This window comes from Primulina tabacum, chromosome 6 (assembly GCF_025594145.1).
Source record: "Primulina tabacum isolate GXHZ01 chromosome 6, ASM2559414v2, whole genome shotgun sequence".
Taxonomy (NCBI): Eukaryota; Viridiplantae; Streptophyta; class Magnoliopsida; order Lamiales; family Gesneriaceae; genus Primulina; species Primulina tabacum.
In genome coordinates, this window is record NC_134555.1 from 30387727 (window position 1) to 30459815 (window position 72089).

The 72089-nt window shown below is 38.3% G+C and overlaps 3 protein-coding genes and 2 long non-coding RNA genes across 7 annotated transcripts; all 5 read right to left on the bottom strand.

Moving 5' to 3' along the window:
• Positions 1 to 10079: 10079 nt before the first annotated feature.
• On the bottom strand, positions 10080 to 15118 carry LOC142548316 (uncharacterized). The gene is made up of 4 exons (XM_075656624.1): positions 14871 to 15118; positions 14504 to 14769; positions 14259 to 14435; positions 10080 to 10380 (listed from the first exon to the last, which is right to left on the bottom strand). Exons 1-4 carry the CDS (start codon positions 15042 to 15044, stop codon positions 10080 to 10082), a joined length of 918 nt encoding a protein of 305 aa, XP_075512739.1. The 5' UTR covers positions 15045 to 15118.
• A 756-nt stretch (positions 15119 to 15874) lies between these two features.
• On the bottom strand, positions 15875 to 16944 carry LOC142548130 (uncharacterized). Its single transcript, XR_012820909.1, has 3 exons — positions 16578 to 16944; positions 16072 to 16281; positions 15875 to 15944 (listed from the first exon to the last, which is right to left on the bottom strand). It is a non-coding gene; the product is annotated as an uncharacterized LOC142548130 (long non-coding RNA).
• A 130-nt stretch (positions 16945 to 17074) lies between these two features.
• Positions 17075 to 37102, bottom strand: LOC142549223 (uncharacterized). 3 transcript variants are annotated; one of them, XR_012821137.1, is made up of 6 exons: positions 36801 to 37102; positions 36476 to 36567; positions 35282 to 35369; positions 17691 to 17899; positions 17495 to 17600; positions 17075 to 17400 (listed from the first exon to the last, which is right to left on the bottom strand). It is a non-coding gene; the product is annotated as an uncharacterized LOC142549223 (long non-coding RNA). The 3 variants fall into 3 exon arrangements; XR_012821138.1 differs by lacking the exons at positions 17495 to 17600; positions 17691 to 17899 and having other exon boundaries at positions 36801 to 37100; XR_012821136.1 differs by lacking the exons at positions 17075 to 17400; positions 17495 to 17600; positions 17691 to 17899 and adding an exon at positions 34408 to 34630 and having other exon boundaries at positions 36801 to 37100.
• Positions 37103 to 37351: 249 nt separating this feature from the next.
• On the bottom strand, positions 37352 to 39332 carry LOC142548131 (7-deoxyloganetic acid glucosyltransferase-like). The gene is made up of 2 exons (XM_075656465.1): positions 38839 to 39332; positions 37352 to 38590 (listed from the first exon to the last, which is right to left on the bottom strand). The coding sequence occupies exons 1-2, from the start codon at positions 39275 to 39277 to the stop codon at positions 37674 to 37676; spliced, it is 1356 nt and encodes a 451-aa protein (XP_075512580.1). The 5' UTR covers positions 39278 to 39332; the 3' UTR covers positions 37352 to 37673.
• A 770-nt stretch (positions 39333 to 40102) lies between these two features.
• Positions 40103 to 41571, bottom strand: LOC142548133 (glucan endo-1,3-beta-glucosidase-like). Its single transcript, XM_075656466.1, has one exon. It carries the CDS (start codon positions 41539 to 41541, stop codon positions 40372 to 40374), a length of 1170 nt encoding a protein of 389 aa, XP_075512581.1. The 5' UTR covers positions 41542 to 41571; the 3' UTR covers positions 40103 to 40371.
• Positions 41572 to 72089: the final 30518 nt, after the last annotated feature.

The following is a 72089-nucleotide window of genomic DNA, read 5'->3' on the forward strand; positions in this document are numbered from 1 at the left end:
CAGTGGCCTGGGGGAAGTAGAGTTGAGGGAGCAGAAAGAGGAGGTAGGAAGAGAGGCGCGGGCGAGAGGGATGACGATAAGGCTAGGGGCAGAGGAGAATTCTCATCCCACGTTCCTCTGGATGGGAGTCGTGACAAGGTGATGGAAGTGAGGGAGCCCGAGGAGAGGTGGGAGAAGTCGCAAAGGGTTGAGTGCAGTGCTTGATTGCCTTCGCGGGATAGACGTGAAGGATCCTCATCCAGGAGTCGATAGAGGTCTCGCTCGTCCCCTAAGCTTGGTCAAGGCCCTCCATGGATAAATCATAGGATCGGGGAGCGGAGAGGGGAAGGTCGATGTCAAGATGTCCCTCAGGAGCCCGTCGAGTCGAGGAGGGGAATGAATGAGGATAACCACCCTACGAGAGCAATGATTCATATGATCTCGGAGGGTGCTACTGATGGAGACTCTGGGAGAGCTCGGAAGGCACATGGGAAAAGGTTGGAGAACTTTGAGATATCTAGGGGTTCAGACTTACCACAAGACCCCGTCATCAGCTTTGGACCGGAAGACCTACGAGGCATTGTGACTCCACATAATGATGCCTTGGTGGTGACGGCCACCATTGTCAATTATGATGTGGCGAGGATATTTATTGATAGTGGAAGCTCCGTAAACATCTTGTTCAAGAGCTCGTTGGATCAAATGAAGGTGGAAGGATTCGAGTTTGAGCCGGTCTCCACCCCGCTGTATGGGTTTGCAGGACACGCCATCCCGCCTTGGATCAGATTGTTCTTCCCATATCCTTGGGGACTGATCCTTGGCGGGTAAAAAAAATGATAGCCTTCACCGTGGTGGATACTCCGTCAGCGTATAATGTAATTCTAGGACGGCCAGCCCTGAAGGATTTTAGAGCCGTAGCTTCCACTTGTCATCAGAAGCTTAAGTTTCCTGTGGGAAAAAGAGTTGGAGTCTTGTGCGGGGACCAAAAAGTCGCGCGTCAGTGTTATGAAGGGATAGTGAGGGAGGAGGGAAAAAGAGCGCGTGTAGAGGTTAACATGATTAGGAAAGAAAGAAGTGGGTAACTTTGTCATGTGGAGGTACAAGAGGAGCTGAGAGGAAAGTTGGAGAATGCACCGGGCAAGGCTCTAAAGAGGCCTGGAAACGCTTACCACTTTAGAGAATATTAATCTTGACTTTATTTTTGATGTATTTCTTTTCTGAATTTGTCTTATGTTATCAGTTGAAATTTAATAAAGCCAAGTTCTAATATTAAGTTCGTGGATGTTGTTGTATTGTGAGGATGATATTAATTAAATTTTACCTACTTAGGCTGCGCCAGTAGAGAAGCAGAGTGGAGAAGAAGAATTTTATATTCCTGCTAAGGCATCACCTAGCAGAGGAGCGGAGTGGAGGAGAATAATTTTATTTTCCTGCTAAGGCATCACCTAGCAGAGGAGCAGAGTGGAGGAGGAGAATTAAATTTTCCTGCTAAGGCATCGCATAGCAGAAGAGCAAAATTTGGGAGAAGTTAAATTTTTCCTACTAAGTCGTCGCCTAGCAGAGGAGCAGAGTGGATGAGGAGAATTAAATTTTCCTGCTAAGGCCTCGCCTAGCAGAGACGCAGAGTGGAGGAGGAGAATTAAAGTTTCCTGCTAAGGCATCGCCTAGCAGAGGAGCACAGTTTGGGAAGAATTAAATTTTCCTACTAAGGCATCGCCTAGCAGAGGAGCAGAGTTTGGGAGAAGTTAAATTTTTCCTGCTAAGGCGTCGCCTAGCAGAGGAGCAGAATGGAGGAAGAAAATTAAATTTTCCTGCTAAGACGTCGCCTAGTAGAGGAGCAGAGTGGAGAAGAAGAATGTTATATTCCTGCTAAGGCATCGCCTATCAGAGGAGCAGAGTGGAGGAGAATAATTTTATTTTCCTGCTAAGGCATCCTCTAGCAGAGGAGTAGAGTGGAGGAGGAGAATTAAATTTTTCTGCTAAGGCATCGCCTAGCAGAGGAGCAGAATTTGGGAGAAGTTAAATTTTTTCTGCTAAGGCGTCGCCTAGCAGAGGAGCAGAGTGGAGGAGGAAAATTAAATTTTATTTTTTCTACTAAGGCATCGCTTGGTAGAGGAGCAGAGTTGGGAAGGAGAAAAATAAAATTTTTCCTACTAAGTCATCGTCTAGTAAAGGAGAAGAGTTGATAAGGAGAAAAATTTTGTTTTCCTACTAAGGTATCGCCTAGTAGAGGAGTAGAGTTGGGAAGAAGAAAATATTTTATTTTCCTGCTAAGGCTGCGCTTAGTGGAGGAGAAGAGTTGATGAAGATAAATTAAATTTTATCTACTTGGGCTGAGCCTAGTAGAGGAGTCACATGGTGAGGAGTTGGAAATTAAATTTATTTTTCTGCTGAGACATCGCCTAGCAGAGGAGTCAGAAAGTGAGGAGGTTGAGGTTTTTATTTTTCTTGCTAAGGCCCGACTTAGCAGAGGAGTTATGAGATGATGAGGCAAGACTAAGGCATCGCCTAGCAGGGGAGTTAGAGGGTAAGGAGGTTGAAGTTTTTTATCTTTTCCTGCTAAGGACTATTTTAGCAGAGGAGTCAAAGGCGCGTGGAAGTGGAAATTATTTTCCTTCAAAAGCTTAGTAGAGGAACTTGAAGATAAGGACGACGAGGGCATAACGTGTTAGAAAAATTTATTTGGTTTGCCGATAACGAACGATGTTTGCCGCTGCGAAAATTACGGGGATCGACCTGTCCGGTCAGGTCGCGAGCAAGCGTGAGGGCGTGCGTGTGCCAATAGGGCGAGGCGCTGGGCAAGCGCTTGGGGGAGAGCTGGTGTATTGGCGGGCGTGCGGCTGGTGGGGCGATGCGCTGGGCGAGCGCTTGTTGGCGAGCTGGAGTACTGGTGGGCGTGCGGCTGGTGGGGCAAGGTGCTTGACAAGCCCTTGCGGGCGAGCTGGTGTACAAGCGGGCGGGTGGATGGTAGGGCGAGGTGCACTGGGGACGAGCGCTCGTGGGCGAGCGTTCAGAGGGAGTGGGGCGAGCATGCGTACGAGCATCCAGGCGAGCGTGCGCAGGTGTGCGGGCGCTCGACGAGTGGGACGAACAGGGCGTGCAAGCACACGGGAGCAGGGCGTGCTGGGCGCCAAGGGTGCGCGATGGGGAGGCTGCGCGATTGGGCGTGATAGGCGAAGAGGTGTGCAGAGCGAGGCTGCGCGCCAGGGGCTGTGCGCTGTAGGCGAGGCGCGCGTAGAGGAGAGCGACGCCTCGCGGAGGCTATGAAGGTTGGCAAGAGTGAGCACCAATGGGGATGAGGTTGGGGCGGAGCTGTGCAAAGGGGAGCGATGTGGTGTGGTCACGAGGCACGAATACTAAGGAGGATGTAGCGTAAGATTACGATTTTATTCGTTTCCAAATTTTTGGGGACTGATGAGCGGCGGGAAGAAAATACACATCTCGCGCCCGACGAACCGAGGACAACACAATTAATCAAACTTTGAACCTATGATTTAGTTCGACTCGGGAGGGGGAGACTGATGATGTCCCATGGATGAGGCCACTACCTCTGGCCTATCCCTAGCCCAAATGGAAAACAAACCCATCAAGGGCCCAGGTATTCTCCTACAAAAACCAGGTTTGAGTATTCAGTGGGGGGATTCACTATATTATTTTTCAGCAGCACCCTTAGCTGCTCACAACTTATATCCTCAGTCTTTGACTTGAACGTCGGAGGAGCTACGCCAGGACACCCTCCTGGCCCCCTTCTAACGGTTTTATTCGTTATTTATGCTCAGGAAAATTTCAAAACCTGCGTCTGGACTAGTGACACTTGCTGGAATCGGATCCTAAATTTCCCATGAGTATCAATTTTCGTTATGAGAAAAGTATTTCCACGTGCGATTTTTTTTTTGCCCCCAATAGATAATACAAAAATTTATCGACAAAAAAATTCCATTTTTGCTGCTCAACGACCATTCGTGGAGGACAATGAAATCTAGATTTTCTTACATAATCCGAAGGTAACTTTATTTTGTTAAAATTTATATAAATCATGGAAATTATTTGAATTAAGATGATAAATATTTTGAAATTTGATTTATTATATTCTGAATAAATATCATCAAGATAAGTCACAATCAATTCAAACTCTCTAGAAGATGGTTAAAAAAACATATATAAATTGTGGCATATAGAATCTCTAAATCAATGCATATATTCAGAAATACATCATCTCATAAATTGCATAAAGATTTAGAAAATATGTTTATTCAGTGTTCGTGAGATCTCGTTAGTTGCATTATCAAATTCAATATTAAAGGCTGAAGGTAATAATTCGTTCCTATTTATATTTCTTCATATCGATCTGATAGAGCCGATTGATGGATAATCGTTGAGCTACAATAGCTCGTTTCTTGAAATTTTGAATATCGATGAATTAAATCCAGTTTGTTTTTCAAACAAAGCAGAAAACATTCAAAATAATACATCGTAGAAACGAAATAAACATTTGAATGATATGAACATCGAATGTGTACGTATATTTTTAGTTGAAACATTTTATCAAACATTTTCATATGCAATATTTTGATATTTGAAATACACATAAAATGCTTCAAAAATAAATTGTAAAAACAGTGGAAATAATAAGCAAATGCCATAAATAAACAAACATTTGTTTATGAATATTCGGTGTTTAACAACTCTTACGTCACTCATTCTTCTCATTGTGAAGGGTCCACTAGAAGACTTTGATTTATACAACTCCAAATACAAACTTATTTCAACTTAAGACTTATCTCTTGTCTAATTGAAACTTTTAACACACTCTCGATTGTAGGCTGCAACCTCACAATCTGCAAAATTTTTACCTCTTAAATTGAGTTTAATGAACACGGATTTACTACTAAGAAAGATGAACATATGTCATTACTGAAACCTACTATTCGTATGACTATCTTTATGAGACGTGGAAAATATATAATTTTTTCTGAAATAATTTTTTTAAGATCAATATATTTTTACCTCATCTTCTGAAATTCTTAGCTTTATCTTAGTGTACATTCTAGGATGATGATTTAGATAAAGACAAAAAGAATATGACGAGGATCCTAAATCACAACAGAATGCAGCACCGGAATATAAGCGCCTGATTGATATTCATGCAAGAAAATGAGAAGGTGGAATGCAGGACTAGGCGGCTGAGGGTGGATCCGGATAAAGTAAGATGTCTTAGTCTGAGTGATAATAAGCTGTGAAAGGCCGTTTTAGCTTATGGAAAATATATTGTGAGGTACATTTATTTTTTACATTTCCATGCTTTATGAATTAATGTGGGGTATTTGGAATATTTTGATTTCTGAATTTTTTTTGGTTAGAAAATTGAAAATATGGACATGTTGGAATGAACAATAAGTTGTGTTGTGGAAGCAGATTAAGGGAAATCCTGCTTAGCTTCAGATAAACTAATGATGAAAATATATCAAATAAGCGGATCACTAATAGGTACAATGTAGTAATCCCAAATGAAACTATGGGTGAATCGGGTGAGCTGAGTCGGGGCAATCCATCGAATATGATAAGAGTTCTATTTGCAGAGAAAAATGAGCAGGGAGGTATATCTTGAGATAAGAATACATCACTATGGTATGGCTGGAATTGTGTCCTGCAAACAAGAAGATGAACTTGTGAATGAGCGTCGGAGGGCTGTTCGATGTGGCCACTTCGATGCTTAAGTCAGCAGGTGGAATATGGAGAGAACCATTGTAGAGAAATAAATGCTACTGGTGTGTATATGTCCCCGTATATCTGAATGAATTAAAATGCAAAGCAAAACTGCTATTTATAGGAAGGAAGATGATGACTTTTCCTTGTTTTCAATGCCTACTTACCACTTGTAGCCGCCACCTACTTGTTGTCATGCCATCTTGACTTTTTCATCACGTCAAATCAGCAAGATTTTGTCAAGTACGCTTATCTAGAGAAGATATTACATGCTTTCGCACTCGAGTGTAGTGATATTACCGAGGCATCCCGTGTAGAGAGTCATCATACGGGAATTTTCCCGAGAGCTCGGGCCTCTGATTGCCCGACAAATGATGTCCTAGGCACTCTCTTACCCGGATACTAATGAGCCCCTTCTGTAGGCTTACCATGATCCAAATCATCCATTTACTATCACAGGTCATCCATTATCCGGGCCCTTCTGAGTGTATAACAACTCCCTCTTTAAATAATCGGGCTAGAGTCATACTCATTGTCCCGATCAGTCATGTTTGGGCTCCAACAGAAAGACAATCAAATATGGTTATAAAAACATCGTGGCCTCATGCCTCCTGGACACGAGATAAAGTGTCGGGGCCTCATGCCTCCCGAACTTTAAAAGATTTTTGTTGTTTTGCATTCCTAGGTTGGTAGGGCTGACGTCATAATGACGTGTGCCCTAGAATTTGAACGTACCAAAAAATCTTTGAATTCCGGGGAGGCGAACAGTTTGAGACGCCTCGATTTCAAAGCCTGTCTTTTCGTATTCCCACACAATTTCCGAGGTGCACCCCAATCGTCTGATTTCTCTTTAGATCAATGGTTGAGATCATTCTCCTTTTGCCTATATAAAACGATGAACCTCCTCATTTGTCACTTTTACAATTTCGAATTCTCTTCCACAATCTTCCTTCAGATCTCTGACGCACTATGCTCTACAGCTCCGACGTGACCTCCATTTTCAACAAGTATTTCTTGGATCAATCTCAAAAGTTTTTCTTCCATGTTTTCTTCAAAAATATCAAACTCTACATCTTTCACCTCTGGAGCAAATTCGCGAGGCTCACCTGATTACAAGTCTACCGCGATGCGCTCTTATTCCTCCCCTTATCCTTCCCGAAAATATTTTTCCACCCAACCTTCCCCAAAACCCAAAAATTTGAGAATCAAACCCTCCTCTTCTGGCTTGTCCCGAGCTCTAAAAAAGGGCAAGGGCAAAGCTCGGGCTTCCTCCCCTTCTCACTCAGAGATTCATGTGGTTCCATGGTTTGCTTCAATGAGCAGCACTTTGCGCTCAAGAGCAGACAAAGAACTTCGGGTTCTAGGCTCTATTCCTCCTTCCTACTCTATTTTGATTCTCGGCCCCTCTGATAGGGCCGATCACCCTTCTCCTCTTGGTTTTACTACTTTTTTCTGGGACCAGGATAAAAATGGTATTCGTTCTTCAGTTCCCTCCTTCTACATCAAGGTTACGAAATTCTTTGGTGTCCCTAGGAACCAACTTCACCCTAATTCTTTCTGAATCATGGCTTCTACTTATATTAATTTTAGAATACGTAATCCTCTCATCAACCCTCTGCTTTTACATTACTTTTTTATTTGCCTGATGGGAGATAATGATTTCTCATTATCTGCCCGGCTAAAAGCTCGCTTCCTTGATGATATCCCTTCTTCTCAGAAGGGGTGGAAATGACTCTTCTTTTACATTCATCTCCTGGCTCCCCTTCCTTGCTTAACTGGTTTCCTTCCCACTCTTCCTTCACTACCTTCTCTTCCCCGATCTTATAAGTTTGAGGAACCTTATACCCGAACCCAAGAGTTGGTGGAGGGTCAAAAATTCTCTTCTTATTCCCTCCTCTCGGAGGAAAACTTAATTACTTACAGGTTGAGTGCCCGGGTAGAGGACCCAATCGACCGGGTGATAGACGAAGTTGCTGGCTCGGGCCCTCAACCCGATAATTTCTTTCCTTGTACTTTCTTGCTTTTTATCCTCTTTGTCTGTTTGATTTGTGTACTTATCCTTTTTTTCCTTTTTCCTCAGATAATTCAGAAATGCAAGAGGCTTTTGCCACGAGGTGGAAATTCGAGAAGGCAGCAAAGGAGAAGAAGCTAGCAGCCCAGAAAGCGGCTGCTGAGAGGAAAAAAGTGTCCTAGCCCACTAAGGTTGGTGCTCAATCATCTTCTGCAGCCAAGGAGGAGGTGGCCAGGCTGGACAACTGCTCCTGGGCTGAAAATCAACAAGAGAGGGAGGTGACTCGGGCTGACTCCCAAGAAGACTCAGAGGATCACGTTCCGCTCATTCAGAGGAAAAGAAAAGCAGTGCCCGGCCCGAAACTGATCTTTATTGAGGGCAACAAAGGGGGAGACCAGGGCACCTCCCAGACAATTCAGTCCCCTTCTTCTCTTCCAAGTCAACCCCTCACCAATCCTCTTCAGGTTGGCTTGCAAGGAGCCCGAAGCAACCTTTTCTTGGAAAGGGCTTCTCTCACGGGTTTTAAACTCTTAAAGTAGATGCTTCTTCCTACTGAGGAGGCACATTTGAAGAACTCCCGCCCCACCCCCAAACTCTTCGAGGGATCTAACCGGATCCTTTCTGTAAGTTTACTCTATTTTCTTTTCCCCTTTTTATTTTACTAACTCCTTCTGAACAGGTTGTTCAAATGCTGGTATCGGCCTTCGAATAAGTACCACCGATGGCTACCAAAGAAGGTGGTCGAGCCCGGGCCACTCAAGAGCTTCACGAACAACTCCAAGGAGAGTTGTCCCAGGTTTGAGTTGCTCACGAAGAAACAGTTTTCGGCCTCCAAGATGCCCTGGACACGACAAACCATCAATGGACATGACGAACCAACAATTGGCACTGGCTAAGATAGATCTGGAGAAGGCTCGGGATGAAATTGATGTAGGCCTTGCCCTGGAGGAAACTCTACAGGAGCATTTCTCTGCTTTGGTGTCAAGTAATAATTCTTTGTCCGAGGATTTAGAGAGAAAAATTTCTCGGGCAGTGGCTGCTGAGGATGCCCTGGATGCCTACAGATACTCCCAGGAAAAATGGAGGGCTTTCTTCCTTCAGTCTCCTGAGTTTAAGACGGCAGTTGAGGATCGGGTCTATTCCTTCTTCCGAGCTGGCTTCGATAAATGCCAAGAGCAGTTTGAAGAAACCGAGCTTCTCCCAGAGGATAAGTAAGATTTTCCTGATTTTGAACGGGCCATAGTGCTCTTCCAAAGGATTTTGAAGAGAAGGAAGACAAAAAGGGAGAAGAGCAGTCGGGCTCAAGTCCAATAGATTTAGAATAGGATTGTAAGAATTTTTTTCATTCCCTTGATTGTAATCTTGGCCTTCAGGCTTTGTATTCAATGAAATCTTCTTATTTTACATGTCTTCTTTTTCTTTCAACATTGTTTGTGGCATGTTAAATCTTCAGAAAATTTTTCCAAGTGTTGAAAAATAGCAGGGATTTGTAAGAAGTGATCAGGGACTTCTGCTTTTGGGCCAGGGTGCGGATCTCTTTAATAAATGGTCGAAGTATAGAGCCCCGAGCCAGGGTACAGATCCCTGAACTTGAGAAATGATCGGGGTACGGAGCCACGAGCTAGGGTACGGATCCCTGGACTTTATAAATGATCGGGTACGGAGCCCCGAGCCATGGTACAGATCCCTGGACTTCAGAAAGGATCGTGGTACTGATCCCTGAGCCAGAGTATGGATCTCTGGACTTAAGAAACGATCGGGGTACGGAACCTTGAGCCAGGGTACGGATCCCTGAACTTAATAAATGATCGGGGTATGAAGCCCCAAGCCAGGGTATGGATCCCTAGACTTAATGCTGCAACTTGTTGAATGATTCCTTTATTTCATTTAATAAATTACAGTACCAAGTCCCTTAAGCATAATACTTTTTCAAATAAAATATGTTCTATGGTCTCTTCAAAGATCTTCCCTACCTATCTTCTAAATATAATGCTCATGTACTGAGTTTTTTGATAACTTTGTAAGGTCCCTCCCGTCGTGCTTCTTGCTTGCCCACTTCTCCGGCTGGATTTACTTTTTTCATTACTAGATACCCTATCCGAAAGTCCCGGATCCGGACTCGCTTATTTTATGATAGTATAATCCGGGCCCGATAAGCTTCCATCCAGACCATTGCCCAGTCTCTTCTTTCTTCCACAAGATCTAATTCCGTTTCTCGGCTCTGATCATTATCATCTGGGTAAGATTCTACCTTAGCAGAATGTTGCCCAATTTCCACTGGTAATACTGCTTCGAATCCATAGACCAAATTGAAAGGAGTTTCTTGGGTAGGCGCTCGTGGTGTAGTCCTTTATGCCCAGAGAACACTAGGTAGCTCCTCCAGTTAGTCTTTTCCTTTGCCTTGCAGTCCAGTTTTCAAGGCCTGCACAATAATACTATAGATTACCTTTGTCTGCCTATTTGCTTGGGGGTAAGCAACTGAGGTGAAAGACTGAGTGATCTTCATTTCTTGACACCACGACATTATCTTTTTCCCATTAAATTGCCTTCCATTGTCTGAAATTAATCTCCTGAGGATCCCGAATCGGCATACAATGTTTTTCCAGAGAAATTTCAACACTTCCTCCTCGGTGATCTTAGCCAGAGGTTCGCCCTCGACCCATTTGGAGAAGTTGAAACGTCCACTGCTCGTTTTCTTTAAAATATACTAGGAAATTTTTTTTCCTATTCTATTCATGCGCCCGAATCCATACTTATATAAACATATTTAAAATAATTTTTCACTATTTAAAAATAAACCACCGAATATTTATTTAAAAATCCAAAAGAAAGTATTTCAAAACACAAAACCGTAAATCGTCAAGCAAACCTAACTTTAACATTTTCAAAATATAACTTAACTCTAACATCCTTTCAAAAACCTCTCAAAATCATCATAAGTCATAAAATATTAACAGCAAGTAAATCATTAGCATAAGTCATAAACGTAAGCACGGAAAAACTAGCACTGGTCCACGGGTTGTGTGCACCTTCAGTCCAACAAGTTCAACCATCAAGTCCCTCATTAACATCAACATCATGCTCCCCTTCATCAATCATACCTAGTGAGTATATTGACTCAACAAACCTTAACTATGATAACAAGTAATACATATACATCTACATGCAACAGTGAAAATACTTTTACTTAAAATAGCTTTTCATGAACATGTATAAACTTAAACAATTTTTCTTTCATCATATACATTTTCTTTTTCATCATACACGTTTTCCTTTTCATCATAATAGAACAAATTTCATAATTAATAATTATATAGATTTCATGTGCACATATCCCAATGGCAACAATTTATGTCAATAATAAACCAGAACATATCATAAAGAAGAAACTTACCATCTTCTCCAACTCTAAATTTTCAGATTCAACTATCTATTTCAAGTACCTCATCACACAATATCCACATTCAACAGAATCACTTTGTTTTAGATTGCCCTATATATAATGAAACTGAAAAGTTAATGCAATAATCACAATCCAAATAATAAGAACTATCCATTCATGTCTTCATACATAGGCACAATTCATACCGTCAATTGTTTTAAACATGACCTTTGAGAAAAACCCTTCGAGGCATTGCACATTTTGACCCCACTACATTTTAAAAAATAAAAAATTATATATATTTTTTCATATTTATAAGTGAATGCATTCAAAATCAACATAATCTACTACTTACTTGGTCATTATAGTTTTCTATGCATCTTCTCGGTTTCTATTAGCCGTAGAGCCCAATAAATATATCATATTTTTATCTTCATTGCTGATAGTCAAGATCCAATGGTACCTACAAAAATTAAAATATAGCATTGACTAGTACGTATGTAACGTACCATAGTTTTAGACTACTTTAAAATTTGCGGAAAAATAAAAATTTTCTTAATTAAATAGAAACCTTCAAATTGCGATAACAATAAACTGATCATTCAAAATATTTTCAACGAAAAGATCACAAATAAAGTTTGCTAAAAACACTTGTTTAAATATCATAAACAATAACGTAAAATCAGAGTATTTGAAACATTGCATAATTTCTTAAAAACGTGGGCGGTTCTCGGGTTTAGCCTCCTGCTCAGTCCAAGTCGACTCATTGGTCACCACCCCTCATCTCCTCAAATTCATCACCACCTGCATCGATCAAGTCTAATGAGTCTAAAGACTCAACACGTATAAAATGGATATAACAAGTAATACGTAATAAAACCACATGCATCTTTAAAGTAGAGCATACATACTTGAAACTTGAATGTAATAGCATAAACATACTTGAAACTTGAACGTAATAGCATAAACATAGATGTTCCATCATCATAAAACTTTTCATAAACATTCTTGCTTCATACATACTTGAACCTACATAAACTTCATCATTTTGCGTAGAGATATGTTTCAAAACAAGTGACCCATACATAAATGCGCCTGATCAGACTAAACCAGAGTACTGGGCTGAAAGAAAAAATCTACTGCCACATACATGAGATCCTCCGTCATGTTTTACCGGGTGGATTGGTCCCTGGTCATGCTTTATCGCTTTCAGGATGTGGATTGGTCCCTGGTCATGCTTTATCGCTTTTCAATCCTGATCTAAACCCGGTCATGCTTTACCGGGGTGGAGAGGTCCTCGATCACGTTCACCGACTTCCAAACCCGTTCATAATTTGGTCACAAGACATTTAGCATACCTCAAAAACTTAAAAGTATTTTCCTTTGTACGTCAAACATACTTACATGGCGTTGAGGGATTCGTTGGATCTCGCTTGGGGCCACTGCTACACATACTAACATGAGTTCGAATACCTATCTTTTATAACTTAGATGTATAGTCATGCTCACAACCAAAAATGACAAATTTCCTGATGACATTCTAAATCTTTCGGGACTCGACCTCGTTTAATCATCGTACTAAATAATGACATCAAAACCCCAAAACAATCCCTAAAAAATGATGACATCAAAACCCCGTGTAAGAGTCCATGTCGGGGTCCGTGTAGGTGCTGGAAATTCGTATTTTGAAGGAAAAATGGACACAGACCCCGTGTAAGAGTCCGTGTCGGGGTAGGCTCTGGACTTGCAAACTCGCGAAAATTCACTAACTTATTGATTCATTCTTCCAATCCAAGCCTAGAGATCATGAACCAACACCTCGAGACTCATCCTAGGATGCTATTACATTGATTCAAACCCGTACAAACACCCCAAACGTCTCCAAGCATCGACAAACAACTTCAATACAACAATAACCCGTAATTCGACATCATTTCGCTTCCTACAACTTCTATTACATCCCAAGCCATTCGCGACCCAAACGAACCACCAAATAACACCTAAATACATCACATAACATATCTAAATGCAGTAGCACAAGCCCGGCGGTGCCCAGCGAAACCTGCAACTCAAGAACTTCAAGAACGCATTTTAAAAAAAATGTAGTTTTAGCAGTCCCACAAAAACAATCATAACTCACTCATTTCTTATCCAAATATTTCGAATTTACTGTCAAATCGAAGGTATCAAAATTTTCTACGTTTTATATGTTGAAAGGTTTTCCAGAAAATCTACCAAAAAGTCGCAGTATTAAAAATGACAGCAAATTTTGAGTTTTCTGATCTAAAATCGTTTCAAAACCGATCCAACAAATTTTTGCTCAAACCTTTTACAACATACATGGATTTTTACGCATAATAAACATAAGAACATTTAATATAACAAGATCGATGTATAAATAAAAGATTATACATGCTTTTTGATATTTAAAATTACCGAAACGACGACACCGAAGCGGGAGAGATGCGAGGGTTGATCCGGAACGATTTGTGGCTCGATATCTTTGAAGAAAAGAGACGAAAATTGCTTGAAAAATTCAAAGGAGAGGGGCGGCTGCTACTAGAGACAAGAACCCTAGATTTTCTTTTTTTTTAAAAAAAAGGAATGAATTGTATAAGTGTGTGTTGTGTTATTTACGTGAGTGAGTGTGTGAGAAAGTGTGTGTGTTCGTGAGTTTAGTGTGATTAGAGAGGATAAAATTGCTTAATTACCTATTTAAAATGCTAATAAAAATGTTAACCCACTAATTACTTTCACAAAGTTTTTCTCTACTTAAAAATAACACGCACCATTGATAAGCTTTTAAAATTTTGAACTTTAAAATCACCTAATAACAAATTAGGTTTTAAAAATGCTAACAACTTAATAAATCATTTAAAATGCCCCCAACTTAACTTAAAATAAAATTTCACATTTTAAAATTGCCAAAGTCGTCTCTGGTCTCTTTTCCTCGATCTCGCATCGAATAATCGTCTAAAACATGAAACTCAAGAAAACATTTAACGTGCATCACATAAACATAAATAATTAAAATAATGAAATTTAATAAATCATGCATCGCTAAAAATCATTTTAACCTTAAATAAATAATTTAACAATTTAAATAAATGTATGTGTTTTACGTTTACTGAATTTGGGCTCTACAATGTAGTAGAAATCAATAAATAACTAAACTCTTACCCAATGTTGAATGGGATAAGACAGATGTTGTCTCTACACATTGCTTCTAACTGGTCAGCAATATGTCGTGATAAGTCATGACCATCTTTTCCAATTGGGCATGTAGGTATGCTTCCGAGATCCACAAGTGAAATATAATCAGCCCCGTCTTCTTCTCTCAAATATTTGTAGAGGTGACTGCACTCAAGTATTACATAACTTGGTTATAAATATGAAAAAAACATAGTAAGTTAGACATAACATACCCCATGTAAACCAAAAGTTTTCTAGCGCCTATCTCTCTCATCTCCATAAAGCGTAAGATATCTTCTCTTAGCAACCATATGTTTTTAGGACGTCCAAACATAGCACCCTCAAACTCTATGTATATGGTCTCCGATTCATTCATCAATCTAACAACATGCGAGTAGATATACTTGCACGCCATGGGTAATGTTTTTTCAATATGCTTGAACTTGTTGAGCTGACCGGGAACATCTGAAAGAGAAAATAGTTGAGGTTTTCCCTTCTTCTACAATTTAGAATATTCATACAAGTATTCTAAACTAAATCATTGTCCAAGCAACATATATGACAATTGCAAACACAAAATCAAGAGAAAACTTAAAGTACATGTGTCGTTGGAAAAATTATCAACTCTTTAGACCAACCAACAATGGCTCCAACTGCATCATTGACGATTCTTGGTCCATATTTAATTGGGATTGGAATTTCTGCTTCTTCATCTAAGACAACATCAATAGATACCTTGAAGTTTTGTTCCCTACGTAGAACATGGTGAATCATGATATTTGGACCTCCTTTTGATACTATTGTGCCATACGCCACCACATTTTCATGTTGTTTTATAGCCAGGTGGCATTTTTTTTTCCTTTTAAAAACAATAAGATATTATATATATAAATAAATGATTGTGAAAAAAAATAATTTGACTTGAAATCAAGAAATATAGAACCTTCATATTTGAAGTGATTCATAACCTTCTTCCACATCATCTGAAAGTTTTGGTTCTTTCATGTCTATGAACTTGTTTGATGATGTAGTCTTGGAAGTTCTATCATTGATGACAGGCATAACACTAGCAAGTTGGGCCTTCAATTTCTCTAATTCAGCCTTTAAACTCTTAGTCTCTTCCAATTGTTCTTTGAAGTTTTCGGCCATGGCTTTTGGGAGATTCCCTATTTTTTCTTGGAGTTTTAAAGAAGACTTGAGGTTTTACAAACCCTCCCACACCTTGAACCCTTCCATAGCTTTCTTGGCTTCCTAAGGCAATGGTTAGCACATCATTCATTCCAGAAGATTTGAACTCTCCTTTGATTTTTTTTCCCAACAAGCCATCCTACAATTAGAGACATAACAAATCAATCCAAAAACCACAGTTTTATTTATCTAGGCAATATGGATATTTAATAAAAATAAACATTTACAATTTTTTCGACGACTTTTGATGTCTCCACATTTATTATGTTGTTAGATTTGTCTTCCCGGGGCTTTACGCCAAAGCACCGATCTATTAATATCTTCATCTTCAGCAAGTATGTTTTTCTATCTACAATTCCGAAATTTATCAGCTTAAGAACATGAAAAACTTGATGAAAATGACAAATAGAATGCTCTACCCTTGCGAGACATTCTGTGATGATATTTACAATGCATGGTCCGTTGTTTTTGTTTTTCGTGAGTAACCTACATCATTGTGTTCTTCAGTTAAGTATGGAAATTATTAATTCTTAAAGAAAACATGAAAATTCTTAAAGTACCTCCAATGATGGATCTAGTCTCTTAAAGATAAAATTGAAAATTCTTAAAGTACCTCCTATGATGGATCTAGTCTCGCATCCACAAATGCTTTCCAATTTGCTATTGGGAGCTGATACTGACTTGGTGGAGAAATCAACTTTTCAGGATTTTTTCTATTCGGCCAAAAAAATCTGCTAGTCAATTTGTTTTAGAAATCTCGCCACTTTTGAGCTGCTGAACTCATCACAGCAGACTCACTCTGTGGCGCTAGTTTAAAGACATTCTGCAACAAAAAATATTAGTTGGTACTATTTCATATCTTATATACATACATGTTCAACTTAAAGTAGATACATGTTCAAATTAATATGTACATAAATTACTGATAAAAAATATGCATATGATACCTAAGATTAAAATCAGCCTATTACTCTAATCAACTAAGATCATCAAAATAGCATGAAGTATAGAAAAAATATGTATCAAGGTATCAAATTCTGAAATGAAAAATTATTGTATAAGTAATCAATCCTTGATTAAGAAATTCAAATGAACAACAAAATTTAATCATGTACTTACCGATATCTCTTCCCACACTTTTTGTTTTATGTTTTCTGGAACATCAAGCCAGGACTTTATATTGATTGGCACCATGGATCTAGCAACAGAGTCAATGTATGATTGTAAAGCCCTTCCATTTGCATTGTATGTTGGCCTCCCCATGTCATCATAATCAATCTTCATTATTTCCCCATCTTACAACTGCAGTTAGTTTACCCATCAATGTAGGCCCTCTCTTGTTCTTCTGCACATCTACAAGACGTTCTTGTTCATCAGTAAGTCCTCGCAGCTCTGCATCAGTAACTTAAATAAGTTTATCATCATTTAATTCTTGTAGCTCCTCAAATTCAGTTTTTTTCTCCTGTTTTTGGGACCCATTATGCTCTCCGCTGCATAAGAACTTGAACGAAACCAATATTAAAATCTACACAATAACATGGATAATTAAAATATCACAAACATAACATAAGTACATAATAATAATAACAAAAATATAAACATGACATAAATACTCCTTTGTCGTTTGAAACCCACGCACACCTGAAAAGAGGAACTTGAATTGATGATAGTCTAATTCCCATATTTCTTCAATCACTCCATAGAAAGACACATTAGCCATTAGAGGATTCTTATCTTTGGCACTACAGACAAGAATAGTGCTGGCAACAAGAGAAACCCCACTGTTTTTGCAAACTCTCTCATCATCCCGCGCGTTTGTTTGGTATAAATTACCATTTATCACATAACTACTATACTTAATGACGTGTGCACGTTGTCCATGAGCCAACCATGTCAATGTCGACGTTGTTCCACCATTGCATATGTCTATTTCACCAGCCACCTGAGATGTATTCAATTGGAATAGGGTGATTAAAATAGTAGTTTCAACTTGTTCAACACAAAATGCAAGAAAAATATTTATGCATCCACCTTACCTTTACACGAAACCAGTAAATGAACCTCTTGTTGTGAGCATCTTGTATCCACCTTTCATCTGTATTTTTTTTCATAAACATTGACTTCAAGAAGGTTTTATGTTCACTATAGAAATATTTATATATAAATTTGTGTCAGACAGTAGATATTGACAATCAGAGTGTGCAAAATAATAAATTAATGCAGTACACTTACATTATGTAGGGAGATACTTCTTCCGTATTTTCCAGCACAGTCAAAAGTGCTTGTTGTAGATCAACTTGTTGCACTATAATTGGTGATTTGCATGCTAAGAATCCAGGAACGTTTGTTTTGGGGTCTCGATTTGATTGAGGGACCCCAATAGGATCAAGATCATTGAGGTATTCCGAACAAAACTCAATTACTTTTTTGGCTTAATATCTCTGAACAGTGCATCCTACAAGATGTTTTCGACTGCCTACATAACTCTTAAGCACTTTCATGTATATTTCGAACGGATACATATACCAGAAATAAACTGGTCCACATAATCAGACTTTTCAAACAAGATGGACTGTTAAGTGAAGCATGACATCGAAGAAAGAAAGGGAAAAATACTGCTCCAAAGCAGAGCGTAACAACCAAGTCAAATTGCTGCTTATCTAACTTTTCTACATCTATAACCATGCAACAAATATCTTTGAAGAAGAAGCACAATCTTATCATGGTATATCTAACATGTTTTGGTAGTGCATCACATGAGTATTTGTAGGAAATAATGCATTAGAACGGACAATCATGAGATTTCAAGCCTGTCAACTTCAGCTCATACATGCACACAAGATTCTTCATGTTCGATGAGAAACCTTCCGGAACTTTTATATTAGGGGCCAATTCAGGCCTAACTCCCATTTGAACCATGTCCAACCTAACTGCCACATTATCCTTAGTTTTCCTTTAACATTTGTCAAAGTATTAATGAGGGATTCAAAGACATTTTTCTCATGTGCATCACATCGAGAAAATGCCTAACATGCAAGTGTTTCCAATAAGGAAGATTGAAAAAATTGACTTCTTCTTCCAACATTTTTTGAAATATGTTGCTCCGAAATATTTTTCTTCTTTACTGTCTTCTACATTATTCTCCTTTGCATTCATTTTCTTTTTACCTTTCACACTAATCTTCTTTCCAAACTCACACTTTATGTCCGAAAGCTTGTCAAACAAGATAACTCCAGATAATGATGTAGATGCTTCTCCATGTTCTTCCATGCCATTGTACTCCTTCTTTTTCCTCCGATAGGGATGAAACCGTGGTATGAATCGTCTATGACCAACAAATGAAATTTTCTTCCCATTTTCCATATGCTTTGCGTAAGTATCTTCTCTGCATACTGGACATGCATAATAACCATGTGTAGTACATCCACTAAGGTTACCGTAGACAGGAAAGTCATTGATGGTCCATAATAAGACTGCTTTAAGAGTGAAAAATTGTCTTTGATAAGCATCATAGACGCCATCAACTGCTTCTCACAATCGTTGCAAATCTTCAATTAGTACCTCGAGATAGACATCTATATCATTTCCTGGTTGTTTAGGCCCTGAAATGAGCATGATTAGCATGATGAATTTCCTCTTCATACACATATTTGGAGGCAGATTATATATAATGGCCCGAAAATTCATGTTTGAAAATTTGCGGAAAAATTAAAATTTTCTTTTTAAAATATTCAAAATTGCCTCATTCACAAAATCAACTGATAAATCAAGTTTAGATGTTCAAAATAGCAGCGGAAGAAATTATTACTCGCCAAAATAACAAGTTAAAGTATCCAACAACTGATAAAATATTTGAGCATAAAAAAAATGGCGATTGCTGTAAATGAGGTCCTCGGGCTCCACTACTGCCGACCCCAAGCTGGCTCACTGGTCCCCGCCCTCGGTCCCGACCTCATCAGTACCTACAACAATCAAGTCTAGTGAGCCTAATGACTCAGCATGCATATATCGTAAATAACGAGTAAATAATGTAATAAAGTTGCATGGGAGTAAAAATATCATGTCATGAGGCATAATGTGAAAATAACTTGTCATGAGCAATTATAATACGTGCATAACTGAACTGAAAATCACAGTGAAAATGTTTGCTCCTTGGAGCCCTGAATAAAATAGCATGTCATAAATTTTCTGTTGAGATTATGGTCTACGCAAGTGGCCCCTGCACTGATCTGAATTGAACTGATCGGTAACTGGCGATCGGACCGGTAACTGGCAACCGGGTGAAGTAATGAACGTCTGATCAGACTAATGCCACAGTATACTGGGTGGTACATAACTGAACTGACCGGTAACTGGCGACCGGATAATATAATGCTCCCATGATAGTGAAATGGCCACAAGCAATATCGCATAAATCTCAAAAATGAATATTTTATCTCTTTATGCACGTAATATAATTAAATGGCATAATGAAATATTCTGTATTATTTTACCACATGGATTAGATCGTTCTCAGGCTCGCTGCGACCTAAATTTAAAATGAAAAACATGCAAATGATTTTCTTGACCAAACTTAGTAATTGAATCAAAAAAAAACGAGACAATTACGCCCAACGACTTCGTATTTAATCATGACTCCGAGCCAACCCGAACCAACACCGAACCATCATTTAGTCATGATTAAAATACACTTAAAATGATGAAATAATGCTCCTAAAATGACAAGGGCCGAAATTTTGGTGAATGGAGGCCAAAACATGAAAAGCTCTTTCGAGAGCATCGTAATTTCTCGTACGACCTCAAAAATGATCTGAATCACAAACGGCCAAAAACATGACCTTCCTAACTTGATGAGGCACTGTCCAGTCCAAGGCCATATTCTAAAAGCCAACCAAGAACTCGAACGAGCCACTGAACCGAAGCAGCAAGTTGTTGTCCACAAAAATACAGCAGCTGTGCTTTGGTTTCCTTGCGTCGTTTGCGAGGCTAATGGCCATTGGGGCTTGAACCACTGATCAGAACCTCTTACTAACATCCTAGGGTATGGTTTGAACCGTGGCTAAGGGCTAAAGAGCCAACCAAGATCCACACCAACACCCACAACCGAGAGGACACATGCAGAATTTTAAAAGGGTCGAAGGGGCTGTTCTTGTTGTTTGATTTAAAAACCGATTCCACCATGAACCAAGCCTCGAAAGGGCGACTTGATCACATCTTAGACATCACAAGGAGAGGTTCTAATCATGGCTATAGCCCTTAGGGCAGCCAAGATCCGATCCATTTCCTTTTTTGACAGCAATACAAAAAAAATTCGAAACTCAAATGGCAAGAATGAAGAGCTGCTGTCATTTTCAGTTTCTAGCATGCATGGGGCTTGTTTGAATGGACCAACATGGTCTTGACACACCCTAGTACGTGTCTATACACAGCCTTGGAAGCCTGGAATCGAACAAACCTGTAACTCAACAAAAACAGCAAAACCGTGAGGCATAGAGTGAAGCCAACAAAAATCTGCACTACCTTTTTGAAAATGATTCATCAATATTTCGGTTTTTGCCTTAATAAAATCATGAGTATGATGTTTCAAAATATTAATATGGCTTGATTGAACAGCAAAGAAGAACATATACATGCCTGGTTTCGTTTTGAAAAGAAAACGAACGAAACGCAACGACGCGGCGCGGAGGAGATGGAGCGTTTTCTTTTCTTGCTTGCTACTCGATTATTATTCTCTAAGTGCTCTCGGTTTTCCTCACTATATCTCACGAAAATGCTCTGAATGGTACTGAATTTCGGTGGTGAGGGAGGGGGGAATGATGGTTAGGAGAGTGAGGGAGATCCAATAATAAAGGGATACAAATGGTATGACCAAGTCTCCCTCTTTTTGAATTTTTTTGAAATGGTTTGATATCAACTATTGTTGGAGGGATATAGGATGAGGTGTGGCCGATTTATTGTGTCCACCAAGGCTAGGATAATGGTCTAATATTAATTAATTAAGGGTAATTAATAAATGAAAAGATTATCATGCTAGGGGATGACAAGGAAAGGGTCAAAGGTGAGTTGGCAAAAAAATTTGATTAATCATCTAAGGGCCGAAAATTAAACAATTAAATGGAGTGGAAATATTGTTTAGTTAGTAAATTTTTAAACCTTAAGAGCCTTACCTATCCTTTAATTAATTAAGTGAATTAACACCTCAATTAAGAAACCTAAATGAACTTATTTTCTACTCACCTCAAGTTACTAAAATAATTCCTTAAACCTCCTTTTAACTTAAATCAACTTATTAGCTAGCTAAAATAAACTCTGGGAATGAAATCTCTTAATCTTAAATTCTATCTCAAAACTCCAACTCCAGTCCGGCCTCACTGAATTAACTGAAAAGATAAAAATTTAAACTACTGCATAAAATAATTAACTTTAAAGAAAAGCAATTAAATACTCATGCAATAAAATTATTTTAATTTAAAATACTAGAATTATGCATGGCTTATACGTAGTCTAATTTACGGGTTCTACAACTCTCCCCCCCTCAAAAAAAATTTCGTCCTCGAAACTAAAACTTACCGAATAACTCGAGGTAACGATCCCTCATTTCTGACTCAGACTCCCACGTAGCTTCCTCCTCTGAATGGTTGAGCCATTTGACTTTCACTCGCTTAACCAGCTTGTTCCAAAGCTTCTTCTCCTGTCTGTCTAAGATTTGTACTGGTCTCTTCTCATAAGATAGGTTCGGAGTAAGCTGTAACGACTCAAAGTTCAAGACATGCGAAGGATTCGCCATATACTTCCTCAGCATAGAGACGTGGAACACATTGTGTACTCCGGCCAGATTCGGCGGAAGAGCCACACGATAAGCTAGCGTCCCAACTCTGTCGAGTATCTCAAATGGTCCAATGAATCTCGGACTGAGCTTCCCTTTCTTTCCAAATCGCATGACACCCTTCATAGGTGCTACCTTCACAAAGACATGATCGCCAACGGCGAACTCTAGATCTCTCCTCCTCTGATCGGCATAACTCTTCTGTTGACTCTGAGCAATCTTCATCCTATCACGAATCTTGACTACTACATCGGCAGCCTGCTGAATGATCTCCGGACCCAACTCTGCTCTCTCTCCTACTTCATCCCAATGAACAGGAGATCTACACTTGCGGCCATACAATGCTTCATATGGTGCCATACCTATAGACGACTGGAAGCTGTTGTTGTAGGTGAACTCTACTAATGGCAAGTTCGACTCCCAACTCCCAGAGAAATCCATCACACAAGCACGGAGAAGATCCTCCAAGATCGGAATAACTCGCTCTGACTGCCCATCTGTCTGCGGATGGAAAGCTGTGCTAAACAGCAACTTCGTACCCATAGTCGAATGCAAACTGTTCCAAAATGAGGAAGTGAATCTGGGATCTCTGTCAGATACGATAGAAACTGGAATACCATGAAGTCGGACTATCTCCCGGATATACAACTCTGCATACTGAATCATGGTGAAAGTCATCTTAATAGGCAAGAAGTGCGCTGATTTGGTAAGACGATCTACAATCACCCAGATAGCATTTGATCCTCTGACTGACTTCAGCAATGCGGTCACAATGTCCATGGTAACATTCTCCCACTTTCACTCGGGAATAGGAAGAGGCTTGAGCAAACCTGCTGTTCTCTGATGCTCCGTCTTCACTAACTGGCAAGTCAGACACTCGGATACAAACCGTCTGTGGGGACCCGGGCTCTAACTCAATTCTTTTCGGGATTAGTCGGATCATGGTTCAAAAATACGGGTCAAAATTTTGCTTTTAACATTAAATCCAATGTTTATAACTCATGCACAAGATAATTCTATATTCATTTTATTACAACAAACATAATATACATGCCTCATTTTATTCATATTCTACAAACCAGTAATTAAATACAGTACATATCAAAAGTACTACTACTAGTTCATCTGCTACGCCCGTGATCACCACGCTATGTCCATCTCTCATCTCTGTCGCGACCCTGATCCTGCCCCACCTGTTGTTATGCACACATACAGACATAACAACAGCCGGAAACTCCGGTGAGAACAAATCCCAGTATAAAACATGTAAACATGCTGATACATAATCATAAATCATAAATCAAAGCAATAATAATGGGCTCCATAGTCTATGAAACCAATCTATATAAACATGCAATTCACATCAAATCATGTCTGGACTCGACTCGACTCTACTCTAGGGATCCCGGTGTGAATAAGACGTCACTGTCTGTCACCTACCCTCCCAATCGGGGTAACTGTACGTCTTATTCCTAGACTTCGGTCATGTCTGTATCGAATGTCTACAATCGGAGTGAATCTGATCCGAAGCGTCGATACCACCGAACGTCTAGTTTGGCAAGTCTACCAATGACTCTCCTATCTCAAAGGCTTGAATATAAATCTATAAACAAGACCGCATCATATCAAGAGATTTGAATATAAATCTATAAACAAATCATAATCATATCAAAAGACAAGCAACTAATCTAGTATGTGATTTTGTTGGGAAACTCAAATTGAATCTTATTTGAGTTGTGCCTTCCCCAAACAAAACATGCATTATACCTTTCGTCGCACAATCTGTGTCGTAGTCAAAGTCTCGAAGACGAATCTATCAATACCAAATCTGAAATGGAAATGTTGATACATATTCTATTAATCTCTAATCTCAATCAACACATATCCAATTCAATACTTGATCTCGGTACAATTTGACGGCATAACGACGTAATTTCTCGATACCGGTCAATCCATCTCTCAACATATATCACCAATTCATAATTCTCAACTCATAATCATCATCATAAGCACATGATAGTACTCAAAATCTGCATATTTAATTCTAAACATGCTGGAAAATAATAACTATAGCATACAACGTCCGTTCTTCGATCCGGTTGTGTTTCTACGATATCAATAATCTCAAGAACATATTATAGAACTCAATTCATCCTTCTTCTAACACATATATATCAAAATGTGCTGGAATTAAATGAAACTTACATCTTCTTGTAGCTAGTGATGAGAGGAACTCAAAACCAAAATCGGATTAAAGTTTGGATGTAAAAATCTTGTACAAGCTAGGTTCAAAAGTGAAAGAACTTTCCTTTTCCTTGATCCCTTCTCCCTCTCGATTCTCAGCTGTCCAGGAGAGGAAATGAAGACACATAATATATATATCTTGCATGTTGAGCGGCAAGTGTCATATTTTTCAAGTAACACGTATGACCGCGGGTGCGGTAGTTCATGAACCGCGGCTGCGCTCAAGCTTCGGCGGTCCATCCATATTTGCATAAACTTCGACCGCAGGTGCGGTCAGTTTTGCACCGCGGGTGCGGTGTCATTCTTGTAAATACTTTCCAACTCTCTGTCCATCAACCGCGGGTGCACTCTTTCTTGGACCGCGGGTGCGGTGACCCTACTGTAAAATTGGCCAACTTTCTGCCTATCCACCGCGGGTGCGGTGCTTCTCTAGGCGCGGGTGCGGTCTCTTTCTTCAAGCAACACTTCATCTTTTCATTTTATCCACATACAATCTAGGGCATTACACCGTCTGATGTCTTTCTTCATCCAGGCCACCAATACAATGGATGCAGATCTCGGTACATCTTCGTACTCCATGGATGAATAGAGTACTGCGACATGTGGGCCTCTGATAGAATATCTGCTCGAATAGAACCAGTGCTGGGAACCCACATCCTGTCTCGGTATCTCACAATACCATCGCTGACTGAATACAAGACACTGTCATTGGCCTCATCTCTCTGCTTCCACTTTGCTAACTGCTCATCTCCTGACTGACCACTGCGAATACGGAGGACTAAATAGTCAAGGTAGATAGACGGGGAACTCTACCTCGAGGATATGACTCTAGATAAAACCTCTTCATCTCAATCTGAAGAGGTCTTTGAATCGTCAAATGAGCCATCACTGCGACTTTTCTGCTCAATGCATCCGCAACTACATTAGCTTTAGCCGGGTGGTAGCTAATGTCACAGTCATAATCCTTCACAAGCTCCAACCAACGCCTCTGACGCATGTTCCGCTCCTTCTGTGTAAAGAAATACTTGAGGCTCTTGTGGTCGGTGAAGATCTGGCACTTCTCTCCATACAAATAATGCCTCCAAATCTTCAAGGCAAAAACTACGACTGCCAACTCTAGATCATGGGTAGGGTAGTTCTTCTCATGGATTTTTCAACTGTCTAGAAGCATATGCTATCACCTTCCCATGCTGCATCAATACTGCGCCCAAACCGAGCTTCGAAGTATCGGTGTACAAAACAAACTCACCGGGCCCTGACGGCATGGCCAAAACTGGCGCTGAGATAAGAGCTTGCTTCAAAGTATCGAAGCTCTTCTGACACTCCTCGCTCCACACAAATTTAGCATTCTTCTTGGTCAAAAATGTGAGTGGAACGGCAATAGAGGAGAATCCCTTAATGAACTTCCGATAATATCCTGCTAGCCCAAGAAAACTGCGGATCTCTGATGCATTCTGCGGCACAACCCAATCTCTGACTGCTGCAACTTTCGCTGGGTCTACCTCAATACCACTGCTAGAAACAATGTGGCCTAAGAACGCCACCTTCTCTAACCAAAATTCGCACTTACTGAACTTTGCGAATAACTTGTGCTTCTGCAAGGTCTGCAGCACCGTGGTCAGATGTCTGCTGTGATCCTCCTGATTCTTCAAGTAGACGAGAATGTCGTCTATGAATACTATCACAAACTGGTCAAGATACGGCTGAAATACGCGATTCATGAGATCCATGAAGATCGCTGGCGCATTCGTCAGACCGAACGGCATCACAAGGAACTCATAGTGGCCATAACGAGTCCTGAAGGCACTCTTGGAAACATCAGCATCTCTCACCCTCAATTGGTGATAACCGAAACGCAGATCTATCTTGGAGAATATCGAAGCTCCCTGCAACTGATCAAACAAATCCTCGATCCTCGGAAGTGGGTACTTGTTCTTCACTGTGACCCTGTTCAACTCCCGGTAGTCAATACAAAGTCTCATAGAGCCATCCTTCTTCTTCACAAATAAGACTGGCGCGCCCCATGGTGAAAAATTCGGGCGAATGAACTTCTTGTCAAGAAGTTCCTGAATCAGCTTCTTAAGCTCTGCCATCTCTGTCGGTGCTAGTCGGTACGGTGCTTTTGAGATCTAAACCGTACCTGGCATAAGCTCGATAGAAAACTCCACCTCTCTCTCGGGTGGCATACCAGAGACGTCTTCCGGAAAAACGTCTAGAAAATCCCTGACAACTGGGACATCTGAAGCTGACTGACTGGGTGCCTCGGGGACAGATATAAAAGTTGCTAAAAATGCCCGACACCCTCTATGCATGAGCTTCCTAGCCTTGACATAAGGAATAATGCGTGGTAAGGGAAAGTACCTGTTCGGCTCGAATAAGAACTGCGTCATTCCAGGCGGTCGGACTAGAACAGATCTCCGCTGGAAGTCAATCAAAACTATGTTCCGCAATAGCCAGTCCATCCCTAGGATGATGTCAAACTCTGGCATCGGCAACACGATCAGATCCGCATAAATAAGGTTGCCATGGAGCTCAAGATCTATGTCTCGGATCACATTGGTAGCTACCATCTCCTCACCAGAAGTCAATACTACTGAATAAGCTACATCTAGCCCAACGGTCTTGACCTTGAAGAAATTAGCAAAGACCTCCGAAATAAATGAGTGAGTGGCCCCTAAATCAATCAAGGCCTTCGTAGCGGAACCAGATATAAATATTCTCCCTGAAAGATTGGAATACTAAGCGGAACCCAATAATCACAAGAACTAACTTATAGACATGCAAAGGTCAAAGTTCTTCTAACTTAAATTTCCTGAAAATATTACTGGGTAGAGCATGCAATCCTATCGCAATTCTAAGTTCAAGATCTCAATCCCGATTCCCAAAACATTAAATCCCAAATGTAAATTTAAAGCTTTAAATGTACCTATCATGAGCATCGTATCTGGGTTCGTCTCCGTAGCATGGAGAGCAAATACTCTGCCTTGGGTAGGCAGATTCCTCTGAGGGCACTGCAGCAACATGTGGTCTGGACTGCCACACTTGTAACACTTCCCTGAGCCAAACATACATGCTCCAGGATGGCGACGTGAGCACTTAGGGCAAACTGGGTGCTCAAAAGTCCTCGGGGCTGGGCGTCCCCGCTGCTTGTGGGGACCCGGACGCTAATCATCATCTTAATCATCTTTGGGATTTAATTATCAATTAAGACAAACATAGTCTAAAAATTTTTCTTTTAAAATGCGGAAGGTAATGGAATCAATCTATTATACAAACCAGTATAATAATACAAATCTTGTACAACATGCTTCTAGTGCAAACTAGTCTAAGGTTTAACTACTAAATTTCAAGTATTAAACCAAGTCTACAATAAGTCCGGAATCACCACTCTAACTCATCTTCTCTCATCATCTTCTTGACCCCGATCCTGTCCCACCTGTTGTCATGCACACATAAAAAACAAGACAACAGCCGGATACTCCGGTGAGAATAAATCCAGGTATAAAACATGTATACATGCATATACACAATATAAATCATAAAGCATATTATCATGCATAAAATTCATAACAATAGGTTTCATAGTCTAGGAAACCAAATCAAAATAAGCATGCAGTAACACTGGATTTTATAATCTCTGAAATCAAAATAAAATAAGCATGCAACTCAATTCAATTCATATCTTGACTCGACTCGACTCTAACTCTAGGGATTCCGGTGTGAATAAAACGTCACTGTCTGTCACCTACCCTCCCAATCGAGGTAACTGTACGTCTTATTCCTAGACTTTGGTCATGTCTGTATCGAATGTCTACAATCGGAGTGAATCTGATCCGAAGCGTCGATACCACCGAACATCTAGTTTAGCAAGTCTGCTAATGACTCTCCTATGTCAAATGCTTGAATATAAATCTATAAACAAGAACGCATCATATCAAGAGATTTGAATATAATTCCATAAACAAATCAATCATATCAAAAGGTAAACAACAATTCTAGTATGTGATTTTGTTGGGCAACTCAAATTGAATCTCATTTGAGTTGTGTCTTCCCCAAAACAAAACATGAATTATACCTTTGTCTTCCCGGTCTGACGAAGACGAAGTCTTGTATTCCAATCTGTCCATATCCAAATCTGATAATGACAATCATATAAATACCATATCAGTATATAACTCAATTCAAAACCTGTTCTGATCAATATTCAAATCGGTATAGAATCTGATCCATGTCTGAACAAGGTACAATCTAATTCATATCAATGATATCACGATACAATCGAAATCATTACTGAATCTGATCAATATCAATCTACTGATGTTTCGACGGCATAACAATACAGTCACGATAACCCCGTCTATCTCAACATCACAGATATAATACCAGAATTCATAACCAGTATCAGTACAACTCATAATCTGAATAATAACACAACTCTGATATAGAATCTCAACTAATTCAACTCTGAAATTCATAACAATTTCATAAACAGTATATTCTTTAATCTGACTTCAGTTATACCATGTCTACTGTAGCAGAAACATCATATCTGATTCATATTCCATTCTGACAATATCATAAATTCGAATCATGTCTAAACGTAACGAAACTTACGTCCAGTTGTAGCCTGCGTCGATAGGAACACAGTACTGAAGTCGAATTCAAAAACAGACGGACGGATTTCTCAAAACTTAAATTTCTCAAGTACAAAGAAGCTTGGGGATTTTCTCTGAACTTTGGATCAATTTCCACTGTAATGGCCGAAGGAATGAAGTAATATATATACCACATGCATGCTAGGACAAGTGGCCCATTTCTTTCTCGCGCACGTCGTACCGCGGGTGCGCTCACTTTTGCGCCGCGGGTGCGCTCTATGTATTGATATGCATCAACTTTCCCCGAAGCTTGGACCGCGGGTGCGTTCTGTCTTTTAACGCGGGTGCGCTGACCCTACTGGTACAACACCGCGGGTGCGATCTGTCTAGCACCGCGGGTGCGCTCAATCTCCAGTAGTACTTTCATACCCTACTAGCCATGCACCGCGGGTGCGGTACTTCTTCACCGCGGGTGCGGTGTCACTTCTGTAATTAATCTCCAACTCTCTGTCCATCAACCGCGGGTGCGGTCTTGTTCGTAGCGCGGGTGCGGTCTAGACTTTATGCAACCCTTCATAATCTCATTCAGTGCCTCTCATTACATGTCATGCATACTCATATCTTCCGAATATCACATCAATGAAGACTAATAATCTCGAGCCTTACACTGCTGCTGCTGACCCCTGTTTCTAGGCGGTCCGTGAAAAGGTCTCTTGTTCTGCTGCTGATGCTGCTGAGGAGGAGGGCGGTGTGGTACCTGGACTGGGCGCTTGCCCTGGCGGTCTCTCTCGATATCACACTGATCCTGCTCTGCGGCTATAGCTTTGGAGACAGCGACCTCATAAGTAGTAGGGTCAGACACCCTAACATCACGGCGCAAGATCGGTCGTAGACCCACCAAGAAATGCATCAACTTGGCTTTAGCATCATTCGCGATCAGGGGCACAAAATGACAACCCCTCTCAAACTGAACTCCGTAACAGTCAGATCTCCCTGTCTCAGGCTCATGAACTCAGTGGTCAACCTGGTGCGCACCTCCTCAGTGAAATATTTGGAGTAGAATACCTCCGTGAAGCGTGTCCAGCTCAGTGTAGCCAAGTTCAGGGCTACCGATGTTCCTTCCCACCATAAACGGGCATTTCCTCCGAATAAATATGTGGCACATCGGACTCTATCTGCATCTCCAAGCTCCATGAACTCGAAGATAACCTCGAGGGACTTGATCCAGCCCTCGGCAATCATGGGGTCCGTCATCCCTGAAAACTCCTTAGGACGCATCTTCATGAATCTCTCATAGACAGCCTCGGGCCCTGTCGGCCTGGTCGCCACAGCATGGTTCCCCGCAAACTGTGCGAAGAACTGAGTTATCCCAGCTAGCATCTGGGCACTCATGTCAGGTGGAGGGGGTGGTGGAGGTGGTAAGTCTCTCTCCTGCCTCTGCTCCTCCCTGTCTTCTTGGCGAGACTCCTCATTTCTAGTGCGCTCGAAAATGCTTCTAGGGGGCATACTGTTCCATACATAACCCATACGTAACCAACATGCATAATTCCATAATTTATTTAAATTTAAATACTGAACAATAAAAATCTGGACGTAAAATAATTCATGAAAAGATGCTGTCAAATAATTCATGCTTTAAATAAAATGCGTAAATGTAAAATTTACAGACCGAAGACGTGACTTCGTGAGCTTCTTGTGGTCAGTAGTAGTACAACCCTTTACAGAACCTGGCTCTGATACCAGCTATAATGGCCCGAAAATTCATGTTTGAAAATTTGCGAAAAAATAAAAATTTTCTTTTTAAAATATTCAAAATTGCCTCATTCACAAAATCAACTGATAAATCAAGTTTAGATGTTCAAAATAGCAGCGGAAGAAATTATTACTCGCCAAAATAACAAGTTAAAGTATCCAACAACTGATAAAATGTTTGAGCATAAAAAAATGGCAAGTGCTGTAAATGAGGTCCTCGGGCTCCACTACTGCCGACCCCAAGCTGGCTCACTGGACCCCGTCCTCGGTCCCGACCTCATCAGTACCTACAACAATCAAGTCTAGTGAGCCTAAAGAATCAGCATGCATATATCGTAAATAACGATTAAATAATGTAATAAAGTTGCATGGGAGTAAAAATATCATGTCATGAGGCATAATGTGAAAATAACTTGTCATGAGCAATTATAATACGTGCATAACTGAACTGAAAATCACAGTGAAAATGTTTGCTCCTTGGAGCCCTGAATAAAATAGCATGTCATAAATTTTCTGTTGAGATTATGGTCTACGCAAGTGGCTTCTGCACTGAACTGAACTGAACTGACCGGTAACTGACGACCGGACCGGGTGAAGTAATGAACGTCTGATCAGACTAATGCCACAGTATACTGGTTGGTACATAACTGAACTGACCGGTAACTGGCGACCGGATAATATAATGCTCCCATGATAGTGAAATGGCCACAAGCAATATCGCATAAATCTCAAAAATGAATATTTTATCTCTTTATGAACGTAATATAATTAAATGGCATAATAAAATATCCTGTATTATTTTACCACATGGATTGGATCGTTCCCAGGCTCGCTGCGACCTAAATTTAACATGAAAAACATGCAAATGATTTTCTTGACCAAACTTAGTAATTGAATCCAAAAAAACGAGACAATTACGCCCAACGACTTCGTATTTAATCATGACTCCGAGCCAACCCGAACCAACATTTAGTCATGATTAAAATACAATTAATATGATTAAATAATGCTCCTAAAATGACAAGGGCCGAAATTTTGGTGAATGGAGGCCAAAACATGAAACGCTCTTTCGAGAGTCAATTTGGCACATCGCACCGTAATTTCTCGTACGACCTCAAAAATGATCTGAATCACAAACGGCCAAAAACATGACCTTCCTAACTCGATGAAGCACTGTCCAGTCCAAGTCCATAGGCTAAAAGCCAACCAAGAACTCGAACGAGCCACTGAACCGAAGCAGCAAGTTGCTGTCCACAAAAATACAGCAGCTGTGCTTTGGTTTTCTTGCGTCGTTTGCGAGGCTAATGGCCATTGGGGCTTGAACCACCGACCAGAACCTCTTACCAACATCCTAGGGTATGGTTTGAACCATGGCTAAGGGCTAAAGAGCCAACCAAGATCCACACCAACACCCACAACCGAGAGGACACATGCAGAATTTAAAAAGGATCGAAGGGGCTGTGCTTGTTGTTTGATTTAAAAACCGATTTCACCATGGACCAAGCCTCGAAAGGGCGACTTGATCACGTCTTAGACATCACAAGGAGAGGTTCTAATCATGGCTATAGCCCTTAGGGCAGCCAAGATCCGATCCATTTCCCTTTTTGACAGCAATACAAAAAAAATTCGAAACGCAAATGGCAAGAATGAAGAGCTGCTGTCATTTTCAGTTTCTAGCATGCATGGGGCTTGTTTGAATGGACCAACATGGTCTTGACACACCCTAGTACGTGTCTATACGCAGCCTTGGAAGCCTGGAATCGAACCAACCTGTAACTCAACAAAAACAGCAAAACCGTGAGGCATAGAGTGAAGCCAACAAAAATCTGCACTACCTTTTTGAAAATGATTCATCAATATTTCGGTTTTTGCCTTAATAAAATCATGAGTATGATGTTTCAAAATATTAATATGGCTTGATTGAAGAGCAAAGAAGAACATATACATGCCTGGTTTCGTTTTGAAAAGAAAACGAACGAAACGCAACGACGCGGCGCAGAGGAGATGGAGCATTTTCTTTTCTTGCTTGCTACTCGATTATTATTCTCTAAGTGCTCTCGGTTTTCCTCACTATATCTCACGAAAATGCTCTGAATGGTACTGAATTTCGGTGTTGAGGGAGGGGGGAATGATGGTTAGGAGAGTGAGGGAGATCCAATAATAAAGGGATACAAATGGTATGACCAAGTCTCCCTCTTTTTGAATTTTTTTGAAATGGTTTGATATCAACTATTGTTGGAGGGATATAGGATGAGGTGTGTCTGATTTATTGTGTCCACCAAGGCTAGGATAATGGTCTAATATTAATTAATTAAGGGTGATTAATAAATGAAAAGATTATCATGCTAAGGGATGACAAGGAAAGGGTCAAAGGTGAGTTGGCAAAAAAATTTTATTAATCATCTAAGGGCCGAAAATTAAACAATTAAATGGAGGGAAAATATTTTTTAGTTAGTAAATTTTTAAACCTTAAGAGCCTTACCTATCCTTTAATTAATTTAGTGAATTAACACCTCAATTAAGGAACCTAAATGAACTTATTTCCTACTCACCTCAAGTTACTAAAATAATTCCTTAAACCTCATTTTAACTTAAATTAACTTATTAGCTAGCTAAAATAAACTCTGGGAATGATTTCTTAATCTTAAATTCTATCTCAACTCCAACTCCAATCCGGCCTCACTGAATTAACTGAAAAGATAAAAATTTAAACTACTGCATAAAATAATTAACTTTAAAGAAAAGCAATTAAATACTTATGCAATAAAATACTGATTCAAAGATGGTGAATCAGATGGATGACGTAACTGACCAGCAACTCCTGTGGTTTCTGCAAGCCATGTTAAATTTTTTGAGGTCTCTAAAGATTTAAACATGCGCTTATATCTTGGTATGGGAGGGAAATACCACACCACCTTAGCAGGAACACTTTTTTTCTCAACGTTCTTCTTGGTTAGCTTCCACCTCAGCAATCCACATTTAGGACAACTTACACTGTCTTTATATTGCTTCCTATAAAGGATGCAATAACTGGAACAAGCATGAATCTTTTCACGACTCAACACCAAACAACTCAATGTCTTTTTTACATCATACATTTTGGATGGCAGGTTGTGATTATCTAGAAGCATATCACCAAAATCCATTAGTATATCTGAAAATAGAGCATCACTCATCCCACGCCTTACTTTGGTATTGTACAGTTTCACAAGTACACTCAATTTTGTTTAATGTTTACATCCATTGTACAACGGTTTCTGTGCTTCCTTCAAAAAATTCATAAATGCTTCTAGATTTTTTGTATAATTATCATATTCTACCTCACATATTAGCGGTTTCAAAGTCACCATGATAATTATCAATTGGTTCTTGGTTGATACTTAAATTTACTCTATAATTTTCGGCAGACTCACCATGCCAAATTCAATTCACATAATTTTGACTAAAACCATGGAGAAAAAGATGCTCTCAAATGAATTTAATCGGTCCTTTTTTAAGATTTATACATTTGCAACAAGGACAATGAATTAAATTAGGGTCGATATAGGGATACTGTAAACAACCTTTAATAAACTGTTCAACACCCTCCTCATATTGTTTGGACCTTCAATCCGAATGAATCCAAGATTTATCCATTTCAATATAGCAAAATCCCAAAAAATGTAACGATAAATTTTGTATTTAACACTAAATGAAGGTTTTCTTCAAACTGCTTCAAGGACTCTAACTTTCTTCAATGTGGATTCGATCAAAACCTGAAAATATTACAGTAAATAAGAAAAAGTTATACAATAAAACTGTGTAAAGCTATATAATCCAACACTTAAGAGATCATAGAAATCAAAAACGATAAAATAAATGATAAAAGTAATATTTTGATTCTCAATATCGACTTCAATAATGTCACTTGCCATTTAATTTATTGAACAAAAAAACAAAAACGAAAGAAGAATACCTATTAACGAAAATGAACAAACTTTGCTAAGTAGATATTTTAATCAAGAAAATTAGTACATAAAAATAAAAACAATCAGCCGAAAAATATGGATAAAAGAAACGTGACTATTAATATCTTGATTAACACCTTTTAGGATGCATTATGGTGTTTCCCTACAAAAACACCCTTTAGGATGATAATATGGGACACATTTCAAAAACCTAGGCATTTACAGATTCTAAATAGGAATGAATTCCAAATAAGGGAAAAACCCACAAATACTATGTAAGGACACATGTTTCCAGATTACCAAAGTAACAGTACCTTTTACATAAAACCAAGGTTCATTGACCACAAATTGAGTAGGAAGTTGAACTAATGTACCCATAAAGCATAAATTGTATACCCCATAAAGCATAAATTATAAATATAACACCAACAATAGGCAAAGAAATCATCTAGAACTCACTGCTCAACACGGAAGAAAGATTCTCTGAATCAGGCAACTGAATATGCTGGATAAGAGGAAGCTCAAGATAGGAAATTCCATTATTTGCCTGCAAATAAAGGAACATATTACACACACAGCCATACTACAATGAGGTAGCCAAAAGAATTATAAATATCTAACACCAGCCATGATCAATGCTAATCAGTAGGTTGCGACAGCTTGACACTAAGGAACTTTGCATGTGATAATTATCAAGGGAAAATTGGAGCTGTTAAATTCTGCAGTGAAATGAATTCTAGGAGACAATAGAAGTATAGAACCATGATCCCATTTCCTCAAAGGGTGCAAAATCTCTAACGTAAATAAAATGAAAGGAGACAGCAAATTGTCTAGAAAAAAAAGATTCTTAGCAAACATATCTTGAGATGCTCACAAAAGTCTAAGCAATTTAGAAATTAAGATTCAATTTCTTCCATGGTAGGATTTTTATTTTGCACTATTTCGAGGTGGATGACATCTGGGCTCATTATGCTGCAACTTTTTTATTTTCTTGTTTGCTTCAAACCATGCCTCGTTAAGAAAATCATTATGTTTGTCTCGTGTTGAACCACAACATACATTGTGTTTGAAGCAACATCAACATCCCCAAGCATATATTGCTTGACATTTCGTCACATTACAAATGCTTTTGCATCCTTCCTATTCGATCTTATCTCATTTACAAAAACTAATTTAAAAACTCTGTCCTTCATATTTATTGAAACCCCTAAAGCTAATGTTATCTAGTATGTTCCCTGTTCATTAACAGCCCATTGTTTCAAAAGCTTCCTCTGTCCTTCATATTTATTGAAACCCCTAAAGCTAATGATATCTAGTATGTTCCCTGTTCATTAACAGCCCATTGTTTCAAAAGCTTCTTCTCGAAATTCATCCTTCACAAGTTGCAGGGGAAAACAAAAGTTAGAAACATCTATTTCTACCACTATTCAACAACTAACCCCACATACAAGTTACATTTAATGACATCAGTTACACACTTACACTCTTCCGATGCAACGAGTACATAATAAAAGCACACTATTTTCTTCAGCAAAGCCAGAAACTATCAGATTCTTTCTTTCAAACTAAATATCAGTCAAAATTTCAGACAACAACTTAATTAAACCCAACAACGTAATAGGAATTCAACAAGATAAAACATAAAAGAATTACCAGAGCATGAATGAGCTTGCCGTTTTTGCCTCGCTCCCTCGTGACCAAAACTTTAGGAATGACAGTTGAAGATAACGAAGCTAAAACAGAACCTAACAACGTAATAGGAATTCAAAATGTAATATATGTAAGGAAGTCGAAGATTTATATCAGAAACGAGCAGCATTCAACATTCATATCAGAAATTGAAGGAGAAGATATCCAAATGACAGGAAAAAAAGGAAGCATACCGACATATATTCTTATTTCTCACTTCAAAAGCTACAAGATATCATTAAAATAAAAAAAAAAAAACCGGAATCAATGAGATAAAGCAAGCACAAACCAGACAAATCAGAACCAAGATTCAGTCGATAATCATCCCAAACCACCACATCTTTTCCCCCAATCACCGGAAAAATAAAAGGCGGTGTGACAGCAGCCGAAGTGCCAAACCACCAGCAGTGAATGAAGAATAAAGCACAGATCTGAAGGTGGAAGCGATTGAAGCAGGAGGAACTGAAGAACGAGAACGGAGATCGAGAGAATTAAGCCCTAATTATTTAGTCAAGAGAATGGAGAAATGGAGTGGAGAAATGGAGTGGACGAGGATCTCGATGGATAAGAGAAAATTAACGGGTATGAGCTATTACTTCACCACTTGGGAATTATAAATTTAATTTTTCATTCTTTTATTTCGTCAAATACATATTCTGAAGTAAAATATGACTTACAAATTTAAGCGAAGTCCATGTTTTTTAATTGCTGAAGTCTAACGTGTTTTTTAATTCGTTAATTTTATAACTGAGTAAATAAGTATGTATTACTTCGGTCATACTGATTGGCGAAATAAAAATCGGCAAAGTCTTTTTATAATTTTCTACTAGTGTGAGTATAATTCTGTCAAGCTTCTTATGCGATTTGTGTTTGTTTGATTCAGAACTTGTCTGTTTTGAACTTCTTACATCACGTTGTTCGAGAAAAAAACCTTGTAACATTTAGAAATCTAGTGTATGCTATAGTTGTATGTAAAGCTAAGAGATGAATCTGAGTACGTACTAGGATTATATACAGAATTATATGTGTGGCTGTCGTGTGGCATTTTGTGTTTCCCAACCCTCCAGTGCCTCAGTTTGTAATTTGACGTTGAAAATGTTTGTATCATTTCAATACAGAACTTTATTTCAAAGGATGTGTTATGATCTGATAGCTATTTTGTTTAACTAGACTTTGGTTCGTTCATAAGTTTTATGTCTTCGATCAAACGAACCAAATTTGTACACGATGATCCTCCTTCACCCAATGATTTTCTGGCCAACAGAGCCATTTCCTGTGCAGATTTAATGAACTCGTCCCGCCTCTTTTCCATCACTTCCCAAACCATTTTTGCTACAATTCCTCTATCACAAATATCTTTCATGTCCAACCCAATTTTCCAGACCTCCCCTACGAGCCTACTATTAACTTGTTGATCAGCATAAAATGGCCAGCATATCATCGGCACGCTTTCATAAACGCTCTCCAGCGTAGAATTCCATCCACTGTGAGTCAAGAAACAGCCTATTGCAGGGTGAGACAGAACTTCCTCTTGTGGTGCCCAATCCACTACTTTTCCACGATGCTCACTCCCCTCCATATACCCGACGAGAATCTGTCTTCCACCCTCGATCAAATTATCAGGTATGACCCACAAAAATGGTTTCCCACTATTCACCAAACCATGCCAAAACTCTATGAATTGCAGCCATTTTAAAACCGTCATGTTTCCAAAGCTGACAAAAATTACAGACTTCAGTGGTTGAGCATCTAGCCATAACAAGCATTCTGTGTCCTCCTTGGCAAGGCTAATTCTTGAGTGTGATGCCCTTGCAAGTTTTAAGTATGCGTGCAACGGTCCGATTGTGTAGAGTCTAGGGATTTCTGAGTGAATTTGTGTTACTGCTGATTCTTCTAAGTCTTGAAAGGTGTTGAGTATTAGGCCATATGCACTCGTGGCACGATGAGTCTCAGACACAACATGTTGGAGTTGAGGATCTGTTACATCCTCCACACGACAAAAACTAGGTAGATCACGTAGTCTAAGAACTCCAATCATCCCAGGAATACTTGCTATTGCCATGTCCATATCAATGTCCCCTGCATATAGCAGATTGAATGAAATTCTCGCAATAAAAAGAAAAACTTCCACGGGCAGAATTAAAGAATTTTAAGTTTTTTGTGAGATCATTCGGTTGGAGTTATTTGATTAGAGTGAAGATTTCAATCTTGGATTCCAGTGATACCACCACTATGTGCGTTTGAGATCTATTACAATTTACAACTGTTGTATAAAAGTATAAATTGAGACCTCAAAGGACTTAGAAATCAAGAATACACATTAGCACCTTTTATTGGAAGCTCTCCAGCCTCAACAAGCTTAGGCACACAAAATAACGTCCAAAAGCAAGAAGCACTAAATGGACGAAAAAGAATAGTAGGAATCTTGAAATCCTTTGCTATATCAATAGTGAAAGACATGATCCCATCAGCAATTATGCATGTCAACGGCCCCATTCCATTGCTTGTTGACTCGCCCGACTCGAGCAAATCCCTGAACTGTGGCTTCGTTTTAATATCTATGGATTCAAAAAGATCCTTAACTCTTTCACCTGTTCTTGGATGGTCGCTAGGCAGACCATCTGAAATCATTTTGAAGCGAAAACTGGGATACCTTGCAAAACGGGCATGAATGTTCGAGAAGCGGGGACCCTTTACAATATGTTCTGGGATTAAAAATGTGACCTGGAAGCCAGAAATGGTGAAGATTTCAGCTAGATTTAGCATGACATTTACATGGCTTTGTACGGGGAATGGAAAGATCAAGACATGAGAAGGAAGTGATCCTATATTCATAATATATATGTGTTGGTTGCTGAAAATGAACTCTTGGTGTAGTTTTTATAAAGGGTAAGAGATCTTTGAAATCAAGAAAGTGAGTTGAAATGCCATCAGCATGAAGATTTTTTCCGGTTGCTCAAATTTTTGACAAGATTGTTTGTTGGAAGGACACTTTTTTCATACATATTTTCGGGCAAAATTAGATTTTGAGAAAATTAAGTTCAAGTTATTTAGGCTCAATTTTTGGAAAATAAGTTCAAGATGATCAAGTGATACTTTGTTTAAAAGGTTGCAACTGTTTCTAATTTGCCCTTAGGCTTAAAGAGGGTGAGTGATCAGTGATGTATATAGGAATGTAATTATAATAAGAATTCTGAATATATTTCTTTATGAATGTTAGGTTGGCAAAATACAACATAGGTTTAGAATACAATCAAACAATTAAGACGGAAAATAACATAAGGTATCATTTATCAAATATATATATATATATATTATATATTAGTTTCTTACCTTTATATATATATTATAGTATTAGTTTCTTACCTTTATTTATCAAATATATATATATATATATATATATTATATATTAGTTTCTTACCTTTATATATATATTCCCATGCCACTAAATGTTTCAATCGAAATTTAAGTATTAGTTTCTTACCTTCATATTAGATCAAGGGAAATAAACCTAAGAACTTCCAAATGAAATTTGCTTGTAAAACAAAACAATATTACTCACTTAAAATGCATATAATACCACTTGTTTGCTTTCATCCCTTCTTCAAACATGCAAAAGGATACAAATACACACCATTAGGCACATAAATGCCATCTGAACTTTGTCGATGAAAAGCATTCCTCGTGTTCATTAAGGTTCAATATTCACGATACTAAAAGCAGCCATATTAGTTCCACAATCACCTTTGATTTGGTCACAGAATTACAGTAGTTTGAATCAAATTTACAGATCAAGAATGCCTAAACAGCCAAACTTTTCGACAGATTACAATGCCTCAGAGCTTCCCATTTCAGGCATACTAAAGAAGAAGAAGAGAAACACTTAGCAGAGATGTGCATAGTCCAACGACAATCTTCACCAATCTTGTATCATTTCCAAGAATCCATGTTGAAGCTGAGAAATCAACCTTGTACTTCATAGTCAAATTTGGATGCATAATGCCCCAGTGTTGCCCTGCTCCTTCTCTCATTGAAGCATAATCACATGTACCGTTGTACTCGGAATGGCTTTCGTCGAACAACTCGTAAATGTATGCCTCAGTCACCCCTTCTTTTCTCAAAGGAGTCCCTATCCCGGACCTCAGGTGCTTCACCAGCCCCTTCAAGTACATCTCTGCATAGTTTCCAACTGCCTGAGCCTCGGTTTCACTCGGCCATCCTGTCTCGGTCACGATCACCGGAATATTCTCCTGCCAGGCAACTGCCATTGCTGCGATAACCCCGTCCACCATCATGTCGAATAGATTCCTGTAACGAACTCCCGTGACAACGTCGTCCCGGAAATTAAACGGGTTTTCTTGAAAGAGAGCGAACCCGATTGGTATGTCATAGTTGATTCTGTAGACATTGTAAGGGTAAAGATTTATCAACAAGGAAGAGTTGGTTTCGACCAAGAACTGAAGCAGCGGTCTGAGGATCAAAGAACTGATAGGTTCTTGGAATTCGGCGGAGGAAGGGGGGAACGAAGTCGTCATTATGTCGAAGAAAGAGAAGGTGGTGGAAACACGTATGGTGTGAATTCCGAGGTCCCGCAGAGAGAGATGGAGGTTCTGCATGGCGGAAAGGAGGATAGACGAAGGGTCCAGTGTGGAGTATGTAGTAGCAACATCGATGATTGCGTCAGAACCGACGGAGATGAGAGAAATCCGCGTACGAGGATGGTAGGGGAGGACATGCGAGTACAGCCAGAGGTCTGCGGCGGAGCGATTGGCGGCGAAAGAAGGAATTAGGTTATTAGGGACGTAAAGCAGGAGGCTGATGTTCGTGTAGGCGAAGGAGCGGACTGCGGCGGGGCTGGGGTTCAAGAGGCGAACGGCGGAGATCTTAAGGGACTGGAGGGCAGGCACTACGTGGTCCGGCGGTGGGACGTCGGGGGTCATGGTGTTGTAGGTTACTCCGATGGTTGTTGCGTTGGCGGAGGTGCCGGAAAGGAGGAGCAAGATAGCGGAGATGAAGAATGGGAAGTTCATCTTGCAGAGAACTGGTTAGTGTGTGTTGTGTGTGGGGGAGCTGCGGATTCTGTTATGTTCGTTACAAAATGGAAGAAGAAAACTGCTAAGTTATTTTTGTTAAATTTACTTCAAATTTATTTATGAAATTATAATTACAAAAATTATGTATTTTCTAACTTACCAAGATCAATTTTTCTCATTTCCACCTAAATTAAATATTTTCCTGAAATTTTTGTGAAAAATTAACACTCACAATAACTTGTATAATATTAATATATATGTACTTTTAGATTAATTATTGTCTATTTGGAGATCACAAAACATATCAAAGGAATACAGAAGTAATCATTTTTCAGAGCTTCGCTTGGTGTAAGAAAGATTATCACAAAACAAATAGCATGTATATTGTGAAACGGTCTCACGAATTTTTATTTGTGAGACGGGTTAACCTTACCTGATATTCACAATAAAAAGTAATATTATTAGCATAAAAAGTAATATTTTTCATGGATGACTCAAATAAGAGATCGGTCTCACAAAATACGACTCGTGAGACCGTCTCACACAAGTTTTTGCCTAAAACAAAATGGCCAAAGGATTCAAGCCCAAACCAAGCTAAATTACCGCTATTAACGTCGCCACTCAACTACCTTTGAAACTCAACTATCCTTCAAGGCGTGTGCAATTTCTGTTGGGATATGAGCTTGAAGGATTCATTGATGGAAAATTTCCATGTCGATGATTTCTGAAAAGGACAAAATTATTCCTAACCCAGCCTATTGGCAGACAACCTTGTTTCACTTATCACTTCGTCCGCTGAAACTAGGCCACGAAATACTTAATTAAATAATTTTAATTGCATTTATTGAATGTGGTAGGCATGTTTACATGTTTAAAATAAGGTTTAATATTAGAATGCATAAAACTGTGTTTTTAAAAGTTAATCAAGACGCGATCAAGGAACGAAGACCGGGGACCGTAAACGGAAAATATTTTTATTAAATGATTATTTTTAATTATTTAATATGTGGTATATTTAATGTGTTATTTTCGAAAATGATGATTTTAGATGTTTTTACGCGCCGAGTTGTATTTTAAACAGATAATCGATTTTCGACGAAAATAAGGACTTTTTGGGAACTCGGCTAATGTTTTCAAAAGCTTTCCTAAACGAAATAATTTTCCTACTATCTAATGAGCCTATTATACATAGGTTATTGAGCCTAAACCTTTATCATGGTATTTTATATTGCAACTTGAGTTGCAAAACCCTAACCTACACATCATAACGCAATCACACAAACAACAAGAGTCCTAGTTTCTCTCCACAATCACACGCCCAGACAACTCATATTTTCAAGGCATTCACGTTATTTTGGAAGAACAAAAACGCAGAAAGTTCTCGTCCCTCGCCGCCAATGTTCCTCACATCTGAAATTGTTTTTCGTGCTTGAAATATACAAAGGCACGCCTTAATCTTCATTTACTCATCCTTCATACCATATTATGTGTATTTATACATGATTTATTGAAAAACATGATACACTTTCTTTTATTTTCATTTTTAAGAGGGTGTCTAGGGGCTGGTCATGGTGGATAAGGGCTAGGGCCGAAGTTTGCATGGCCATAGGAACTAGGGTTTTCTCGAAAATAGGTGCTAAAGTTCAGTAAAATTAATAGGCTTCATCGAGGGTTTTAATGGGATTTAATTTGGTTGTATGTGGTTTAGTTAGTTGTTATTAAGATATGGTTCAAGTTTCGTAAGTTTTGGTTAAGTTTCGAATCAATACGAGTCAAAACCAGGATGTACGTCTAAGTTTAAAAACGAAAATATGAAATTATCGAAAAACTAAAATTTAAGCCTAAGGAATATTTAAGGGATTGTTTTAAGGTAACAAGTTAAGTTTGGAATGATTTGGGACGTAGTTTCGAGGTCTAGGGATAATTACGGAAAATTATGCGTTTAGAAATAAAACGGTCATTTTACACCTAAAATTGTTAGACGTCTTGACAGTGCCCTGAATGCTAGAAATAATGTTAATACGTTTAGTTTAAATGTTTATGGAATTTTATGATGAAACGTTAATGCTAAAAGACATGCTGCATGCTTGGTTTAAAAGAAAAATGATTTATACGTGCAAGAATTTTTTAAGTGATGGAAATATGAAAAGTAGAAAGAGGTGAATTGATTGTGACTAATATGATGATACAATAATACGATGATATGTAAGGCCAAGGCGCAGTTGACGGGTGAGAGTCTAGCTGATGTCCCCGCCTCCCGGTACCGTAGTAATACGTAGATGGATCCATCGACCTACAGCTAATACGAAAGTCACAATTGAGGATCTGAATTCAATAAAAAGGAAAACATATACGTATATATTGAAAGAAAATATGATATGATATGTTGAAAGGAAATATGATATGATATGAAGGAAAATGTTAAATTTTATGTTCATGAAATGCTCTTTTAAGCTAAAGTATTTTCACTGTTGCTTGTGAATGTATAATCATGATTAAGGTTTGCTGAGTCAATAGACTCACTAGGTGTGATCGATGCAGGTGCGCATGAGATTGTTATTGATGGGAGGTCTTGATGGTTGATCTTGATGGACTGAAGGTGAACATAACCCGAGGAGCGTTGCTAGTCTTCTGAAAATAAAATAAGTTTATGATTTATGATTACTTAAATATTTTTATGACTCATGATGCTTTTGAGAGATTTTTGAGAGGATGTTAGAGTTAAGTTTATTTACACACACACACACACATAGTAATTTCGGCCGAATACTTGGGAAAGAAAACAAAATTCTTTGTGCATTTAAAAAAAAAAACGAGTAGTAGACGTTTTAGTTAGTATCAAAGCAATATTTCTGCAAAGGGTTGTGCCATCGCCAGTTCCGAAAAACTTAGTTGTCAAGCCTCAAGTCAGTAAGTTTAATTTCCTTACATGATTTTTCTGATGATACCTCTATGTTTACATGGTTTATATGTTTACGTTAGATGTTTAAAAGCTTTTTGATGTTAAATGATATATGCTTAAAATTGCTCAAACAAAGATTATTATATATTGCATGATTAGAAACTTTGATTTAAATGCATGTTGTTTACGTTTATAATTTGAAAAACGTTCAGATATAATGCCTCCTAGGCGCGCACCTAGTACTGATAGATAGGCTGATACTTATGAGGAAGGTATTTCATAAATCGAGAATTAGAGGGCTAAAGTGCAAAAACTGAGATTTTAAGGGTTTAAATGCACAAGGTCGAGAATTCAGGGAGTGTACCATAATTTTTAAGAAGTCCATGGACTGAAATTGAGATGATCGAAAATTCAAAGGTGAAATATGAAATTTCAAAAATTCAAGAACTAAAATGCAATTTTCAAAAAATTAAGGGGTTATAATGCATATTATTTTGAGAAATACTAGGGTCCAAGCATTTAATTTAAAAAAAATTTGGGAAAATAATGATAGGAATTCCTTAAGCTTCAACACGAATAGATTCGTTGGTATATATGTCGGAGGAAGGATATTCATTTTAGGTGAAACTACCTACGCATTACTGGATTCGTGAGCTACACATTCATTCATATCCGAGACATTCGTCAAGCGACTAAATATTACACCCAAGGATATGGGATTGGACTTCAAAGTTTATATTCTTTCCGGTGATCAAAAGGTCACTTTAAGCATTGTGAAGAATTTGGAGCTTCGTTAGCAAAATGATGTGGTTTGGGCAGATCTTATCGTACTCCCAATGCCTAAATTCGACATCATACTTGGCATGAAATGGCTATCTCTAAATGGAGCTTCGATAGATTTTCGGCAGAGGTCAGTGTTTATTCAACCACCTAGCTGAAAATCTTTTATCTTTGAGGCAGCGAGAAACAAGCAAATGCTACACATCATATCCTGCATTTGTGCGAGGAAACTTATGAAGCGAGGCTACCAAGCTTTTCTAGCATGTGTTACTTCTACACATGTTCCAGTCAGTCAGAAGCTAGAGGATGTTGAGGTCTTCAGAGACTTTCCTTGTGAGGCCCGGGACCGAAGAGGGCGGGGGGTGATCGTCGGTGCCATGAGGTTGCACGGACAATGAGCGGCTCCTGGCAGGCTTCTAGGTGGAGGGAACATGAATGAACCGATCACACACCAGAATGAGAGGGATTTCGAGACTGTTCAATGTAATGGACTGTACAGTTGAAGAGGGCTTAAAAGATTTGATTGTTACTACTCATAACACGAAGGTGCATCTTCTTTTCGGTAGCTCATCATGAAACGTCATGTCCTCTTTATTGCTTTAAAAGTACTAGAATTTTTTTTTTAACACTCAATTTTCGGCCATGTACCTTTCTCACATGAAAATATTTTTATAAAATATTTTGCAAATAAAAACATCACCCACTAGCATTTTTAAAATCAAGTGCACTAGTCATAAAAATGAAATCGTCTACTGTTTTACCAAACCTAAATAGCAATAATTTGAAAAGAATAGCCCATACTAAACATCTCAAAAATCTCTCAAATGCATAAATAAATAATCTTAAAAATCTTTAATCATAAAGCATGAGTCAAAAGTCATAATGCGGAAAAACTAGAAGCGCTGGTCCTCGGGTTGTGTGCGCCTTCAGTCTAGTCAAATCACCCGTCAAGTCCTCCCTCAAACTCACCTGCATCCATCACACCTAGTAAGTCTAAAGACTCAACACACCATAATCTTTATAACGAGTAATACGTAATACAGTCAACATATAACGGTGAAAAATACTTGTAATTAAAATATCGTTTTCATGAAGATGCATAAACATAAACATTTTCGTAAACATTTTCATGATGCATAAAACTTTAAACATAACCATTTTCATGACATGCAAACATGAATTTCCTTTTCCTCAACATGACATGACATAAAACCTTAAACATAATCATGAACATTTCCTTTTTTTTTCTTTGTTGAATTCAGATCGTTAATTGTGACTATCCTCAACATGACATGAAAATCGATGGATCCATCTACATATAACCACAGTACTGGGCGGCGGGGACATCAGCGACACTCTCACCGGTCAACTGAGCCTTGGCCTACCATGATCGAATAAAAATACGATCGTCGGGGCTCCCTCTGGGGCCTTCTCCCATAAATGGGCTCCCTCTGGGGCCTTCTCCCCTCAAGACATTCCCATTCTTACCTCAAACCTCATATCCTCATAACCTCATATTCGCAATAATGGAAACACGATCGTCGGGCTCCCACTGGGACCATCACCCTCACGACATCGCCATCATTAACGAATTAGTCACAACCACTTCACTTCCTTCAACATTTTTCATTCACATCACTTTAGAAAAATCGTGAATAATATTTGCATTTTTCATTTTGAAATCAAGCATGCAACATGTATTTTAAATATCTTCTATAAATCATAAAAATCAAATAGACATTTTAAAAATAATAATTTAATCATGAACATCTCATAAACATTTAAAAATAATCATGATATCATAAAAACAACATTTAGGGCACTGCCATGACGTTCACTAATTTTACGATGTAAAAAGACTGTTTTACCCCTGGACGTGACATTTTGCGTTTTTGACTTTTTCTTAATTCCATTGACTCTAACATGTCCCAAATAATTATTTAAGCCTGCATGAATTTTTCCATATTTTTATTTAGCTTAAACCGAGGACTTTTAATTAAATCTTTAAATAAGACGTATTAACACGTTTTAATCCCGAATTAAACCAAACCTTAATATAAAATTCCCAAATTCAAAACTTAGACTTCTAATAATTATTAAACTTAAATATAATTTTTCATAATTTTATTAAGCTTAAATCTAGGTGTTTTCCTATTCGTTTTTAACTTAGACGTACTTCCTAGTTTTGACTCGTATGGACTCGAAACTTAACCAAACTTTACCAAACTTGAACCAAAGCTTAATAACACCTAACTAACCCATATACGACCAAATTACAGCCCATTAAGTCCCTTGAATATGCCTAGAAAACTACTGAATTTTTCTGCACAAGAGTCCTAGTCCTAATATAATTCGAACCTAGGCTAGCTTCGCCTCTAGCCCTTAACCACCATGTCCAGCCTCTACCCATCCCTCCTATGCAGCCCAATTAAGTCTAGTGGACCCTTCCTAACCGCATCTAGCAGCCGTGACCCTCAAAGACTCCTAGTCGAAGAGTCCTTTCCCTTAAGGAGTCTATTTTCGTTTTTATTCATTTCCTATTTTTTTCAGCCTTTAAACATACACCTAGGGACCCTTAAACATGTGGAAAAACATCCCTTCAAGTACCCCTACCATGGCATCCCCTTTGTGCATCATTATGAAGAGTTGTAAAAAAGAAAAACTCTTGTTTTGTGCATGTATAACCATAAAAACGAAAATATAAAAGTTGTATCATATTTTTCATGCAATCATGTATCAAACACATAATATGGTGTGAAAGATGAGTAAAAGGAGAATATGGCGTACCTTTGCGTTTTAAACGCACGATTATCCGTTGACGATTGCGAAGAACGGCGACGAACGACCTTGGCTTGAACTCCCTTAAAGCTTTTGAATTTTTCTATCAACCTTGAGGTGTGTGTCGTGTAGAGTATGAGAGATTTTTGGTGAGAATTCAGATTGTAGGCGTGGGGATTATGGTGATAATGGGGAGGGTTTAACATATTTTATAGTTAATTAATCACTAATTAGGCTTAGGCACATTAAGTAGGCAATTTAGGCCCATTAGTGGTTAATTAGAATTTTAAAAAAAGTTTTGTTTAAATAATTTTGTGAGTTTATTAGCCGGGTTGCCCATAAATTCCTATTTTTGTTGAAAATCCAACACCGATAAAAATTACGTCCCGACGTATAAAATCACCTCAAAACCCTATATTTTTAAAAATAAGAAAAAGCATCCCCTCAATTTAAATAATTAAAAATAATTATTTAATAAAAGCATTTTTCTATTTTCATCCATCGGTCTCCGTTCCTCGATCGCAACTCGAATAACCTTTAAAAATATATTTTAATGCAACTATGTATAAAAATATAATTTAAACATACAAATATGCACAACATAATCAATTCATGCAATTAAAACATTTAATTAAAATACAGGAGAATTTAATAATTCAAATGCATGTGGTTCGTGTGGACCTTTAAATTTTCGGGGCGTTACAATCTTCTCCCTTAAATTGAATTTCGTCCTCGAAATTCGCTTATCCTAGATAATCCAAATTTTAGTCTTAGTTCTAGTATCCCAAAAATCCACGCTTCCGCTGCGCTACTCTGATCAAACTTAAGTTCTAGAATGTCCTTACGTCTCTTTGATCCCAATTAATTTTGTCTTCTAAATCCTTATTTGCAATTTGCAACTTAAAAAGACCCATAATTACTTAATGCTATATTATTATAACCTCGAATTTCAATTTTTTCTTACAATTCCCAATATAAAAATATGGATGACCATACTCATCTTATATTATTTCTCTTATATTATACCCAAAATATTCATCAACTTAACAAATTTCAATCTTAAAATCTCAATCTTATAACACTATATCCAAGATATCCCAAGGTTCAAAATATTCTTACAAGCCCAAATCATCGAAAATTCCTACCAATCAAACCATCAAATTATCGCTTATTGCTAAACTAGTTCCCAAATTCCTTAACAATTGCAAAAATCAATTCTTAATTTCCTCAAAAATTATCTTAATTGGTCCTTAATTTCGAAAGTCCTACGATTAACCCATAAGTTCTTGACATTCTTAATTTTCTTCTACAGTTTTCCCATGACATAAATTCGATAATTTTAAACTTATTTTCCCAAAATCAATTCCTATAACCAATTTTACTTTTCATCAAACTAAAAATATCAATTTATACATTTTCTTACTCCCGAAGTCGTTACAAATCCTTAAATCATTATGAAACGTCTGCCCTTTTTATTTCTTTAAAGTACTAGAAATTTTTTTTTAAAAAAAACCTCACATAGCATTCGGCCGAACCATAAAATCTCATAAAATATTTTTGATATCATTTTAAAATAAACAACCAACTAACATTTTTCTAAATCTAAAAATAACATTTGAAAAGTATAGCCCATACTATAACATCTCAAAAACCACTCATACTCATGATAAAAGTCATAAAATCTTTTAACATAAATCATAACATATATGCGAAAACTAGCGTCGGTCCTCGGGTCATGTGCACCTTCAGTCCAGTCGGATCAACCATCAAGACCTCCATTAGCATTATCATGATAACCTGCATCCATCACACCTAGTGAGTCTAAAGACTCAACACACCATAATCTTTATAACGAGTAATACGTAATACAGTCAACATATAACGGTGAAAAATAATTGTACTTAAAATATCGTTTTCATGAAGATGCATAAACATAAACATTTTCGTAAACATTTTCATGATGCATAAAACCTTAAACATAAACATTTTCATAACATGCAAACATGAATTTCCTTTTCATCAACATGACATGACATAAAACCTTAAACATAATCATGAACATTTCCTTTTTTTTCTTCCCTTTGTTGAATTCAGATCGTTAATCGTGACTTTTCTGATCATGCTCATGAGGGTCGATGGATCCATCTACATAAAACCACAGTACTGGGTGGCAGCGGACACCAGCAACACTCTCACCGGTCAACTGGGCCCTGGCCTATCATGATTCGAATAAAAATACGATCGTCGGGTCTCCCTCTGGGGCCTTCTCCCATAAATGGGCTCCCTCTGGGGCCTTTTCCCCTCACGATATTCCCATTCTTCCGTTACCACAAAACCGTTACCACATATCCGTTACCACATATTCGCAATGATGGAAACACGATCGTCGGGCTCCCACTGGGACCATAACCCTCACGACGTCGCCAACATTAACGAATTAGTCACAATTATTTCACATCCTTCAACATTTTTCATTCACATCACTTTAGAAAAATCATGAATATCATTACGTTTTTTCATTTTTGAAACCAAGCATGCAATATGTATTTTAAATGTCTTCTTAAAATCATACAAATCCTTTAGACATTTAAAAATCATAAGTTAATCGTGAACATTTCATAAATAATTATAAATGATCATAATATCATAAAAACAACATTTAGGGCACTGCCATGACCTTTACTAATTTTTAGGTGTAAAAAGATCGTTTTACCCCTGAACTCGACATTTTACGTTTTCGACTTTTTTCTTGATTTCATGACTCTAACATCTCCCAAATAATTATTTAAGCTTATGTGAATTTTTTTTCATAATTTTATTTGGCCTAAATGTTAGACTTTTTCAATTATCCTTTCTTAATTGTTTTAACAGTGTTTTAATCCCGAAAAATATCAAACTTTAATATAAAATTCCTAAATTCTAAATTTAGTCTTTTTATATTATTTTAGCCCTTATGGACCACGACTCGACCCGCGTGAGCCGTTTTCCAATTTTTCTTCTTTTAAATACCCTATTTGACATCTAAACTTCGACCTCGAGCCATCTTTTGATTTTCACGAGTTACCCCCGGACCATGTCGAGCCAAAACTTGCCCAACATCCCAAAGTAACCTACTGGACTCTAACTTTGACAAGAAAACCATCCTAAAGCCAAAAACATGGCACCCCAAAATACACCTAAGCTGGCCGAGACTTTACACATGCAAGGACTCTATGTTTTGCTCCCCAACCCATGAACCAATGAGCCCAGCCCCTGTACCACCCCTCGTGCACCCTCCTAGGACTCTAGTGCATCACCTTTGCCCAGCCCGTGCCCCATGCATCGAGCCATACACCCCTGAAGCCGTGCGAAGGCATCACAGCGCTGCCACTGATTTCTCGGGTAGAGTCCTAGCCATGCTAGGACTCTTCCCCAGCCCTTGCTCGAGTCCTAGCTTGGCTAGGGCTCTCCACCTGACCCATGACGGACCTCGGCCGAGTGCTAGACCAGGCCAAGTGTAAAGCCCGAGATTATATCATTTTAATCCGAGATTATTTAATTTACGAATTTTGGAATGATAAATTAGATTTCATGGTTTTTGTAATTAATTAGGATTGAAATGGAATTAAAAAGAGTTGCGAGGACCGATTTGCAAATAGTGAAAAGTTGAGGGACTAAAGTGCAATTATTGGGTTTGAGGACACTTGTCTTGCCCTTGGACATGCATGTAATATATATATAAAAACAACACATTTCCTCCATTATTGAAACAAAAACCAACCGAGAAAGGTTCCAGAGAAAAAGCTTTTATTTCATGAATTCAAATTGATCTTGTGAGAAATCCAACCGTTGGAGTTTGAATCCGACTTCAGCACTGTGTTTATATCAACGTAGGCTACAACTGGACGTAAATTTTACTACGTTTTGACATGTTTTGAAATTATGATGTTGTAGGAATTTGATATAATTCATTAATGATTTTCTTGACATGTTAGACATCGTAGAATCGAAGTCAGATCAGGAAACAGATTGATTCTGGAATTGTTATGATTTTCTGATTATATTGATTGGGAATTGAATAGATTTGGATTATAGATTGATTACAAATTGTATCGGATATGGGTTATGATTTGTAATTAATATCTGGTGATATGGTATTGATGGGAATACTGAGATTGTGCCGATGTGCCGCTGATTGGAATTAATTCAGATTAATCGGATTCAGTGGTAAATTGAGAATGTAATATTGATATTATGATTCTCGATATGTAGTTTCACAGTTACAAAGACAGTCTTGAGTTCAGAACTGATATTGCTGCAGACCGAGACTACGAACGAAAGGTATAAGTCAATGTGGTATTGGGAGATCGACTTGAGTCGGTTTAGACTTGAGTTTCCCTAAATCACATACTTTACTTTATTGCATTGATATTTGCATTGATTTGATTGAGGTACTTGTTCTCTTGATTTATAGATAGCGGGTATTAGGCGAGTAATCTTGTGACAGAAGTGCCTGATAGTTGCGGGATCGCCACGGGCACATTGCACGATATCACAAGATAGTGTATGGGCGATAGTGCCAAAGTCTGTCACCGGATGATTGGCTATCGATGTGGATAGAAATGTGGCTTCTTCTATTACTGGTGATCGATACTGTATCGATGTGGATAGAATCGTAACTCTTCTCTTACTGATGATCGATATCATATCGATGTGGATAGAATCGGAGTTTTTTCTATTACTGGTGATCGGTACTATATCGATGTGGATAGAATCAGAGCTTCTTCTATTACTGGTGATCGATACCCTATCGACGTGGATAGAACTGGAGTCTTTTCTATTACTGTTGGTCGATATGGGAATGCCAACTTCTGGAAACCGGGATCCCTAGACTAGGATTGAGTCTAGTCTGAATTGTAGAGTTACAAGCATTGTCGACAGTCTGTGATTGATTATGTTTCAGATTTCGATAAATATTGCTGTTACCTGTTACATGCTTTATATTTGTTTATATGATTGCATGTTTCGTTGATTTATACTGGGATTATATTCTCACCGGAATTATCCGGCTGTTGTCGTGTTTGTATGTGTGCATGACAACAGATGGGACATGTTCAGGGTTGAGGAGATGAAGAGAGATCGTGATTAGAGTGGAGGCTCCGGACTTGGATTAGAGATAGGGTTGGACACTTGATATTAGTTGTTAAACCTTAGCTGAATAAATGTATGTGATACATGACTTGTATTTTTATACTGAGATGTATATACATTTTATTTCACTACGTTCCGCATTTAAAAAAAAAAAATTTAGACCATGTTTTATAATTGATTAATTAGTCCCAATTACGATTAAGAACATGATTAGCGTCCGGGTCACCACAACAGGTAGTATCAGAGCGATAGATCCTTTAGACTGAGATAGAAGAGAATGAGCGGGGTAGATTGAGTTTTCTTTCCTTGCATGTGATTGCTAGCATGAGATTTATTTTAATGTTGACTTACATTGTGTGTTTTAGCATGAAATTATGCTTTACTGCTTTAAAATACATGTTATCTAATTATCTGATTTGAATTGGTAATATGTATTATTGAGTATGAATCAGATTTGATTCTTGATCAGCAGTAAGATGATCAGAGAAAGATTGGAACAGATTTGTAGTATTTGAGTACTAATGTTTTGATAAGCAGATATACCTCCACGGAGAATTCCGGAAAAGGGTAGTACTTCGACTGAACAGATAGATGTATCAGAAACTCAGATGGAAATACAGTTGGAAGAGTTTCAGTTATTTCAGCCGCCGATTCTGAGTGGTATCGAGACGTCTGAAGATTGTGAGAACTGGGTTGATGACATAGAAATACTGTTTGATTTACTTGATTATTCAGATGAACAGAGAATTAAACTGATATTCCACCAGTTACGAGAGACTGCCAGAATTTGGTGGATTACAATCAAAGGAATGTTAGAACAGAGAGGTACAGTGATTTCGTGGGAAATATTCAGAACTGAATTTTATCGAAGATTTTTCTCAGTTTCGTACCGAGAGGACAAGAAAGCAGAGTTTGAGAATTTAAGATAAGGTCAACTGAATATTGAAGAATACGTTGCTAAATTCTCTACTCTACTGCGTTTTGCTCCTCATGTAGTTGGGAATGATGAAGCTGTAGCAAATCAGTTCATCAGAGGATTGAACTCGGAGATAGTTGCATTGATGAATATACAGCGACCTTACCATTTTGCTGATGCCTTGAGTAAAGCGAAGAGAGCGGAGGCGAGTCTGATTAGACAACTAAAAAGGGTGTGTGCGATGCTACCCCAGACACAGCAATCCCCTCTCCGATTTGATCGCGGCAGCACGAGTGGAAAGCAAGATGTGCTGAAAGCTCGAAAGAAGCCATTCAAGAAGTTAGTGAGTGGTTCCTCTAGTTCCAGTTGTTCGAGCCCGAGTTATACTGGAGTTTACTGCAGAATGTGTGGAGGAAGACATCCCACGGAGCAATGCCAGTGAGTGACTGGTAGTTGCCATATCTGCGACAGTCTGGACATTTTGCGAGAGTCTGTCCACAGAGAGGTTCCCGCAGATTTCAGGGAGCAGAATCATCTGGTGGTGGTGATCGAGGAACAGATCCAAGGCACACTTGATGATTTAGTGACATGTATTGATATTTTATGATTATGTTGTATACGTATTGATATATATATACTAATGCATTTTCTACGATTATCTTTGACTGAGTTGCATTGATATATGCTGTACCTGTTGGGTCTGTATTTACTGTAATATTGATGTCTTTACCTTTTGGGGAAATGATTTGATATTGGAGATTTCTGGGAAATATCATATACTACAGTGAGAAGAGAAATGAGATCGAATTAGATTGAGTTAAACTGTGTTGTACTTGTGTTGTTTGATTGTGACCGTAGTATTGATATTGATATGTTGAACAAGTACAAAGCTATTGTAGATTCTTACCCGGAGATGGTAAGATTCGGACCTGAACTGGCCGAAGAATGACTAATGTACGGTAAGGATTTTCGATTTTGAATTCCTTTGATTTTCGTATTAATTATGATTCGATGATTATCGAAAGGAATGGAGTTATTCCTTATACATTCAGTTGATTACTGAAAATGAATATACCATGAGCTGATTTGTCAGTAGCAGGAGAATTGCTAAAGTCTTTCTAGACGAAATTCCGGATTAGCCTTATATCAGGGAGAGTGAGTTCCGCCTTGATTTGATACCAAGTACTGGTTTTATTTTAGAAGTCCGTACAGAATGATACTGATTGATTTGAAAGAATTGAAATATCAGTGAGAAGATTTACTGACCGAAAGTTACATCTGATTGTGTGTTTCTCTGTAAAATACTTCAGTTCTGATTATGGGTTGATGAATCCTGTATTCAAAGGTATTCTGATGATTTTATGCCGTTTATCTATGATATTTTGTGATATACTCGTGGCATATGACTGACTGAATCGAATATCTTGTATTGAAGGAGCTGAGAACTGAAATTGTTGTATACAGAAATTGTTCAGATATGAATCTTGATTGAAACAGATGGTATTACGAGTATGTGATATCCGAATATGGTATACCGATTGATATTAGCACAGCTGAGGCAGTGATCAGTGGCTGAGAATGACACCGAGTCAGAAATGTCAGAATCTGAAATGATAGATATTTGTCAGAAGCGCACAGTAGTCAATTCAGTATTCTTGTTGGTAACAGAAAAGATATGATAATTCGAAAAGACAGTTTTGATATAAACAGAGGAGATCAGTTGTAGCAGAATTTGTACGTAAATGTCTGAATCGTCGATAGATGAAGACAAAAAGATAAAAACCAGGAAATTGGTTATCTAGATTATCGGTTAGAAATGGGAGTACATTTCTATGGATTGTGTGACGATACTACTGAAATCCTGACAAGACTGTGTTGTGATGTGATTATGATTGACAGATTTCTCGAATCTGCCTCTATTATGTTGTACAGGAAGATGTACCGACATGATCAGATGACTGAGATTTGTGTAAGAAAAGGGGTCAGATTGTATTGAATGCCAAAGTTGATTATATCATACTATGATTTTTGATTGATTCTGTACTTTTGGCAGAGTATACAATAAACTCTTTTATCTATTGTCTATAAATTGACGGATAGTCGGAGCAAACTATCCTGAGACTGGAGGATATCCAGGACATGTAGTGCTGGATTTTAGCACTAGTTGACATGATTTATTGTCACTTTGTGAATGATCGTATAGCTATAGCTATCAGATGAGTATTGAGATAGCTTCAGTTGCGGTATTGTACAGTGAGAACAATAAATTTCCTTTGCATAGAGATAATAACTCGGAGATACCTAAGATTGGATCTGATAAGGTCAGAGATACGATAAAGAAATTGAAGCTGACACAAAAAGAAATGAAGATAGCTCAACATAGACAGACTGAATGTATCAACGTCGGATGATGACTGTTGATATTTGAGGTTGAAGATTGAATATAACCCTGATTGAAATTATCAGATTGATAGGAAATAAGAGTATTGATTTGTTATGAGCTGCTAATTGGTATATACGGATGTTGTATAGCCAGTATTTTGAGATTGATTTTGTCAGAGTTACTTTAAGTTATATTATGATATTATATTTCTTGAAGTATTATTCCAATTTGGAATCAGAATCAGTAGAAGAAAGATAGAAGAAAGATAATTCTGAATGAAGATTATTCTGCTATTGAAAGTGTAATGGAGTTGTTAGAATATCGAAGAAGCTACTAAGAGATAGAATTTGATATAAGACAGGAATTCCCAGAGTTATTCCACTGATGTGAGTTTACTAATTCAGTTTCTGTTACTTCTTATTTGATTACCTGTGATATGATTGCTTGAGATTTCGAGGACGAAATCATGTCTCAGAGGGGGAGAATTGTAAAGCCCGAGATTATATCATTTTAATCAGAGATTATTTAATTTACGAATTTTGGAATGATAAATTAGATTCCATGGTTTTTGTAATTAATTAGGATTGAAATGGAATTAAAAAGAGTTGCGAGGACCGATTTGCAAATAGTGAAAAGTTGAGGGACTAAAGTGCAATTATTGGGTTTGAGGACACTTGTCTTGCCCTTGGACATGCATGTAATATATATATAAAAACAACACATTTCCTCCATTATTGAAACAAAAACCAACCGAGAAAGGTTCCAGAGAAAAAGCTTTTATTTCATGAATTCAAATTGATCTTGTGAGAAATCCAACCGTTGGAGTTTGAATCCGACTTCAGTACTGTGTTCATATCAACGTACGCTAAAACTGGACGTAAATTTTACTACGTTTTGACATATTTTGAAATTATGATGTTGTAGGAATTTGATATAATTCATATATGATGTTCTTGACATGTTAGACATGGTAGAATCGAAGTCAGATCAGGAAATAGATTGATTCTGGAATTTTTATGATTTTCTGATTATATTGATTGGGAATTGAATAGATTTGGATTATAGATTGATTACAAATTGTATCGGATATGGGTTATGATTTGTAATTAATATCTGGTGATATGGTATTGATGGGAATACTGAGATTGTGCCGATGTGCCGCTGATTGGAATTAATTCAGATTAATCGGATTCAGTGGTAAATTGAGAATGTAATATTGATATTATGATTCTCGATATGTCGTTTCACAGTTACAAAGACAGTCTTGAGTTCAGAACTGATATTGCTGCAGACCGAGACTACGAACGAAAGGTATAAGTCAATGTGGTATTGGGAGATCGACTTGAGTCGGTTTAGACTTGAGTTTCCCTAAATCACATACTTTACTTTATTGCATTGATATTTGCATTGATTTGATTGAGGTACTTGTTCTCTTGATTTATAGATAGCGGGTATTAGACGAGTAATCTTGTGACAGAAGTGCCTGATAGTTGCGGGATCGCCACGGGCACATTGCACGATGTCACAAGATAGTGTATGGGCGATAGTGCCAAAGTCTGTCACCGGATGATTGGCTATCGATGTGGATAGAAATGTGGCTTCTTCTATTACTGGTGATCGATACTGTATCGATGTGGATAGAATCGTAACTCTTCTATTACTGATGATCGATATCATATCGATGTGGATAGAATCGGAGTTTCTTCTATTACTGGTGATCGGTACTATATCGATGTGGATAGAATCAGAGCTTCTTCTATTACTGGTGATCGATACCCTATCGACGTGGATAGAACTGGAGTCTTTTCTATTACTGTTGGTCGATATGGGAATGCCAACTTCTGGAAACCGGGATCCCTAGACTAGGATTGAGTCTAGTCTGAATTGTAGAGTTACAAGCATTGTCGACAGTCTGTGATTGATTATGTTTCAGATTTCGATACATATTGCTGTTACCTGTTACATGCTTTATATTTGTTTATATGATTGCATGTTTCGTTGATTTATACTGGGATTATATTCTCACCGGAATTCTCCGGCTGTTGTCGTGTTTGTATGTGTGCATGACAACAGATGGGACATGTTTAGGGTTGAGGAGATGAAGAGAGATCGTGATTAGAGTGGAGGCTCCGGACTTGGATTAGAGATAGGGTTGGACACTTGATATTAGTTGTTAAACCTTAGCTGAATAAATGTATGTGATACAGGACTTGTATTTTTATACTGAGATGTATATACATTTTATTTCACTACGTTCCGCATTTAAAAAAAAAATAAATTTAGACCATGTTTTATAATTGATTAATTAGTCCCAATTACGATTAAGAACATGATTAGCGTCCGGGTCACCACACCAAGACCAAGACGCCCCTTTCCCTTATGAAAACCGAACCCCAAAACCCATGACAGCAGGTTCTCGGGTTCAAGCTGTTCTCGTTTCTCTTTTCTTAGTTTCTGTCCAGTTTTGCGTGGTGTGTGGGACTTCAATACATGTATAAACCTTACTTAAACCTACTTAGACATCATGGCAACCCCTTAGTATAAAAAAAACGTGAATCGAAGCATCAACAAGTGGCATAAAATCGAAAGTTCAATGCATGTACAAGATGAGTTTCGAAAATTCTGAACAATCTTTCATGATCTTCATGCATACACTAATTAAAAACATAATATGATATGATGGATGAGGAAAGGGACTTTAAGATCTGCCTTTGCGTAGTATACGCTCGAATTTACGTTGACGACGAAGAACGGGACGCAACCTTGGCTATGTTTCCTTAGCACCCTTCGAATTTCCTTTCTAAAATTGTGAGTTGTGTGTGCCGTGAGATAAGAGAGGGGTGGGGAGAGTTTTCAATTTTTAAAAGTGGGTGGCCGATCACTTGTGATGCTAGGTAGGGTTTTTTGTTATTTTAAATATTTAATTAATCTCTTAAACAAGCTTAGGCCCATTAAGAATGCAATTAGGCCCATTAGTGTTTGATTACGAATTAACTAAAATATTATAATAGTTTTTGTTTAATAAATTTTGTGAATTTATTAGCCGGATTGTCAAAACGTTCGCATTTTTGTTGAAAAACCAACACCGATAAAAGTTACGTCCCGGCGTATAAAATCAACTCAAAGCCCTTTATTTTCAAAAATACTAAAAATCATCACCCTTAATTTAAATAATTAAAAACAAATCACCAATAAAAACATTTTCTATTTTTTCAGCCCTCGGTCTCCGTTCTTCGATCGCAACTCGAATAACCTTTAAAAATACATTTTAATGCAATCATGTAGAAAAATATATTTTAAACATGCAAATATGCAACACATAATAAATTAATGCAATTAAAATATTTAATTAAAATACAAGAGAATTTACTAATTTATATACACATGGTTTGCGTGGACTTTAAATTTTCGGGGCATTACACATTATTCCTTACGTCTAATTCCCAAAAATTAATTCGACTAGTAACCTTAAATCATAAATATTTTCTTAGAAAATCTATGTGTCCCATAAAGTATTCATAGTATTCACGATTAACCTATAGCCCAAAAAGTAAAACGTCAATACTAAAATCCAAAAATCAACATAGTCCAATTCCACCACAAAAATGTGTTAAAATCAAATAATTTTTCATTTCATATCGTATCACATACAAAAAAAATTCCAAAGCATATAAATCATATATTATCATGAAGCTATTAAACATGTGACGTGAACATATAATTCATGTAGTCATGCAGGTGACAACATATAAATCATATAAAGCATGTAAAAAATTACAACTTTGAGGCTTGACGACTGATCTTTCTGGCGCTGATGGTGGCACAACCCTTTACAGGACCTTTGCTCTGATACCAACTGAAACGTCATGTCCTCTTTATTGCTTTAAAAGTACTAGAAATTTTTTTTTTAACACTCAATTTTCGGCCATGTACATTTCTCACATGAAAATATTTTTATAAAATATTTTGCATATAAAAACATCACCCACTAGCATTTTTAAAATCAAGAGCACTAGTCATAAAAATGAAATCGTCTACTGTTTTACCAAACCTAAAAAGCAATAATTTGAAAAGAATAGCCCATACTAAACCTCTCAAAAATCTCTCAAATGCATAAATAAATAATCTTAAAATCTTTAATCATAAAGCATGAGTCAAAAGTCATAATGCGGAAAAAGTAGAAGCGCTGGTCCTCGGGTTGTGTGCGCCTTCAGTCCAGTCAAATCACCCGTCAAGTCCTCCCTCAAACTCACATGCATCCATCACACCTAGTGAGTCTAAAGACTCAACACACCATAATCTTTATAACGAGTAATACGTAATACAGTCAACATATAACGGTGAAAAATACTTGTACTTAAAAGATCGTTTTCATGGAGATGCATAAACATAAACATTTTCGTAAACATTTTCATGATGCATAAAACTTTAAACATAACCATTTTCATGACATGCAAACATGAATTTCCTTTTCCTCAACATGACATGACATAAAACCTTAAACATAATCATGAACATTTCCTTTTTTTTCCTTTGTTGAATTCAGATCGTTAATTGTGACTTTACTCAACATGACATGAAAATCGATGGATCCATCTACATATAATCACAGTACTGGGCGGCGGGGACATCAGCGACACTCTCACCGGTCAACTGAGCCTTGGCCTATCATGATCGAATAGAAATACGATCGTCGGGGCTCCCTCTGGGCTTTCTCCCATAAATGGGCTCTCTCTGGGGTCTTCTCCCTCACGACATTCCCATTCTTACCTCAAACCTCATATCCTCATAACCTCATATTCGCAAATGGAGACACGATCGTCGGGCTCCCACTGGACCATCACCCTCACGACATCGTCATCATTAACGAATTAGTCACAACCACTTCACTTCCTTCAACATCTTTCATTCACATAGACACGATCGTCGGGCTCCCACTGGACCATCACCCTCACGACATCGTCATCATTAACGAATTAGTCACAACCACTTCACTTCCTTCAACATCTTTCATTCACATCACTTTAGAAAAATCGTGAATAATATTTGCATTTTTCATTTTGAAACCAAGCATGCAACATGTATTTTAAATTTCTTCCATAAATCATAAAAATCAAATAGACATTTTAAAAATCATAATTTAATCATGAACATCTCTTAAACATTTAAAAATAATCATGATATCATAAAAACAGCATTTAGGGCACTGCCATGACGTTTACTAATTTTACGATGTACAAAGACTGTTTTACCCCTGGACGTGACATTTTGCGTTTTTGACTTTTTCTTAATTCCATTGACTCTAACATGTCCCAAATAATTATTTAAGCCTACATGAATTTTTTCATATTTTTATTTAGCTTAAATCGAGGACTTTTAATTAAATCTTTAAATAAGACGTATTAACACGTTTTAATCCCGAATTAAACCAAACCTTAATATAAAATTTCCAAATTCAAAACTTAGACTTCTAATAATTATTAAACTTAAATAGTTATTCGAGTTGCGATCGAGGAACGGAGACCGATGGTTGAAAAATAGAAAATATTTTTATTAAATAGTTGTTTTTAATTATTTAAAATAAGGGTGTTGCTTTTTCTTATTTTTGAAAATAAGGGGTTTTGAGGTGATTTTATACGCCGGGACGTAATTTTTATCGGTGTTGAATTTTCAACAAAATACAAACATTTTGACAACCCGGCTAATAAATTCACAAACTTATTTTCACAAAATTATTTTTAGCATTTAATTAAAGATTAATGGGCCTAATTAAATCCCTTATTGGGCTTAAGCCTAATTAGTTATTAATTAAACTATATAATATGATTAAACCCTCCCCAAACCCTACACATATACACACCTCCCACTTTTTAAAATTCTTTCAAACTCTCCCCTCAAACTCAAGACACGGCACACACAATTTCAATTAGAAAGTTTGAAGGTTCAAGGGAAAATTCACCCAAGGTTTCTCGTCGTCGTTCTTCGATTCGTCAACGTATATTCGTGTGTAAATTACGCAAAGGCACGCCATATTCTCCCTTTTTCTCGTCTTTCACACCATAGTAAATATTTAAAATAGGTTTGCATGGATAAACATGGAGCACTTGTTTATAATTCGTTTTTCATACATGGGTGATGTTAAAACATGATTTTTTGCTTCAAATAATTTGTATATTATTGGGTTAAGGGGCTGCCATGATATAAGTAAGATCAAGAGAGGTCCACTCCTGTTTTAGATCCACACACTCACGCCTAAACCACATAATCGAAGGTTATAAACTTGCTGGAAACAGTTTGCTGTCATGGGGCTTAGAGGATCGGGTTTCATGGATTAGGGGGAGGGCTGGCCTTGGCTTGACTTCAGGGCTGGCTAGGGTCATGTTAGGAGTCAGGGAAGAGTCCTAGCCATGCTAGGACTCGAAAACCATGGGCTGGGAGGAGTCCTTGCTAACAAGGACTCCACCCGAGAGCACAAGGAGGCAGCGCAGGGTAGCAGCTGATGCAGGGAGGAGATGGCTCGGCATGGGGTCTTTGAGCTGGGTTAGGTCGAGTCATAAGGGTCCTAAGGAGAGCCTAGATGGGGTGATGCAAGGTCTGGTATGGTTTGGGTCAGGGAAGACATGAGCGAAACCTGTAAACATGAGAGGAGCATGGGTCGCGCGCTGTTACCTTCTGATCCAGGTGGCTCACGCGAGAGTTCCAGGGGCTGGGCTGGTCTGGGTAGGGTCTGGCCATGGTCCAGAGAGGGTTAGGGTCATGAGGGGTCGAGTGGCTAAGGGCCGGAAGTGTCCTAGTTGGCTAGAAGTCTTCTAGCGTGAGTCTTGGGAGGGTGCAGATTTGGGTCTAAGTTTCAGTAGGAAATTGAGCGGGCCAGATTTGGTTTTTGGGGCTGGGCTTGGTCAATAGGGTCCCCAGATGGGTTGGCTAGGTTTTGGCTCAAGATGGTTCGGGGGTAACTCGTGAAAATCAAAAGTTGGCTCGGGGTCGAAGTTTAGGTGTCAAATAGGGTATTTAAAAGAAGAAAAATTGGAAAATGGCTCACGGGGGTCGAGTTGGGGTCCATAAGGGCTAAAATAATATAAAAAGACTAAATTTGAATTTAGAAATTTTATATTAAAGTTTTGGATTTAATCGGGATTTAATCGTCGGACGAAACGTCAATTAACGAGTTAATTGAAAAGGCTAGTTTTAAGCTTTATAAAATTCTGAAAAAATTGTATTTAAGTTTAAATAATTATTAGATGTCTAAGTTTTTAATTTGGGAATTTTATATTAAGGTTTGGTTTAATTCGGGATTAAAACGCAGTAATACGTCTTATTTAAAGATTAATTTAAAAGTCATCGATTTAAGCTAAATAAAAATATGAGAAAATTCATGTAAGTTTAAATAATTATTTGGGATATGTTAGAGTCAAGAAATTAAGAAAAAGTCAAATTCGAGGAATTTTACGTCTAGGGGTAAAACAGTCTTTTTACACCTAGAAATTAGTAAACGTCATGGCAATGCCCTAAATGCTGTTTTTATGGAATTATGATTATTTTTAAATGCTTATGAAATGATCATGATTAAATTATGATTTATTTAAATGTCCATGAATTTTTATGATTTAAGGAAGACATTTAAAAGACATGTTGCATGCTTGGGTTCAAAAACAAAATGTAATTCTATTCATGATTTTTATAAAGTGATGAGAATGTAAATGTTGAAGGATGTGAAGTGATTGTGACTAATTCGTTAATGTTGGCGACGTCGTGAGGGTTATGGTCCCAGTGGGAGCCCGACGATCGTGTTTCCATCATTGCGAATATGTGGTAACGGTCATGTGGTAACGGTAAGAATGGGAATGTCGTGAGGGAAAAGGCCCCAGGAGAACCCATTTATGGAAAAAGGCCCCCGAGGGAACCCCGACGAGCGTATTTCTATTCGATCATGATAGGCCAGGGCCCAGTTGACCGGTGAGAGTGTTGCTGGTATCCCCCGCCGCCCAGTACAGAGGTTTCACGTAGATGGATCCATCGTCATGTCATGTCATGTCAGGAAAGTCACAATTAACGATCTGAATTCAACAAAGGAAAAAAAAATGTTCATGATTATGTTTAAGGTTTTATGTCATGTCATGTTGAGGAAAAGGAAATTCATGTTTGCATGTCATGAAAATGGTTATGTTTAAAGTTTTATGCATCATGAAAATGTTTACGAAAATGTTTATGTTTATGAATCTTCATGAAAACGATATTTAAAGTACAAGTATTTTTCACCGTTATATGTTGACTGTATTACGTATTACTCGTTATAAAGATTATGGTGTGTTGAGTCTTTAGACTCAGTAGGTGTGATGGATGCAGGTGAGTTTGAGGGAGGACTTGACGGGTGATTTGACTGGACTGAAGGCGCACACAACCCGAGGACCAGCGCTTCTACTTTTTCCGCATTATGACTTTTGACTCATGCTTTATGATTAAAGATTTTTAAGATTATTTATTTATGCATTTGAGAGATTTTTGAGAGGTTTAGTATGGGCTAATCTTTTCAAATTATTGCTTTTTAGGTTTGGTAAAATATGCGACGATTTCATTTTATCACTATTGCACTTGTTTTTTAAAATGCTAGTTGGTTAATGTTTAATTTTAAAGGGTAAAATATTTTAATATTTTCATGTGAGAAAGGTACATGGACGAAAATTGAGTGTTTATATATTTTTTTTTCTAGTACTTTTAAAAGCAATAAAAAGGGCAGACGTTTCAGTTCAACCCCCTCCCCGATTTGAGAGCGGTGGTAGCAGCAGCGGGAGGAAAGATCAGCTGAAAGCAAAGGGAAAACTGTTCAAAAGATCAGGGAGCAGTTCGTCGAGCTCCAGTGGGTCACGACAGAGAGGTCCTGGCCAGAGTACAGAGTATACATGTGTGTATTGCAGCTCTTGTGGAGGTAGACATGCCACCGAGCAGTGTCAGGGTGTGATGGGCAGATGTAACATATGTAGGCAACATAAACATTTCGCCAAAGTCTTTCCACAGAAAGGTTCACAGAGATTTCAGGGTGCAGGGTCATCTGCATCAGTAGCTCAGCCTGAGAGGCAAGCTTCGTCTGTCCATTCCTTCCAACCAACCCCTACACCAACCCAGCCCCGAGCCAGAGGTAGCCAGACAGTGAGCCAGCCTCCCAGACAACAAGCTCAGGTCTTTGCATTGACAGAGGAGCAGGCCCTAGATGCACTGGATGATGTGATCGCAGGTAACTGTTTTCTTTGCGGTTATCCTGCCTATGTTTTGATAGATACATGTGCATCTCATACATTCATATCAGAACGTTTTGCATTATTACATTCATTGCCTGTCGAAGCATTAGCTACTGTAGTGTCTATTTCTTCTCCGTTGGGAAGTGGTCTTATATCTGTGACTTCAGTTAGACATTGTATACTACAGTTTGAAGGTCATGAGATTGACTTAGATTGCATAGTACTTGGACTATCTGATTTTGATTGTATTGTCGGTATTGATATGTTAACCAAGTACCGAGCCACTGTATAATGTTTCCAGAAAATTGTCAGGTTCAGACCAGAGATGGCTGACGAGTGAAAATTCTACGGTAAGGGTTCCAGATCTCGGATTCCCTTAGTATCTGCTTTGACTATGAGTAGATTGTTGCAGAAAGGAACAGAGGGGTTCCTTGTCTATTCAGTAGATCTACTGAAATCAAGCCCGTCATTGGCAGATCTGCCAGTAGTACGTGAGTTTGCCGATGTATTCCCAGACGAGATTCCATGGTTACCTCCAGCCCGAGAGGTTGATTTCAGTATTGATCTTATACCAGGTACAGTCACTATATCTCGAGCTCCCTATAGAATGGCGCCTATTGAATTGAAATAATTGAAATAACAGCTCGAAGATTTATTGGCCAAGGGTTACATCAGACCGAGTCTATCTCCTTGGGGTGCTCCAGTATTATTTGTTCGAAAGAAAGACGGTTCGATGAGATTGTGTATTGATTACCGACAACTGAACAAAGCAACGGTGAAGAATAAATATCAATTGCCGCGTATCAACGATTTATTTGATCAGTTGCAGGGATCATCTGTCTATTCCAAGATCGATCTGAGATCTGGATATCACCAGCTGAGAGTCCGAGATGTTGATATACCGAAGACAGCGTTCCGAACCAGGTATGGACATTACGAATTTATTGTCATGCCCTTTGGTTTAACGAATGCTCCAGCGGTGTTTATGAGCTTGATGAACCGTATTTTTCAGAGGTATTTGGATGAGTTTGTTATCGTTTTTATTGATGATATTTTGGTATATTCCAAGAATGAAACTGAGCATGTCGGACATTTAAGAATTGTGCTGTAGACATTGAGAAATGAGAAATTGTATGCTAAACTGTCAAAGTGTGAGTTTTGGCTGAGACAGGTTGTCTTCTTGGGTCATATCATATCTGGAGACGGTATTTCTGTGGATCCGAGTAAAGTTGAAGCTGTGATCGGTTGGCCAAGACCGACTTCTGTGCCAGAGATACGCAGTTTCATGGGTCTGGCAGGGTACTATAGACGATTCATTAAAGATTTCTCTAGTATTGCGAAGCCGATTACCCAGTTGACACAGAAGAATGCGCCATTTGTGTGGTCCGAAGCCTGTGAGTCTAGCTTCTTAGAGTTGAAGAGACGACTGACCAGTGCTCCAGTATTGACGATACCCTTAGGTACAGGTGATTTCGTTGTATATTGCGATGCATCTCACAGAGGGCTAGGATGTATTCTTATGCAGCGAGGACATGTGATCGCATATGCCTCGAGACAGTTGAAGCCCCACGAGACTCGCTACCCAATTCATGATCTTGAATTGGCGGCCATTGTTTTTGCATTGAAGATCTGGCGTCACTATCTTTATGGCGAGAAATTTGAAATCTACTCTGATCACAAAAGCCTGAAGTATCTATTTTCTCAGTCAGAGTTGAACATGAGACAGCGTAGATGGCTTGATTTGTTAAAGGACTTTGATTGCGAGATCAAATACTATCCAGAAAAGTCAAATGCAGCAGCGGATGCCTTGAATCGAAAGATATGTTCCCTATCCTTATCAACGATAGGTGTTTCGAATATGGTTGAAGATTGCTGTTTGTCTAGATTAGCGTTTGATATAGATAGTAGACCACTACGACTTGCTACGATTCAAGCTGAGCCAGATTTGATTTTGAGAAGTAAAGCAGCACAAAGAATTGATCAGAATATTCAGAAGTCGATTCAGATGGTCAGATCAGGACACCAGTCAGAATATCAGGTACATGATCATATTTTGTATGTGAATAGCCGTCTTGTAGTGCCAGATGTTTCAGATTTGAAACAACAGATATTGTCAGAAGCGCACTGTAGTCGGTTCAGTATTCATCCTGGTGGCAGGAAGATGTATAACGATTTGAAGACACAATTTTTGTGGAAACAGATGAAGTTAGATATTGCAGAGTTTGTGTCTAAGTGCTTCAATTGCCAACAGGTGAAGGCCGAGAGGAAGAAGCCCGGAGGTTTACTTCAGAGTTTATCTATTCCTGAATGGAAATGGGATCACATTTCCATGGATTTCGTTACGAAGTTACCACGATCATCCCGGGGCTGTGATGCGATTTGGGTCATTATTGACAGATTGACCAAATCTGCATGCTTTATTCCGTACAGAATGACATATCGACATGATCAGATGGCCGAAATATATATCAGAGAGGTGGTCTGAAACGTCCTGCCCTTTTTATTGCTTTAAAAGTACTAGAAATTTTTTTTTTTTTTAAACTCACTTAGCATCGGCCGAACCATAAAATATTTTTGACATCATTTTAAAAATAAACATCCAACTGCTATTTAAAAATCCAAAGGAAAATATTTTAAAGCATAAAATCGTCAAATATTTTACCAAACCTAAAAAGCAATAATTTGAAAAGATTAGCCCATACTAAACCTCTCAAAACTCTCTCAAATGCATAAATAAATAATCTTAAAAATCTTTAATCATAAAGCATGAGTCAAAAGTCATAATGCGGAAAAAGTAGAAGCGCTGGTCCTCGGGTTGTGTGCGCCTTCAGCCCAGTCAAATCACCCGTCAAGTCCTCCCTCAAACTCACCTGCATCCATCACACCTACTGAGTCTAAAGACTAAACACACCATAATCTTTATAACGAGTAATACGTAATACAGTCAACATATAACGGTGAAAAATATATGTACTTAAAATATCGTTTTAATGAAGATGCATAAACATAAATATTTTTGTAAATATTTTCATGATGCATAAAACTTTAAACATAAACATTTTCATAAAATACTTTTTCATGACATGCAATCATAAACCTTAACCTTTTCCATTTTTCCTCAACATGACATAACATAAAACATTTTTCATGATCATAAACATTTTTCCTTTTCCTTTTCCTTTTCCTTTTCCTTTTCCTTTTTCCTTTTGTTGAATTCAGATCGTTAATTGTGACTTTCCTGATCATGCTCATGAGGGTCGATGGATCCATCTACATAAAACCACAGTACTGGGCGGCGGGGGACACCAGCAACACTCTCACTGGTCAACTGGGCCCTGGCCTATCATGATTCGAATAGAAATACGATCGTCGGGGCTCCCTCTGGGGCCTTTTCCCATAAATGGGCTCCCTCTGGGGCTTTTTCCCCTCACGATATTCCCATTCTTCCGTTACCACAAAACCGTTACCACATATCCGTTACCACATATCCGTTACCACGTATTCGCAATGATGGAAACACGATCGTCGGGCTCCCACTGGGACCATAACCCTCACGACGTCGCCAACATTAACGAATTAGTCACAATTATTTCACATCCTTCAACATTTTTCATTCACATCACTTTAGAAAAATCATGAATATCATTACGTTTTTCATTTTTGAGACCAAGCATGAAACATGTATTTTAAATGTCTTCTTGAATCATAAAAATCATTTAGACATTCAAAAATCATATTTTAATCATGAACAATTCATAAACATTTAAAAATAATCGTAATTTCATAAAAACAACATTTAGGGCACTGCCATGACGTTTACTAGTTTCTAGGTGGAAAATGACCGTTTTACCCCTGGACGTATAATTTCCCGTTTTTGACTTTTTCTTAACTTCTTTGACTCTAACAGGTCCCAACTAATTATTTAAGCCTACATGAATTTTTCCATATTTTTATTTAGCTTAAATCGAGGACTTTTAATTTAATCTTTAAATAAGACGTATTAACACGTTTTAATCCCGAATTAAACCAAACCTTAATATAAAATTCCCAAATTAAAAACTTAGACTTCTAATAATTATTCAAGCTTAAACCTAATTTTCATAATTTTATAAAGCTTAAAACTAGGCGTTTCAATTAATACGTTAATTAGTGTTTCGTGCGACGATTAAATTCCGAATAATTCCAAAACTCGTTATTTTGACCCCAAATTTTTAACATAACCTTTTTATGATTTATTCTACCCTTCCAAGTCATGAGCCACCCCCGTGGACCCTTGGATTCATTTATAGTTCTTTAATTTCGAAATATGACACCTAAGCGAACCACCCGAGCCATCTCCCAAAATACTCGAGCCGCACCCGAGCCACCTTGAACCAAAACCTAGCCAACCCATCTAGGGACCCTACTGTGAAAGCCCAGCCCGTGAAACCACCCATGGCTCGCTCAAAACTTGCTGGACAGAAGACCCATTTGCATGTGCTGTGTGTGCGTGAGTTCCTTCTAGCCTATCTTAGGACTCCTTGCCAACTAGGACACCTCCAGCCCTTAGCCACTTGACCCCTCATGACCCTAAACTCCCTGGAGCACGCCCAGACCCAGCCCAGACCAGCCCAACCCCTTAAACCCCTGCATCGAACCATTTGAAACCAGAAGACACAAGCTGCGCGCTTGTGCTTCTACACGCCAACCTGAACCAGCGGCCAACACAACCACTCCAGCCCTTGGCCCGACCCCTGCCCATCATCCGAACAGCTTCGTGAAGAGTCCCTTCCTGTGAGGACTCTTCTCCACCCAACTTAGCGCGAGCCCAGGCCCCCCTAGGACTCTACCAGCCCCTCACCCCTGACCCTACTCGAGCCCCAGCCAGCCCTGGCCAAAGCCCCAAGCCCCATGCATGGAAATCGAACCCATGAAGGCAACACAAACTCTCGGCCCTCTTCCCTTATCCCACGTTGGTTCCAGCTTATGTTTGTGCAGCGTTTTGGGGTGATTAGGACTCTTAAAACTTGTGTAAATCATCCTTAATTATATCCTAGCCATGACAGCCCCTTTTGCAACCATATAAACATGTTTTTGGATCAAAAATCAAGTTTCCTCATGTATACATGCAATAATCCGAAAATTATGAGAAATATTTCATGTTCTTCATGCATACAATAATTCAAACAATAATATGATATGATGGATGAGAAAAGGAGATGTATGGCGTGCCTTTTCGTTATTTACGCACGAAAACCTTTGATGTCGAAGAACGGGAGACGACTTTGGCTTGAAATCCACTTGAACCCTTCGAATAAATCCTTCAAAGTGATATGGTGTGTGCTGCCGTGTGATTGCAGGGTTGGGGAGAGTATTTTCAGAAAATAAAATAGGGTAGCCGATGGTTTGTTTCTAGAATAGGGTTTTGTGATTTATTTTACACTTTAAATAATAGTTAAGCACCTACAAGGCTTATTAGGCCTATTAAGCCATCTAATTAGGCCCATTAGTTAAATTAGGATTTAAATAAAATAATAACAAAGTTTTGATAAAAATAAGTTCGTGAATTAAATAGCCGGACTGCTTAAAAGCTCGTATTTTAGTTGAAAATCCCGCACCGATAACAATTACGTCCCGGCGTATGAATTCACTTCAAAACTCCTTATTTTCAAAAATACTAAAAAGCATCGACCATATTTTAAATAATTAAAAATAATTATTTAATAAAAATATTTTCTATTTTTCAGCCATCGGTCCCCGTTCCTCGATCGTCACTTGAATGTTCCTTAAAAATACAATTTTTATGCAATCATGTAGAAAAATATATTTTAAATATGCAAGTATGCAAAACATAATTAATTCATGCAATTAAAACATTTAATTAAAATACAGGAGAATTTAATAATTCAAATGCATGTGGTTCGCGTGGACCTTTAAATTTCCGGGGCGTTACATGGTCAGATTGCATGGTGTGCCGAAGTCGATCGTATCAGATCGTGATCCACGATTTACTTCTCATTTCTGGCACAGTTTGCAGCAGGCTTTAGGTACGACATTGCATCTGAGCACTGCTTATCATCCCCAGACAGACGGACAGTCAGAGCGGACTATCCAAACATTAGAGATATGCTAAGAGCTGTAGTGCTAGATTTTGGCACAAATTGGCAAGATTCACTATCATTTTGTGAATTCTCGTACAACAACAGCTATCAGACGAGTATTGAGATGGCACCGTTTGAAGCTTTATATGGCAAGAAGTGCAGATCTCCGCTGTGTGGGGACTCGGACGCTAATCATCTTCTTAATCATCTTTGGGATTTAATTATCAATTAAGATAAACAGGGTCTAAAAATTTTTCTTTTAAAATGCGGAAGGTAATGGAATCAATCTATTATACAAACCAGTATAATAATACAAATCTTGTACAACATGCTTCTAGTT

Bases quoted from the DNA above. Each gene is read 5' to 3' on its own strand.
- LOC142548316 (XM_075656624.1), bottom strand. From the start codon at position 15,044: ATGATTCACCATGTTCTACGTAGGGAACAAAACTTCAAGGTATCTATT. The intron at 14,770-14,870 runs GTACTTTAAGTT...TCTAAATTGTAG, and splicing joins TAATTTTTCCAACGACACAT to AAGAAGGGAAAACCTCAACT. The intron at 14,436-14,503 runs GTATGTTATGTC...ACTTGAGTGCAG, and splicing joins AAACTTTTGGTTTACATGGG to TCACCTCTACAAATATTTGA.
- LOC142548133 (XM_075656466.1), bottom strand. From the start codon at position 41,541: ATGAACTTCCCATTCTTCATCTCCGCTATCTTGCTCCTCCTTTCCGGC.
- LOC142548131 (XM_075656465.1), bottom strand. From the start codon at position 39,277: ATGCTAAATCTAGCTGAAATCTTCACCATTTCTGGCTTCCAGGTCACA. The intron at 38,591-38,838 runs GTGCTAATGTGT...TGCTATATGCAG, and splicing joins TGGAGAGCTTCCAATAAAAG to GGGACATTGATATGGACATG.